Here is a 72,089-nt window from a genome sequence, read left to right as displayed (position 1 = left end):
AATGGCAACTCTTTAAAGGCCTTTCCCCTCAATACACCACAATGGAGGAAGAGCTAAGGGTTCTTCTTTTGTCATTTTGCCAGAGGGTCTAGGTAGTGCAATGAAGAAGGAAAAACGCATGAGCTTGGAAAAACAGAAAACTGACACTTGCATATGAGATTGTGTATAGAAAAAATCTAACAGAATCAATAGGCTACTGAAATAAAACAATTTAACTTTAAGGTTACATAAGACAAAACATATAATTTAATTTATGTATGGCAGAATCAGTCATAGAAGTCTGGGAGTGAGAGTATACCCCTTCTTTTTATATTTATTATGTAATTGTTTTGTTTTTATGTATATCTGTGTGTATATGTATGCTCAATGCCTGTGGCAATCAGAAGAGGATTGTGGATTCCCTGGAACTGGAGTTATTACAGATAGTTGTGACCTAATATGTGGATGCTAAGAATCAAACCTGGGTTCACTGTCAAGTGTTCTTAACTGCTGAGTCTTCTTTCTAGACTAGTACACATATTTAATCCCAACATTCAGGAGGCATAGGCAGGTAGATCAAGGCCAAACTGGTTTACATAGAGAGATTCAGGTCTAAATAGGTCTTCCTAGTGAGACCCCTTTCCCAACAACATATTAGCAGCAACACCTAACATTTATAATACTATAAAAATCAAATACCAACCAGGCAGTAGGAGGGCACACGCCTTTAATACAGGCACTCAGGAGGCAGAGGCAGTCGGATCTCTGTGAGACCAGCCTTTTCTACAAGAGCTAGTTCCCGAACAGCTAAGACTATTACACAGAGAAACCCTATCTCATAAAATCAAAAAGAAAAAAAATAACTAGAGAAAATTAAATATATGGCATTGATATTAATATACATAATTATCTAAATAGAGCAATGAGGAAGAATAGAGAGTTCAGAACAGATGGGCACATCTAGATACTTGACTTAAGAAAAAAAATGTGGCACTTTAATTCATGAGGAAGGAAAAGATGAGGTTTTCAATATATGTTGCAAAATTTTCAGCAGATTGTTTCAAATTCAGAAAAAAGAAATCTTACTTCTAGATTATAATATAGAAAGATTAATTACAAATGGAGCAAAGATCTAAATGTGCAAGGCAAAATATATTAAGACATAACATGTTGTTTTTGAGCAATAATGTTTTAGAAATAGTACAAATCCTTTGTATAAAAGATTTGTTTGCTTATTTATTTTATATTTTGCACATGTGTGGAGGTCAGAGACCTTCTTGAAGGAATCAATTCTTGCCTCCTACCATGTGGGCTCTGGGAATCAAACTCAGGTCAGCAGGCTTGGACACAAGCACCTTTCTTTCATCCACTGAGCCACTTCACTGGCCAGCAAAGTCATTACTAATAAAAACTGATGATGTAAAACTGAGAGTTAAGAATTTGTTTTAATCAAAGTATCATAGAGAGTAAAACAATAAGCTTCAAATGTTTACAAAAAGTGATGAGACTAGAATATCTAAAGAATCACAGATCAACAAAGACAGACAAATGACTAAATTACTTGATCAGGTACTTTCTGAGAGAAATTCTTGCTATGTAGTCTAGGATATTGGCAAATTCATGAACATCCTCTTGTTTTAGACTCTTTAATTCTAGGATTACAGGTATGACTCACCCCAGCTAGCTGGATCAGATGCCCTCGTACAAATATTATCAGTATAATTCCACATTGTTCTTAGTGGTGCTGAAGATTGAACCTGGAGTGTTGCAATCCAAGCATCTGAACACTTTCAAACACTGGGCTGTATTCAATACTAGTCAGATCCTTTTGAGGAGCAAATAATCAAATGGCCATTGAAAGCATAAAACTCTTATCAACATCACCAATTGGCAAGGAATTGCAAATTAAAGCTCCTAGAGGGCCTGAAGAGATGGCACAGCGGTTAAGAGTACTTGCTGCTCTTGTAGTGGACCAGAGTTTGACTCCCAGAACCTATGTAACTTGTTTTATAACTGCCTGTAACTTCAGTTCTAGGGTATCCAATGCCCTCTTCTGGATTTTGTAGGTATCTCCTCTCACAATGCATACCAGCACACACATACACATAATCAAATTATTCAGAAAGCTATTGTGGGCATCTGTCATCATAACACATACCAACATATACATACACATAATTAAACAAATTATCCAATTATCCAGAAAGCTATTGACAAAAGGCAGAGAACAGCTACTGTTCATGACTATGCAAAGCAACAGGGACCTCCATGAACTCCTAGGAGGACAAGTATACATTTATATAATCACTTGGGCAAACTGCTGAATGCTATACTTAACCTAACATAGCTTAGCCACCCACTAATTTTTCTCTTGATTAAATGCAGGAGAAAATATGAACATGAATGTACCAAAGGTACATAAAGGAATGCTCCTAACCTTGCTTTTAATAGCCAAGAATTGGAAGCAACACAAATACTCATCAAGCTTTTAATGAATAAATAATTTGTACACAATGGACCGCTATGCAATCACTCGGAAGAATCTTATAAATGTAATGACACATAAAGGAGATTGGATAGAAAAACAAATGGATATTCTATAGTTCCATTTACTCAAAGTTTGGAAATGTAAGAGAAGTGGACAGTGAAAGAAGCCATGATAGTGTTTTGTTCTGTGGGCAGAGAGCTGTGGAGAGAAGTACAAAGCACTAGGGTGCCATGATGTTTTATTTCATGATATTCTATTTCTTGATCTTAATGATAAGTACATGGGTGTGTGTTTACTTTGAGAAAATTCAGTGAGCAGTATACTTAATCTGTGTTTCCCTATAAATATCCTGAATTCCAAATCTTATGTATATCATAAAGAAAACAATAGCAATGCACACACATATATGCAAATATATGAAATTGTGGGAACTAGGGTTGAAACAGGGATGTTTTATACAGTTCTGCCTGGCCTAGTACTTACTCTATACTTTATGCTGGCCTTAAACTCAGTTCAGTTTGCCTTGCCTCGGCCTCTTAAGTGATAACTAGAGGCATGTGTCATTACTTCAAGTACAGATTTTTTTGTATTAAAATTTAAGGATTGAAAAATATTTTATTGCATTTAATTTATTTATTCTCTCTCTCATGTGTGTCATAGTATGAGTATGGAGGTCAGAGTACAACTTTTGGGAGTTGGTTCTTTCCTTCCGCAGTGTGGGTGGCAAAGCTCGAACTCAGGTCATCGGGCTTGTCAGCAGCCACTACCTGATGGCCCCAGACAGATATGTTTTAAAGATAGCTTCTGTTTATTTAAAACTGATGCCTACCCAGAAAACTCTTAAAATATTCACTTAATAAATCGTTGTCTTTTGGTAGGTAAGCTTCTTGGTAATTTTGATTTTCTGCTTTTACTTGTTGAGTGTAAGAGTAGTGTGAAAAGAAATGCTTGAAAATTCTGGACTAATAGTATAGATTCCTGCAGGAAGCCTAGAACCTGGACTGATTGAAATCAGGCCAGCAAGCTAGGATAATGGCAGAGAAATAGCTCAGGTTTTCCTCGGGTTGTCATTGTTTAATCCATTATCAGAAATTTCTGGGTATTTTTGATCTGTCCAGGAGCCAAGGTTCAGTATATGGTTTGTCCTCTGCCAATACAACATGTTTTTTTTTTTTTTTTTTTTTCTTTTTCTGTAGCACTGTTGCAAAGAAATGGAGGCTTAGGGAAGCTGAGTCAGGAACAGAAAGTCCTCATTTTATTTTTAAAATCCTCAAGAGTACTTAGATGTAGTGCCATTATACAAGAGAATAAAAAGAGGATGGCGGAATAATATAGTGGATATTTATAACAAGGCTTGCCACTACGAAAATAGTGTACTGCTGAGTCTGATGTTGTTCTCTCTTTTTCTTAAGATTCGTAACTGCCCACTTTGTGGTTGAACTTTGGATGGTAAATACATTGTAATTTGAAGAGGAGGGACATAAGCTTCAACTCTGATAGTTAAATTTATTTGGATTTTTCTCAGTGGTCCCCAAAAGGTCAACATTTTGGCCTCATAATTGTATGTTTTGTCACAAGCCAATTCAACCACACATGAATCAAACAGGTCGAACATGATTTTGCTGGCCAAAGGCCAGCTAGACTCAGCTATGCTGTCTTTTACCTCACAAGATTTGAATAATCCTTGTAGTGGTTCCAAAGTGGCTGGGGCTTTCTACTTCCGGATACACCAGAGTTTACGAAGTACTGGTTCTCGGGGCTGTACCATCGGTGACTTATGCTGTCGACCTAACCTCAGTTGTTGATGTGCAAATTAAAAATTCAGGTAACCCTTTCCCTGATGCAAGCTTGAAAGCTAATTCCATTTGGACAGGGGGTGATTGTTAAAAAGGATATCAAGGAAAGCTCTTGTTTCTGTGCCTTGCCTCATATAAATAGACTTCCTGTAATGATTAGTTTTTCCAAATCAAGACATCGAGTTGGGAAAACATAGCTAAACAGACTTTTTTGTAGTTGTTGTTGACATGACTGGAGATATCCGACATGACTTGTACTTTAGAAACAGTTTTGTATGGAATCCTCACAACAATCTGGTAAAACAAGTACCATGTCCTTGTTCTCGTTTTACATAGGAGAAAGCTGAGAAGCAGATTGCTTAAGTAATTGGTCTACAGTAAGGGTGCTGAGATTCCCACAAAGACTCACACTATTACAGAAAGTGAATTTGTGACTATTCCAATATAGTTCAGATATATTTATTATCTAATAACACAGATATACTATGTATGTATGTATGTATATATGTATGTATGTATGTATGTATGCATGTATGTATGTACGTTTTCATAAGAAAAGGTCTGTCTATTTGGCCCAATCTTCCCGTAAACTCTTGATCTTCCTGACTCAGCCTACAGAGTTCTGGGATTGTAGGCATGTGTAACTACACAAGGAGAATTGAATTTTTTTTTTAAGAAAGCAATTTCTTATCTATTTACAGAAGAAGAAATTGAGGACTAGAAAATTGTCCTAATTGAATATTCTTACACAAAGAAACACAGGCAAAGGAAATAGCAAATAATCTGTTTATTGATATAGCAAGAGGAACTTCCAATTGATTTAACTTGAAGGCAAGTCAGTCATATCAGTGTGCACTAGAGTTAAATATCTCACTTTAATTTGTAAGACGCAACCCTTCTTTACCCTACCCACTTGAACCCTTCTGCTTGAATTATGGATTTCATTCTTTGCTGTCATTTTTCTCTTCTTATTCTCCTTTTTTTTGGGGGGGGAAAGGGTCTCACTATAGAATTCTTGGCTGTCCTTGAACTCACTGTGTAGACCAGGTAGACCCTGAACTCACAGAGATCTGCCTGCTTTGACTCTCCAGTGCTGGGATTAAAAGTGTGTGACATCATGACAGGCTACTTTCTCTCTCTTTAACCCCAGTCTCAAACGTTAAATGAAGAGCAGATGCTGCTCCACCCTATTCTCTTAACCTTTTCTTCTCAAGTCATTAATTTTCTTCTTTACCCTTACTTCTGTCCTCATGCCCGATTGAAGACTCTGTAGTAGGAGCGGTGGGCTGCATTCCCACCCGGCTTCCGCATGGTTAGCTTCACACCCAAAATAATTACACGGAAACTGTATTCTTTTAAACACTGCCTGGCCCATTAGTTTCAGCCTCTTATTGGCTAATTCTCACATCTTGCTTTAACCCATATTTAATAATCTGTGTAGCACCACATGGTGGCTTACCAGGAAAGGTCTGCATCCATCTCAGAGAGGACCTACATCCATCTCAGAGAGGAGAGCTATAACGTCTGCCTCATTGCCTTCTTCCCAGCATTTTGTTCTGTTTACTCTTCCTACCTAATTTTCTGTCCTATCAAAGGGCCAAGGCAGTTTCTTTATTAACCAATGAAAGTAACACATAGACAGATGACCCTCCTCCATCAAGACTCTGGGAAATTTTAAAGTCCATTGTCTCCTTCCTACGGACATGTTTGCAAATGTATACAAAAAATTTCAGTGCTCACAACTTGATGGTAATGTTATATTATTGGTATCTTTTGAGAAGGAACCAGAAATGTAGCTGAATATTCTATGAATCCCTATCAGAATAACCAGGGGTGGTGTTAAAACATTCTGAGAGACTAAAATACAGCATCATTAATGCAGCAAAGTTGCATACTGGAACTTTGCTGAAAGTAAATCTGAAGTATCCTTACTAAACACACACACACACACACACACACACACAGAGACGGGGGGGGATGTTAGTTGTACTGTGGCATAATAAAATACCACAGATGGAGTAATTTTGCTTTGCATAATAAAATACCACAGATGGAGTAATTTTGCTTTATTTAATTTTTATTATAATTATTTGGATCAGGTATTCTATAATGAATAAAAATCTGTACTTTATTAGTTCACTGTTATGGAGGTTGTAACGTCCAAGATTAAGGGGAGTCAAAATCTTGTGAGGGTCTTATTGATGAATCAGACATGTTGGAAGAAGAGGACAGAGGACTAAATTAATCTTTTGAAGAATTTAGTCCCACAAGAATGTTATTAATTAATTTATGAAGTCTGTGACTTCCTGATTCAACCTCTTCTTAAAGGTCTCACTTAATTGCATTGGAGATTATGTTCCCTACATGTAAACTTTGGAAGCCATATTGAAACCATTGTATTCAACCTTGACATTCTACTGCTGGGTCTCTGTTACTTGCAGTTCTTGTCCAAAGGTCAATTCACTGAAAAAAAAAATCCTGAGAGAATTTTTTGAATGGAATTATCCTGACCTAATGACCACTTTAATTTTAATCTGTTAACATTTATAGTAAGGGGATTAAGTTTCCAATGCATGAATTTTGAAGGGCATATTAAAAGTAGCATTATGTAAGGTGCTGAATTTGTTAACTTGTGAAGTAATCATTTTACAATGTTGTACACTTCAAATTGTGTGCCTTTTTCATCATATCTCAATAAAACTGAAAGTTATTTTAAGCAATTGATTGAAAGGAAAAGGACCCAAATATCACTAATGTCAGTATTGAAATAGTCTCTTGGAGGGATAATTATGAATTAAATGACAATAGTTTTATATGAACTTTTCTGGGACAACATCAGTTCTGTAACTAGGCTGCTATCTTGTACATTCCAAAAGCATTAGTGCACCTAAGATGGCTCCTATGAACAAAAAGAGCTGCCTCAAAGACTGTTTCACAAGCATTTATAGGGTTCTCAGACAAGTAGTTAGTAATAATTTATTCAAATAAACAAGAAGCAAACAGATGAAGAGCAAACCACTCCTACAAGGAAGGGGGAGGAGGAATGGAGATACTCTGTAAAGAGGTGAATCATGTATTACATTAGTTGTGACCTCAACTTTACTACACTGTGCCCTGACATACAGATAGACAAATTCTTCCTCCATATACTTATGAGTATAGATGGAAGTTTCTGTCCCACCCAGTCCTGCAGCCATTCAGTCCCAAGGAAGCACACAGAGGCTTATATTAATCACAAACTCTTTGGACTATTAGCTTATTTTTAACTAGCCCTTATAGCTTAAATTAACCCATACTTCTTGTCTATGTTTAGCCATATGTTTTGGTACCTTTTCTCGGCAAGATATTCTCATCTTGCTTCCTCTGCATCTGGCTAGTGACTCACTCTGCCTTTCCTCTTCCCAGAATTCTCTTATTCTGGTAGCCCTGGCTATACTTCCTGCCTGGCTACTGGCCAATCACCGTTTTATTAAACTAATATGGATGACAAATCTTTACAGTGTACAAGAGCATCATCCCACAGCATACAAGAACTCTTTAGATATCAGTGATTTGCAGCAAAGGTATCTGGAGAAATATTCTTACTTAATGCTATAAAATAAGAAAGTGTATATCTAATGATAGACCTAATATAAAACATGGATGTTGGAGCCACTGGATAGAAGTCATCCTATCCTTTCTAGAACAGCTTTAACATGTTTTGAATATGTGGACTGGGTCATTAGGTGTCTAGACTGCCAATATGCTTAGTTCATCTTTAGACTATTTCTAGAGTATTACTGATTCAGGGAGGAAAGGTTTTGACTGAATATCAAACAAAACATACTATGATATGTTGGAAGAGAAGTGCAAATTTTCGATCATAGGATATAATATCTATTTTACTTCTTTTATTATAAAATAGATCTGACTGTCCTGAAATTCACTCTGTACACCAGGCTGACCTTGAATTCACAAAGATCCACCTGTTTCTGCCTTCTTAGTGCTAGGATCAAAGGGGTCTTCACCATGCCCTTCTTTCTGCTTTAACTTAGCTTTTCTATACAGCAGTCAAAAGAGTTTTTTTGTTTTTTGTTTTTGGTATGGCTTGTCTTACCTGAATCTTAGCAGGGGCTCTGCAATTTTTATTGGAGTAGAGTTACTTGGCTTCTATAAGAATCTGTTGCCCCATCAACTAATGAGTATACTGAGAATCCTTGGGGAAATTAAATAGGATTATGCATGTGAATTGAGAAGCCCTGCTCATTAGTATTTGTTACCACTCAAGCAAATTCACTTAATTTGCCAAACCTAATGCACAGAACTTAGGCCATTAACCTTTTCCTATTTTTTTGGCAGTCTGTCTCTCATTCTTGTGATCACAATAGCCATTTGTAAAGATTTAAATAGGAAAATTTGGGCTGTAATTGTTATTACATTTTCCTAGAATTTACTGTGTGGGTGGAGTTGTCCAATATGGTAACTAAGAGGCCTTAGGTACAAATCTACTAATTAGAGTTTATGACCACAGCAAAAGCTTATTTTGTATAAACATATAGAGAGAGCTGCAGAAAATCTTTATGGTCCTGAGTAGTAAATTGCATTAAGTATAGGATATCAACAAATTGATATAATTTGTTATAACTTATAAATTTGAGATATGGTCATGATTTAGTCAAACTGTATTGAAAATATTGTTTCATAGCTTTGGCCCATATGTGATGAATAGACAATGTTTGCTTTTCTGGTAGTGGGAATTTCCACAACTTGGGATGGTAATTGACTTTCACGTTTAAAACCTTAAAATAATCATGTACTTTGATAATTAGTTACATTTGTAAGAAGGCATCCTCAAAAAATAATCAATACTAATTTATAGAAAAGATACTGATCTATATATCAATGAGAAAATGAAAGAATTCTAGATTAGTAAAAATAAGTCAAATGAATTATGTTATACACATATAATTAAATTCTTCAAACCCACTTTAAATAAATTAACGTATCAACAGCTTCAAACTAGGACTCTCAGTCAGTCTAGATCTATAATCTAAGCTACTAAAAAGGCTGAAGCAGGAGAATCACAAGTTCAAGGTTAGCCTGGGCAACTTAGAAAGATCTTTTTCAAAAGAATAGGTAAAATGAAACTCTTGGGGCTATAAAACAGTGGTAGAGTTCTTGTCTAACATATACAAGGTTATAAATTCTATTCTAACAACTACAAAAAGGGCTCAAAGAATGATACTAAGTATAAAAATGATTACTAGGATATTTTTGCAATTATAAATTTTGTTATAAATATGCACGTATATACTAAACACTAGTTGGTATATATGGGTGAAGAAGTTACAGAAGGTTTTGTTTTATTCTGAATTTTTACTTTATTAAAAAAAAAGACAACTACAAGAGCTAGTTCCAGAACAGGCTCTAAAACTACAGCAAAACCCTGTCTTGAAAAACATATATATATATACTTTAATAGTAGTAGCTAATATGCATACTATATTCTATGAAGTTTTGGACTACTTTTGAGAACAGCGTTTTTAGCCTAGGTTGGTCAACTGTAGTGTCAGACTCATAGAAACCTTCTGCCTTATCTAGGATTCCAGGCATGAGCTATCATGGCTGCCTTGAAGTATTTAGTAAAACCAAGTTTTTCTTTAGTACTGAGGGATAGAATTGTTGGTCAATAGAAAAAAAGGAAGGTAAAGGTGTGTACTGCCTAGCCTTGGAGAAAAATCTAAAGAACAGCTTCTTGAAAGGACAAATTAACAAGCAAGCAGTGTCTCACTCAATTAAATAATAAGTGTGTATAGTATCAATTTATCTAATAAACATATATTTTATCTTCTGAACTTGCCACACTATAGTAGTTTCATGCTCCAACTAGCTGACACTTTGTGTGAGCATAGTACAGGAGATGGAAGCAAGGGTGAAAGAAAGGGTACAGGCCATAGTGCCCACGGTTCACTAAAGAATCACTCTCCCTTCAACTTTCCAGTCATTATCAGGCATGATGTCCACAGAAAGTTAGCCAGCAAAGAAGTGATCCCTTGAGGATGATCCCCCACCTCCTAGTGATACTAATCACCAAGTTGAGAGAAAGTACAGCAAATACTCAACACCCCTAGATACCAATTCCTTGAATACAGAACCTCAACTGGATAAAACATAGAGTGTACAAGAGACTTCAGAGGACTCAGTCCTAAATGGGCTATCTTCCTCAAGCTCCTCCCTTCAAGACTCAGGACTCTATGGAGAAGAAGAAAGAGAAAGAACAGCACAGGTGGTGAATGACTCCAAGGAAACAGTACCCTCTAGACACAACAGGACTCATTCAACTTATGACCTGAAGGAGAGACTATGACAGTCTGCATAAGTCCTGCATAGGTTCAAAACAGGAAAAATCCAAGCACTAAGAAGAGAAAGTAGACATAAAGTCCCTTCCCACAACCAAGAAGCTATTTGCAATTGGTATCTGCAGTGAAAGGAAAAATCAGTTTTCTTTTTTCCAGTGGAGTGTCACTGGGTGTTTATCCACACTCCAGAGCAGGCTCCAAGCTCAGGAGTAGCTGACCAACACAAAATAGACTCTGTGTTTTGGGTCTTAAGCATGCATGTGTGCTTGTGTGTGTGTAATTTTTGTTTTGCTTTGTTATTTTTTCATTATTGTTTTTTGTTTGTTTCGGTTTTGGGTACTTTGAGAGAGGGAAAGACTATTTGTTGGGTGGTTAGGAATGTAAGGAGGACCTGGGAAGAGCTATGTAGCAGCTATATGATCAAAATATATGATATGAAATCAAATTTTAATAAATAATAAGTTTCCAATCAACGTTATGGTGAGGAAACAGAAGATAGACTGGGTAGATTTTAGGGTATTCTGTTGCTTAGAACTGCACACATCACCCTCATTCTTCCTAGGGACATCAGAGAATTTGAACTTTTGTTTCTAATTGTTGCCTTTTCTTCTCCCTTGTGTTTACTTGCATAGATAACTCTACAGGGACAAAAACATCATATATATAAAGAATTGCAAGACTATCCCAGGAATAGACTTAAGAATATCCATGACTAGATCATAGGTACCTACTTGTATATCCTTCCATTGCACACCATTATTGATTATTTCTATGTTATCTCTCACATTGTGCTTTTCCAGAACAAACAAGAATGTAGGATAAAATACAGGTTCAAAATTAAGTTATACAGTAAAGCTTTACATTTCAAACATATGTAAAATTGATAATCTAATCACCTGGAGAAAATTCATTCTTTACAATTTTGCCATAATAGCTTCTAGGATTTTTTGTAATGTATCTCTTGTACATGTTCCTAATTTTCTTTTCCTTTATTTAATGTCATTTTTGACATAATCTGTTGTATCCATATAGGCCTATAACTTGGTATACAGCTGAGGATGACCCCAAACTTTTGATCCTACTGCCTCCACCTCTATGTCTGTTTCAAAACATAAAGGGGGATTGAAATATAACCCAGTAGGTTATAAAGGTTCTCATCTTTAATTTTTAAATAGTATTTAATTTTATATGTTTAATTTTTATATGTGTTTTGTCTGTATGTATGTCTGTGCACCATACACTTGTATGGTGTCAAAGGAAACCAGAAGTGGGTGTTGGATCCCTTGGAACTGGAGTTACAGATGGTGATGAACTGCCATGTGGGTGCTGGGAATCTAACCCACGTCCTTCAGCAGAGCAACAAGTGCTTAACTGCTGAGCCATCTCTCTAGTCCTACAGTTTCTCTTTACTTTGAGATATTCTCAGACAGACTAAGGTATAGAATGAACACTGAATACAAAGTTGAATTTGCAATAGTGCTGGATGATTAGGGTTACGGTTTTGATGTCACATTCAAAATTCATGTTGAAATTTCCTTGCCATTGTAATGTTATTGGGGGGTGGGTGACTAGCTCTGGAGTGTTCCGCTCTCATGAATAGATTAATGCTGTTATTATTGGAAGCATAGTACTGATTTAAAAGATTAGTTCTGCCTGATTTCCTCTCTGTCTTGTATAGCCTGTATTGCCTTTCAGCCATTTTAGTATGAAGCAAATTCCAGGGCCATACTTCTGAACTTCTCAACCACCAGAACTCACAAGCTAAACAAAATACTATTTGGACTACAATTGTTCTAGTTTGTGATATTCTGTTTTAGTTGAATAAAATGAACAGAGATGGTAACTTAGAAAATTTGCAGCAGATTCTTTTTCTAGATAAGAATTTTAAAGGTCACTTTTTAGCCACAGGGTAAAATATGAATTTAATCATCTATTCTCAAGTTTAGCAAAATACAAATTTTCTGAGATTTTCTTTAAGGCAATGGGGGGTATATCAGCCAATAAAACAAAGTCCCTAGTCAGACTAACCCTATGACAGTATCAGAACCATTTCTTTTATTTCTCACCCTATCCAAAAAATTTTAGGTCTCTTTTGACTGACATTGTGCTATTTTATAGAAATTCAGTCCTGATTATAGTGATGTCTCCAGTGTTTTCTGTCCGAGCTTTTTCTAAGTCTCCTGTGAAGTTCTAAGTATTTTATTCATTTGAACATTTAAATATGTATGATTATCCAGTGTCTTACTTGATATCTTCATATTTCCCTGGAAAGACTACAAGTTCCTTATAGATATAGCACCTAATATAATGAGTATCTCAGAACCTTGCATTAGTACATGATGAAATTCCGTGTGAAGTTTTTTTCTTCCTGTTTTGAATGAACCCTGTCCTAGGAGACCTTACCACAAAAGTTCAGAAAGCCTTCATGCTAGCCCATTTACAAGAGTAAGAGAGAATTCCTGGAGGCAAAAGTCCCACAGAGACAAGAAATCTGTGTTTATTTTTGGCATTGCTACTCGGTATAAGGGACTTAAAATATTTATTTTATTTTAAATGACGTGTGTATGTGTGTCTGGGTGTAGGTATGTGTACGTGTGAGTGAAGGTGTTCTAGGAATGCAAAACAGTCTGCTGGATTCCCCTGAGGCTGGAGTTGTGCAACCTCACTTGGAGGCTAGGGACCAAACTCTGGTCCTCAGGAAAAACAGTAAGTAATCTCAACTATTGAGTAATCCATCTAGCACTTGAGAGAGGACTTTTGAAATTACAATACCTCGTAGAATGCTAGACTCTTTGGGCTTTAGGTTCTCCCTATGTTGAAAGGAGACACTGACCACTTTACTATTTCATGGGGTTATTAGGAAGATCATGTGAGAATTTATATGATAAAATGTGTTATAGTTTCCCCCTCTCTTCTTAAAGAATTTCAAGCCAAGCAAGGGCAAAGGGGGCTGCAAGATATCTGTTTCCTGGATAAAAGGAGATAGTATCATGGTCTTGTTTTAACTACTGCTTATCTTGGTGGACCTTTTTGTTCTCCTCTATGGCTAATAAAAAACCCAAAGGAAATTATTAGATGAGAGAATATAGAATGGATGTGTTGGTAGAACAGCCAGAACTTGAGTTTGGCATCAAAAGCATGCACGTGGATTACCAAAGGGAGTCAGAATTCTGAGTCTTCTGACAAATATGGAACCCAAGAGGGATGCCAATTGATGAAAGTGTTCTCAGCAGCCAGAAGGTCTTTGGAAGGCTATAAGAAGAGGAAATTGAAAAAAACTTCAAAGAGTTCACAATATTTTCAAACACAAGTTTGTTTTGAGGTGTATCTCTAGCCCAATAGGTTGAAATTTGATGTCCTAGTACAATGCAGCAGAAGTTACATGCTTACACAGCTCCAAAAACTTGCCTGCAACAATGGTTTGAATATTTTTCATGTAGTAGACATTGATGGCCAGCCATTCGTAGCCACTGATTTGGTGACAGTTGAGCGCAGGTTGTACCAATAACTCTTCCCACCTCTGATCCTACAGAGGAGAAAGGGACTCTCAAAAGATAAGCAAGAAATCAAAGAGTAATTTGTATTCCTTAACTTTACTGAGCTCCTTGAAGTGAAGTGTGGCAGTACCAGAAGCATAGGAAGACAAACAGTGAACCACATCCATTTTAAATTTTATCTTTGTATTTGACTATTTTACATTAAAAATTAACATCACCATCATCATCATCATCATTATGTGTGTGTAATGTTAGTATATGTGTTTAGATGAGATGACATTATCTGGGAGTTAGTTCTCTACTTCCACCATTGACCCAGGGATTGAACTTGAGTCCCCTCAAACTTGAGTAGCAGGTGCCTCTATTCTATGGCCTGAATATATATTTTAAAATAAGATATTTTAAAAATAATAGGCAAAACTTTTTCTGTTTTTCTTTTCTTAAACCTTTTTTTTTGTTGTTGACACACTGTCTCAGCTACTAAGGAAACTGGAAGGGTTACAAGTGCAAGGCCAGCTTGGGCTACATAACAAACTTGAGGCCATCCTGGGCAACATAGTGAGACCTTGTCTTAAACTAAAGTAATAAAAAGAGTTGAGGGTTTAGCTCAGCAGTGCATTCCCTGTATGTCTAAGCCTCTGCTTGGTTTCAAACCCTATGAACTCAAGTAATTCTACACAATCCATATGCATGCATATTGGAGACAGTAGTTAACTTATTCGGTTGTTGAGAGCCAGATCTGGCAATCTCAAGAAGCAGAGTATAATAGTGGGCAATAGGGACTGGGATAAGCAGGAAGGAGTGGAGACACAAAAGGTTGGGCTGGACTTTTCAATATATAAAGGGGAGAAGATGAGAAAGGATTTTTAGATATTAGAGATGAGGTTTGATGCTGACGATGCAGCTCAATTCAGAGTGTGATTGCCTCGCATGCTCAAAACTGTAGCACTGAATAAATAAGGTTTAATAGCTGTTATCCTGCACTTTGGAAGTGGAGATAGGGGATCAGAAACTCAAGGTAGTCCTCACCTACCTGGACAGGTGGGTTACATAAAACCTTGTCTCACGGGAAAAATGGAAATTGAATATACTCTGGTCAAGGATTTCCTTAAAATAAAAGCACATATTTGTGCCTCCTGCTGCTCGATGAACTGGATTTTGGTATGGGCAGTTTTCTGTTTTCTAGAAGCTATCTAGTTAGAATAAGCTATGTGTCAGAAAATTTGCATTTTACCGATCTCTAGCTTTCTCTTCATAAGGAAGTTACATAATAGCAATATGAGTGGTTATTTCTTAACAATTTAGACAGATAGACCTAGTATACATGGTACCTATTTCACTCAGTACACATCATTGGAACTAGTGACTCCAGTTGGCTAGCAAAGTGTTAGGAAGGTGGCTGTCACTTAATTTTCTGTATTTTCAAGTAATATTTTCCTGTAAGTTTTAATCACACAGTTTCCTTCATTTCTAGACACAAAAGCTCTAAACAAGTGAGTCACGCCGTAACCCACACCAAGGCATTAGCTGGTGTTGTGTAATTACAGGGCAGGTATATCACAGCTCTTAGGCCTAAAAACAACAATATTCAAGTAACACAGGGTCATGGGCACCCAGAGCACTGGTAAATGATTGGTGCACTTCACTGTTACTAAGAAATGCACAAATGCCAGTTATAGAGCTTCACTTCATTTGTAACATTTCTAATGGGTATCGGTAGAGGTCGTGGTGCTATTTTAATAAACTTATCTCTGACTGTAGGCAGCAAAACCTAGGAAATGGACCCAAAGGGCTTATACGTGGGATCATCCTTGTGCCCTTCAGCAGTTTCCCATGAAGGATGCCTTGACTTTAGCAGTGAGGCATTGTCAGCTGTTCAGGGGTTATCTCTTCAGTCTGGTGGCGCATGCTAATTGCCATTTGGGTTTTAAGGGGAGACTGAAAGGGGGCGTGCAGAAGAGGGAGCCTACTTGGAAAGGGAAAATAGTTTGGAACAAGGACTGGGTGAGGCAAGTCTCAGTAGTACATGAAGAAGTAAACAGGAGGGAGGAATGTTCAGCAGCAGGAAAGAAGCCAGAGAATAATTTTAAAATGCCAAAATTGGAAGGAAACACATTCACACACCACAGTATAATTATTTGGGAACAGGTAAGGGTTTGATACCTGATCTGGATGCCAGTCTAACATTTTCCAGCTTTCACTATATTAGACAGTTACCTCACTTTCTGTGACGGTTTTGTTCATCTGTAAAAATAGGAACTATGTTGGGGGAGGTAAGTTGGTCCAATGATTGAAAATAACACTTATATAAAGTGTGGTATATGGTAGGTATTTAAAAAAGGCTTATATTATGGTAGTGGTTATTGGTAGTTATTATTGCAAGAAATAAAGCCACGTTATATTGCTCACACATTCACATTCTACTGCATGTCATTCTCACATTAGAGAGCTTCAGCGAAGCGAGAAAAATTAAAGCTCCACATGATTGCCTTGTAACACTTCCTTTTACAATGCTTTAGAATATGTAGTGATACAGTTTAGCCCTAAACGGACAGAAAGATACTGAAAACAACTGTGCATGAATGCAGTATTAGCAATTCATATTCTTTGATTTATTTTCATGTCTTCATATTAATCTAGTAGTAGAAAGATTACAATTGAGTTCCATACTGAAATTTTCATGTTTATTTTTCAAGTAGATCACAAGAGCCATCATTTTTTTTCGACCATAAGAAGTAAATGATTTTCTTAGGTGGGAAATCAAAAATGTCAGTCTCCTACTTTCTTAGGAGCCTAGATTTAAAGTCACAGCACACATTTCTGCCAAAGTTAACTACTGTGTATGCAAACCAAAAACAAGCATCCCTTACAGCAACACATTTAAAAGGGGGAACACCCATATTTCTGGGGCGCATTAAATGACCCATTACAATAGTAAGAAGCAACCAGGTCAAGGCAAAATATTCACTGGTACTAACAACTTAAAGAGTGAGTCTAGTGTCTACTAAAATTCAGTTTCAATGTGAATTAAAGAATGAATATTGCTGTGTTGACAAAGTAGTTTTCTGAAGATTACTCCCAAAGCTGCATCTTCTCCATTGTCCAATTAATTTGAATATGCCACATTAAGAATTTAGTTTGTCAAAAGGATTTAGGAAAATGGTGCTTTATGCCTGATTGTTATGTGCACATCTATGTGTACCAGACTCTGTGTGTCTGCAATACTTTAGAGAATATTTGTCTGTATTTGAAACTAGGCTATAGCTGGTGAAATCTAGCTGTCCCGTGGCACTCAGTACTGCCTGTCCTCATACGCCTCAGTTTAATCTCAATTTCTCACAGCTGGTTCCTGTAAATTCTTAAAGTGACACACACATTGGATGGAGGCACAAGTGTGGACAAAGCTCTATCTTCTTCAATGACTACACACAGAGAAGGATATTAAATCTTACTGAGAAGGAAGCTAAATATAATTTCACTCATGTATAATCTTTTTGATATGAAAAATCAGATGATGCTTGATTATTTCATGTTATCAATAACACCAATAAAATAGCAAGCTCAATGCCTCAGGGATGCCCAGAAAACTTCTAAGATTTTGTTGCCTTTAGCTTCTTATTTATGTAGAACAGTTACTATGCTAACTGATCTGAAATCCCAGCTCTAGGGGGATTGAATGTCTACAGATACTGTAGGTACCTGCACACACATGCACATACCTCTCTCTGTGCACAAACAGATATTTAAGAGTAAAAGGCAGAGGACTGGAGAGATGCCTTAGTGGTTAAGAGTACTGTTCCTCTTTTAGAAGACCCAGGTTTATTTTCCAGCACCCACATGACATCTCACAATTATCTGTAACTCCTGTTTCATGGGATCTGATGCTCTCATACAAACATACCTGCAGGCAAAACACCAATGTACATAAAGAATAAATCAAATAAAATATGTTCTAATAAAACAAAAATAAAAGATAAATCTTTCAAGAGGTCTATATATTATCATTTTCCATTTTTAAGGCTCACAATTTGTCAAGAGCAATTTATAGTTTTAAAAGTCAAGACAGTGATGAAACTTGCAAAAAATAGTGTATATTCTTCTAATGTGCTGGCATTACTGCTTCGTGAACATGTTGCCAGTTGGGTAATAGTGTGAGATTTGTGAGAATGCATCAAGCTATAATCATAACTTGTGTACTTTTTCTATGTATGTGCACTTCAATCAAAAGTTAGTTTGAACTTTAAGAAAGGATTGTGGTATGCTATAGCCAAAGTAAAAATAAATATCATGATCATTTATGGATTTACCTTATGAATTTAGAAAGAACAATTATGGAATTAGACATCACTAGCTACTGTTTTGTTTCAAGCTTTTTCTGGCATGCTAACTTTCATATTCTGTAGGAAAACATTGGGTGAATTCTCTGTCCTTGCTCCCTGAACAAAATTGCAATTAGAAACTGATCCTTACTTGCTGATGATTACTTACTTCTAAATCAACCTTCCTATTTCTGACAATAAGACTTTTAGAAAACCAATTATATTCTTGTCTGTGGTATGTAGGTGTTAAGAAAGTGAAAGTCGCTAGTTGAAAGTTCAACACTACATAACCCATTGAATAGGGGTCATTACTTTTCAATTAGGGTTTTTATTCGCAGCTAAAGCAGAGTTTGTCATGTGCCATTCCCACTTTATTATTGTCTATTGGACCATAGCGTATGCTTTCACTGCACAGACCATGCACATTTAATCTTTCCTCAACCTTATTTCTTGTTACTCCAATTGTCAACATAATACTGTTAAGAGCACCCGCAACTGCTCGTTCAAATTCCTGTGAATGAGATTCTATGGTTCTCTGACTTTTTGGTTCACTCATTTTGTATACTTAACATATATTTGTGTGTGTGTGTGTGTTCATGCATGTGTGTGTGTGAGAGAGATCATATGCACATACGGAAGTTAGAAAACAGCTTTCAGGAGAATGTTCTTTCCTTACCATGATGTAGGTCCTGGGGATTGAATTCAGAATGTCAGGTTTGTTAACAATCACCTTTGCCCTCTAAGACATTTCACCAGCTCTATTTCTATCTTCCTTCTAGTTTTAAAATGTGACTTGTTCATCAGTTGATAGGCTAGACCCAAAAGGAGACAAAATATTCCTCTGCCATTACATGATGTAGTGGAAGTGAACTCTTTTAAAATTATTTTTATTTTATGTGTGTATTGCCTGCTTGTCTGAATGTGTACCTTGTATGTGCATGTGCCCTAAGAGATGAGAATAAGGCATTGGATCTTCTGGAGTTGAAGTTACAGGGAGTTGTGAGCTGCCTAGTGTGGGTGTGGAGACCTGAACCTGTGACATCTGTCGGAACAAGTCCTCTTAACTGCCGAGCATCTTTCTAGTCCTGGAGTGTGATGTCTCAACACCAGTTTTGCTTTCCTTTGCTTTGGTAGTAAAGTCATTAAACAGCATGCCCTAATCACATTTTTGTTTGTTTTTAAATAGAGTGCCCTGTAACCCAGACAGGTCTTGAACTCATTGTAAAGCCAAGGATGACTCCTGACTCAATTTCTCAAGTACTAGGATTACAGGTCCCATACTATCACACACAGCTCTTAAGCAAATTATATACATTTGTTAAACTGCACTGGGTACTAGTGCTTAAAATACAAGGAGGTTTAAGACATGCTTCTTGCACTCAAAGGCCACAATTTCCCATGAATGTAGAGTAGCATAGGAATACAGAGAGAAACATGCAAATATAGTGTGTTGTAATACAGAGGGAAACTCTGTGGAAAGGTCCAGAGAAGATGACAGCTAAGTACGAGTTTAAAGGATGACTGAGTAGTAGTTCAACAAGTATGGAGGAGGGTGGGAATTTCCAAAAGGAAAAAAAAAATCCACGAGTAAATTCACATAGGTGAGAAATACCAAGTACAGAATAAGACACCCAAGCTTAAGAGTTAGTGACAAAGAATGGCAAGAGAGGATGTCATGCAAATATGTAGATGTTAGCCGGGTCATGAAGTGCCATATGTACTAATGGGAAAAATGTCCTTCCCAATAAACCACAAAATGTATACATTCACTAGCAGACCTTTTATTATAAATTTTGTGTCTTAGTTGCTTTAATCTCAGGAGTGACTAAACCTTCTCTACTGTGTATTGTTGCCTGTTCTAAATACATTTTCTCCCCACAATTTGCCTGTTAGTAGGATCTTTCTCCTTCTTCTCTTTCCTTAGTTACCAGTTGTTTACACTGGCCTATGCTGGGTTACTTTCCTCCTATGAGACTTTGCTAGTTCCTTGAACACTGTTTGATTTGCTTTTCAGCTCTTTTATAAAGACCTTTTCTTCTATGGTTAAGATAGGCTAATATCTCCGGTATTAGGTCATACCAGTAGTCTAGAATACTGTTATTCTCTTTTTTCTATTTCTCCACATACACTTATGTGTATGTGATGTAAGTATGTGCGCATATAAAATCCCAAACCAGCCTGTGTTATAGTCACTACCAAAGTCAAGGCATTCATACATTCTGTTCACAACCTCTGGATATCCCACTCTACTCTATCCACCTGGACTCCTGAGGGCATATTTCTACTGCAAATGGAAAATTCTTGTCAACCAGTGTGGAACAAAGGAACTATACATAAATGAAAATTTGAGTCCCTGCTGGTTCCTCAGATTGCATGAATTTTTGCTATTAGGTGGAACTGCCACCCTCTCTGAATGGACAGGTTGAGTCCAGATTCTTTGAGTTTTTGATGAAGAGATGCTGGACCCGTGATCAGAATTGCAGTAAGGCTTTTCTCTGTGGTAAGCGGTGAAGTTTCCTTATAGTTTACTTTCTAGGCCTCACCTTTCTCGGCTGAGTGAAGTCCTTTGTTAAGGTTCAAATTTCCCATAAACCTGCTCAATAATTTGTTTGTGTTTGGCTTCTTTGCAATACCACACAAAGCAATCCTTGTAAAAGGCAAAACAGTCCCGAAGACTGAGAAAGGAGCTCGAGACATAGATTCAAAGTCGCTCTTTTCAGGTAGAGGCAGCTGGGTAATCTTACCTTAACTGGCTACATTTCAAGGTGCCCAATTAAGGGGCTTTCCCCTCAGAGAGCAGTGTTTGCCTTACGTGATGAAGAGCTTTCTAATGAGGGGTAAAACCTGGAGAAATCGGAAGCCCAGAGAAGTCTTCTGTTCACAAAAAAATTCATAGCAAACAAAATGAGCCCCACGGGTTGGGTCTCTCCCACCTCCAGCACCAGGGGCGATCAGGCCCCAGGACAGAGGCTTGACTGAGAAGCAAGGTTAGTAGGAAGCCAGGTATCCAGGAAAGCAAGCAAGATTGTTAAGGCACCTGCACTGCTCTTAGTCAAAAGTTGTCAGTCTTCTTTGACTCTGGCTGCACAGCTCACTCGCTCACAGCCCAGCCCTTTCCTAGGGCTGGGTCAGGGAATTGCTACATGCAGGATTACCTGGGGGAAACACCAGAGGCTCACTTTGGTCCCTTCCAGTAATTGAAAGGACTGAGCGTCAGGAAGGGGGAGGAGAGAGCTTCCCTCCATAAATGGTCCCACCCCTGGGCAAGGTGGCTCACTTTGGCAGGTAGCAACGGAGGAGTGTGCACCTGCCACCAGTCCAGCTCAGCCAGACTGTGAGAAGAGGCGAGGCGGAGCAAGCCAAGGGAGTGAGTGAACCATGGACAGATTGAAGTGCCCGAGCTTCTTCAAGTGCAGAGAGAAGCAGGTAGGGGTCTGGAAGCCTCTGGAGGTGTAGAGGGACAGAGAGGGAAAACAAGGGGCGGGGGAGTCTCATGTTTTGCTTTCTGAAGCTGTTCCTTTTCTCATATTTCTTTTTCTTCAACTCTTTTCAAGTATGCCTGCTATGTTCCCACAAACTTTCCATGTCCCACAAACGATGTGAAAAACAACTTTTATGCTGGTAGTTAGACTTAGGAGCACCTCACTCTGTACCTTGGGAACCCTACAGAATGCCGTTCTTTGTCTTTTTCTACACTGTGCTCATATGCTGCAGGAGAATGCAAAAGTGGACTGTCCTTATCTGACCCTAGGAGCATTCCATACTCAAGCAGCTAACAGGTTGGAAGAGAACCCCTCCCTAAGGGAGAGGGAGAGAGAGAGAGAGAGAGAGTTGCTCCACCTGGTGGGACAGGAAAATTTGTCTCTGCATATTATTTCATGATTTTGGGAAAACAGGGATTATGTGCTCTAATCAGAGCATAGAAAGTGTATGGACTGATTTTTATTCAATTAGAAGCTACATTTGATACTTCTTAATAACCTGCTATAACTTTAGGAATGTTGACTCTTCCTAATTTATACTAAAAACTTTTGTATTTGATACTTGACTTGTCTATTTTCATTTGCACTTCATTTGGTGTGACATTAAACTTTAGATGATGTTAGCTGAAAGGGCAGTAAAAACATCTTATAAACTTCTTTCTTTAATTTGAAGAAGCAAATGCTAAATAAATGTAGCTACCAGCAGAAATCTTCTTAGTTTTGTCTACTGCTGTACCAGTCTGAGTGTTCCAAATCTGACCTTAGAGGTTAAGCAGAGTTGGGCCTGGTTAATACTTGGATGGAGAAAATCTTCTGGAGTTTGAGAAGAATTCCCTATGAGTCTTCACCCTTCTTTTCTATAACAGTGAATTTATGAAATTATGCTTCTGTGGAATTTGAAACAGAAAGGGAAGATACTGATAAATTTTTCCTTTTTTAGAACGTGACAGCTTCATCTGAGAACTTCCATGTTGGTGAAAATGATGAAAATATAGACCGTGGTAACTGGTCCAAAAAATCGGATTATCTTCTGTCTATGGTTGGATATGCAGTGGGATTGGGAAATGTGTGGCGATTCCCATATCTGACTTATACAAATGGTGGAGGTAGGCTTTTTCTTCCATTCTTTTTCCTCTAGTGGGATGCTGTTTGTATTCACATATAGAAAATTCTAAATACTTATGTAATACAACACATATAAGTATATATAATATATACATATATAATACTTATATATGCATATAATGAAATATGAACGAAAGAGAGGTATATGATATTTTTAGTTAGTAAAGAGGATGAGAAACAAGCAAAACATTTACTAATGAACTGTAAGATATTACCTCAAGTTTGAAAACTGCTTCAGAAAACTCTGATATAAACTTGATAAGAGTGTTACATGCAGTACTTCTGAGTCGATTTGAGAGGCCATATAATCTTCAAGTAGGACTTTTAAAAGTATATTCATACTCAAGTTGAGCTTGAAGTTGAAGTATGTAAAAGGAGAGACATTTAAATCTTTTTAAAAGCTCAAGGAAACTGTTTAGCTAGAGTAAGACATTTTTATAATTTAAGTGTGAACAGAAATGGTCATTAATTAATATTTTGTTATACTATTAATGTACATATATTTCAAATGCCACCAACCATATTGAATATAAATAAAATAGAATAGAACTTAGTTCAAGGCTCTGTAGTTTTATTGTTGCAAAAAGAATACTTTTTATATCTTGTAGATCATTAGATAGACCTAATCAGAACACAAAAATAACTAAGATGACACACAAAGGGAAAGAAAATGAGTTGTGCAATATTCTAGTAATGTGGAAATAAGTTTTCAATTACAGCATTTTAACTTACTTGTGTTTATAGTCTCTGTTAGAAGTACAGAGATGACATGTGCCTTCATTTCATAATTGGACACCTTTGGAATTTTGCCAGTGTAATTATTTTTCTCTTGGCACAATAGGATTGTGTGTGGTGATGTGTCAACCACATTTCTTGTTAATTGAGTATTTGAAACATTCACACTGGCCATCAGAGACTCAAAAAAGGAGCCCTGAGCTCTGTTTATTAAATACTTTAAGTGTGGGTAGCTTAAATTCCCTCATCTAGGACTTAGGTCATCCAATAGTGGTTTTGATGTAAGTATTAGCAGGAAAATGAGTCAATAATCACAATCTTTTTGGTGTCTATGTCCTAAGGCTCTTTTGAGATTCTTACAATTGTGTTTACCATAAGATATACCCTGTAACTTGACATCATAATTCACTGAATAATCAGCATAACTTTCCAGGAAATGAATAAAACTAATTTTAATAGAAAAATTTAAAAGATAATGCAAATTAAATAATTTTATTTTTTCCTATGCTATTGTCTCTTTTTTATGTATCTTCTAAAAGTTAATATGACACATTGGTACTCAAATTTTAAAGGTCACATCATTTGGGTAATAGATAATCTCCATTCTCTAAGTGCTTTTTGAATTCATGAGTAGCAAGGAAAATAATTAAGGATAATTGTGACAGAATAAATGAGGTATACATATTGGAAATCCTGTTTTCATTTGTCAAACTCTATCTTGCTTTCAATAACTGTTGCCAAGACTTCTAGATTGTTTGGCTGGGATATTTAATGTTATGTCTCTGTTTCAACTTGTAGTCTGGTAAACATTCCAGTGAGAAGTATCATAAACCAAATATGGGCAGAAAAAGTAAAACAAAAAGTTTAAAAGGAGGGGAGGAGTTGGGTATTCTTATATGGGAGATTAGTTCCTGTGATAGTGGAAGTTAACTGAGTCTCAGATGGTCAGTCTTTAACAAAACCATTTCTTATTAACATTGACTAAAGAGTCTTGTGACTACTAAAAGAATTATGAACTTAATTGCAGTAATTTGCATTCTCAACTCTACTTACCATCTACATTCTAAGTTTTAAAAGTAATCCATGTATTGTTGAGAGAGAGAGGAGGAAGGGAGAGAGGAAGGAAAGAAGGAAGGAACAGAGGGAAGTGAACTAACATTGAACACATGTCATATGCTTGCAGTGTTGCCACTGTTTGATCAGTAAATTAGTAAATTTAATAATTGTTAGAGGCCCAGCATTTGAACTCGAGACAGGAAGTCTATGAGTTAGTAGTAGGTCCCCCTTTTTAAGAAGGAAAAATTCACAGGCTAGTAAAACATTTTAGGCCAAATAGTTGATAGATGATAGAGCCAACATTTTAATGTATATCTATTTAGCTCTATAGTCTCTGATCTCTCAACTTCACTGACGGACTTTTTATCAGCTATTATTTTTAGTAATTGTAGTAACTTCACTAGGAAACATTCCCATTTGATTAATGGGAAACTCAGTTAATGCATTTAAGTTACATTCTCACAAAAAGTAATAAATCTTGGACCTCAAGCCAAATCCCTCCATTTCCAATGTATTAGTATGCTTTAAAATGCTATGTTCCTTGTCAAAGTGCCAACAAGACGTTAAAATGTAATAATAAATTTATCTCTTTGTTTTTCAGGTGCTTTCTTGATACCATATGCAATTATGCTAGCATTGGCTGGTTTACCTTTGTTCTTCCTGGAATGTTCACTGGGACAATTTGCTAGCTTAGGTCCAGTTTCAGTTTGGAAGATTCTGCCATTGTTTCAAGGTTGGTATTTAAGACTTTTCGGTATCATGATTGTTGGTCTACATACACTGTTTTCACTTGGTGAAAAAAAGAGAGAAATTAAGGCCTGACACATTTGATCTCATAGAAGTTGAGCAGAAAATGCTCACAGAGGCAGAAGTGGACTGGAAGGAAGAAGCCATGTAGGTCAAAAAAGATATAGTTATAGTTAGAGAAATAAATTTTCTGGGTGTGGTGGTTTATGCCTTTAATACCAGCACTCAGGAGTCAGAGGCAGAGGCAGGCAGATCTTTGAGTTGGAGGCCATCCTAATCTACAAAGTAACTTCCAAGGCAACCAGGGCTACACAGAGAAGCCCTGTCTTAGAAAAAAAAAAAAACAAATCCAAGAAAGCTACAATCTATAGGTCTATAAATTGGAGAATTGAAAATATAAAAATCACAGTATGGTTTCTATAGTTGAGAACAGACAATATATTATATTCATATATTATAATCTCATAAATAAAGACAGTGGTCATCAAGTATTTTTACCAATGAAGTGATAGTCACCTGGGGGTAATATGCTTGCCAATCAGAAGATTAATTCATTTCATAATATATATGCAATTCAAGCATCACAAAGTACATGAAAATATGGTTTTCTCTTTCAAATAAAAGTACAGAAAAAGGACATACTAGGGCAAAGAAAGCATTGCTTTTTTGTATATGTATTATGCATACACATATACATATGCATTCGCATACACATGTGCGTTTGGATATAGAGCATGAAAGTCAATGTCATGTATCTTTCTTAATTCCTTTGAAATAGTCTCTCATTAAACCTGGAGCTCATTGTTAGGCTGGACTGAATGGACAGTAAGCACTGGAGAGATGCTATCTCTACTTCCTCAGTGGTGGGATTTAAGTGCACTCTATTACAACAGGTTTTTTTTTTTTTAAACACAAGTGCTAAGTTCAGGTACTTATTCCTCTATATCTATAGCAAACTGTTTACCTACAGAGCCATCTTTCCAGTCTTCAAATGTAAACTTTTACTTTTACCTGGATGCACATATAGGAATGACACTAAAAGATGATTGTCATGGTGTAATTATTTGACAATTTTCACCTTTTGAATTATTTTGTCATAGTCCTATTGTACATTAGCTTCAAGACAACAGCTTTAACAATGTACCATTTTTATTTTAATTTATGTATATGTTCACATGAGTGTATGCCACAAGTGTGTGAGTGTCTGTAGAGGCCAGAAGAGGGCATTTGATCACCTGGAAGCTGGAGTTACAGGAAGTTGTGACACACTCAATATGGATGCTGAACTATCATTGTCCTTTGGTCCTCTGGATGAGCACCAAGTGATCTTAACCACTGAGTAATCTCTCCAGCTCCAAAGCTCTTTCTTTTAAGTTATTTCTTGTACAGATTTGTTTTACTGTCTTTTATATCTTTTAGAAAGCATCACTGAGAAAAGTTGGATGGCAGGCCATTATTTTCTCTTGGATATTCCTAATAGGAGAAGAGTCTAGATAAAAAACAAATGCCTTGATTTTATCTTTAAAGACTAAATATAATTTTAGCATTTACTAGTTACTGCAAACCATTTGTAAAAGCCTCAATGCAACATTAGAAATATATAATAAGGAGGTAAATAGAATGCTTTACTGGATGATTGGAGAAGCTATTTCAAATACAAGTCTTAATAATAGAAGTTATAATCATTATGCTAAACTGCATTGTGAACCTACTGAGTAACAGAACTTTTGGAGTTTAAATTCAGATTGTTTCTGAATTTGTACTTTTTCTGCATACTTTTGTGTAGAAATACTGGATTGTGTCCTTTAAGGATGTTACATCAGAATCTTCCTTTATTATCTGACAATTGTTTTACAGATAAATATGTGAATTTTGGTGGATTTGTCCATAGGGTATGAATATTGAGGGTTTTTAGTACCTGTATTTTCTGCTCTCAGAGGGATTTGAAGACTTAATAAAGAATAATTGAATAGAATTTTGTGGCTAAATTTATGTCTTTCCTTTTTAGCCATAATAGCCTTTTCTTAAAAACTGAAAAATTCTCCAAAATCCAGTCATCAAAATTGGTTTGCATTTGGGAAGAGGGAGCTGAAGAGATTGCTCAGCAGTTAAGAGCACTCACTGCTTTTCCAGAGAGCACAAGTTTGATTACCAGCACCTACACTGGGCATTTCAGAGTCTCCTGTAACTCCAATTTCAGGGCATCCAATGCCTCTGTCATCTGTAGTCACCTGCACTAAAGTGTGGTGTGCAGTGCACAGACACAGTTAAAAATAATAACAATCGAGTCTTTTAAATATTGGAAGAAACATTGTGACAGGGTAACACTTCTCCATCTCAGACACACTTTTTTCTGAATTACAACATAGACTTATGTGAAAGAGTCTTTTCTTTTATTTTAGCTTTTGTGAAAATTGAACTCAGCTCTTCTTATAGATCAGCAAATTAAATCTCACCTTTTAACGGTTTTGTTTTCCAGGTGTCGGAATCACAATGGTCCTGATATCCATTTTTGTGACAATCTATTACAACGTCATAATCGCCTACAGCCTTTACTACTTGTTTGCTTCTTTTCAAAGTGTACTACCATGGGCCAATTGTTCTTCTTGGGCAGACGATAACTGTAGCAGATCACCAATAGGTATACTCCATTGTCTTAACTTTTAAAATATTACTAGCTTTATAATTCTGTCATAATGACTAAATAAGTTGAAATGATTAAATAATTTCCTAACAAATTTAAGTACACTTTTATGCAAAGCCAAGCCATACGTAGAAGTAATTCTTGCAAGTCTATGTTCTAAGCAGAAGATAGTAAGAAAAAGAGAATCGTTTTTTAAGTGCCATCATTAACAGCCTTAAATGGTAGTAGTAAAGACTGGGTGCTGCCAATGTCAATATGAGATACTTAATATTAATACTGGAGGATATTGTAGTTGAAATTATCCATACCCATCAGATGAAGCTTTAATGTTTTGGAAGAGTTTAAAGGGGTAGCATATCCATACAGGCTAGCTGAAACTCTCTGCTGAAAATTCTGCTAAATGCTAAGTGTCAACTGCAATACCTCTTATTCTGTAGCAGTTATTCCTGTAAAAATGACCACAGTTTAAATGGATAATTATAATTATGAGCTTTATCAATTGGTGGTGGAGAAGATTTGATATATTGAATGTTACATGCTCTATTCTATTTGTAATTTATTTATTCTACCTTTACCAAGTAACAATGTAAGTAGTAACTTAAGTATTTCCCATTAAAATCCCTTTTTTCTCCCCATGAAAATATTCTTCTACAATTAAGTCAGTCTATCTATCTATCTATCTATCTATCTATCTATCTATCTATCTATCCATCATCTATCTATCTATCTGTCGATCGATTTATTTATGTATCTATCATTTTTTTTAGTAACCGGCTGTAATGTGAGTACAATGACAGGAGAGATGTTTATGAATATAAGCTGGGTAACTCTCAACAACCTGACCTGCTTGAATGGTAGTGAAGTTTTTCAGCCAGGGCAACTTCCCAGTGAACAGTATTGGGAGTAAGTATTGACTGACTTTTTAAACAAGTGTCATTGAAAGGCTTTTTGAACCACAGTGAAATATTGGTCAGCTTCTTTTATTTCCCATTTTATTTTGTAATTTTATTATAAGTATATGTCGTGAGTTGAGCACCTTTCTCTTTACCTGTATACCTTCCCTCATTTTCACTCCCATAAATAGAAAAGAGAACTGTGACAGGTAAATACTCTGATTCAAATGTTTACCTATTGTAGGTGAGTTGAGCTACCTGAAGAGGCTCATTTTTAACATGTATCTTTTACAAGTCAGTTGTTCAGTGCAATAACATTTAAATAATAGTTTAATAATAATTACTAGTTAAAAGTTAATATTAGAGAATTATAGAGTTTGGGAGATGTTTCAGCATATGGAAGTGCCAGCTGCCAAGCTTGGCAATCTGAGTTCAACTCTTGTAACCCACATGGTAGAAGGAAAAAACTGACACCTGAAAGTGTCCTCTGAAAACATTTATATACAGTGGAATGTGCACACACACACAAAAATAAATAAATAAAAATGAATATAATAAGAAAATTCAAATAAACAATTAGGGTCTGGAGATATGACTAAGAGGTTAGGAGTATTCACTGTTCTTGCAGAGGATGAAATTTTGTTTCTCAACACTCACATTGTGGCTCATAACTGTTTGTAATTTTAATTCTAGGGGGTCCAGTGTCCTTTTTTTAGCCCCCAAGGGTACCAGGCATGCATATTTTTATATACACATATGCAAATAAAACACTCATACACATAACATAAAATAAAATAAACAAATCATAAAAATATCAGCCACCACTCCCAAACTCAAGGCTCAGGGAATATTTCAGAAGGGCCAAAGGACTGTAAAAAGCAAGAGGATCAGGTAGCTTTCTATGAGATTATATCTCCTAATAAAGTCAGAAGCTGCACATATGAATCCTCAATGACATGATTGCAAAAACATGAGCTGAACAAGGATGACACCAATCTACATGTCCAATTGGATGGGGAAAACCCCACATGGCCTCAGCCTAGCACAAAGAATGATAAAAAACAAAGTAAAGCTGGGAGCAGAAAATCTGGTCTTCCCCTACGAGAAAACCATTGGTTGTTCAGTGCCAAATACTCAGTCCTCAAAATATCCATGCGCATAGTCTTATGCGGACTGAGCAGGATATATTTTTGGAATATATAATACATTATATTATAGAAATATAACACACATAAATATCATATATAATGTAAAATGTAATTATAACATAAAACATACAAATATGCTACTTATAATTATAGATATATAACATACACGTTACATGTTATATGTGTATGTTATATATTATATTTATATGATATAGTTATAAAAATAAATATACATGATGAATAGTGTTCTAGTGAGTTGTGTAATATATTTCCTTTATCCATTCATCATTTGATGAACACTTAAGTTGTTCATTTGTATTGAATTTTATGAATAGCTGTGAACATGAATGAATAACTTGGCAGAGTAAATGTCTTTTGGACAACCTGATCTTATTTCTTTTAAATACACAGTAAATAGTGGGACTGTTAGATGATATGGTGGATATATTTGTAATTTTTTTGAGAGAGCTAAGTAATGTTTTCTCCTGCATGGTGCTTTAACATTTTCAATCTTAGAAGTTTTCCAAATGTCATGCTAGTTATTTGTGTGTGTGTGTGTGTGTGTGTGTGTGTGTGTGTGTGTATGATTGAAAAGGCCAGAGGAATCAGATCTCCCAGCATCCGGAGTTTATAGGTGGTTGTGAGCCACCTGATAAGAGTGCTGGGAAGCAAATACAGGTCTGCTGGAAGAGTAGAAAGTACTCTTAACTTTGATTCATCTCTCTAGTTACAGAACTTGGATTATAGATCCATGCATGTTACTCTGGGAAATAATGGAATTGTACAGAAACTCTTTGAAGATATGAAGAATCAGACTATTTCAGTATGATTATATATACAGGTTTTGAATAAGTCATTACATAATACAAAATTAAATGTCTTATTTATGACATTTATTTTGAGAAAACCCCATAATGAGTCACATGAAGGTACCAGATAGAAGTTTAATTTCTTTACATAAAGGAAATTAAAACATTGGGAGAAAATCATGAGTAATGATTTTTTCTAGGTGCTTGAAATTAGGACTGCCTTTTGGACCCTTGAAGTTCAAAGATTGACTTTCGAAGGAATAATATTTGTCCCTTCACACATTATCTATCAATAAAAACGTTGCAAAACTAAGCTACAGTTTAATCCCCGCACTCGGGAGGCAGAGGTAGGCAGATTCTGTGAGTTCGAGACCAGCCTGGTCTACAGAGCTAGTTCCAGGACAGGCTCCAAAGCCACAGAGAAACCCTGTCTTGAAAAACCAAAAAAAAAAAAAAAAAAAAAAAAAAAAAAAAAACCAAAAAAAAAAAAAATAAGCTACAATACTGAAGTTTCCCTTTGGATGAAACACATTACAAAGTCCTTTGTTTTTTTTTTTTTTTTAAAAAAAACAAAGACAATTGATTCTGTGCTTATAAAAGGTCTTCTGTATTTCAGCAAAGTGGCTCTTCAGCGGTCAAGTGGAATGGAAGAAACTGGAGTAATTGTATGGTATTTAGCACTTTGTCTTCTTCTAGCTTGGCTCATAGTTGGAGCAGCATTGTTTAAAGGAATAAAGTCCTCTGGTAAGGTAAGGTGGAAGTCACACTAGTGACTCAACTTCATTGTTTCATCAAATATAAAATTATTAATAGAGTTTTGTATAATAGGAACATTCGAATCCTTGAAAGTCTTTCTACATAAGACATTCTTGTTTTATGCATAAACATAGGGTAAATGCTATTGTTAAAAGCAAAGCAAAATGAATACAATCCTTGCGCAATTGTTTAAAACTCAGGCTCTACTAGCGAATACAGCATTCTGGGGCTTGAAAGTATGTTTTAAACGCTTCTGTCCCACAATAAGCAGCTTGAATTGAAGAATTGTAGAATGTTTTCTAGGATAACAGTATTAGTTGAAGACACAGAGAAAATAATATACAACCATTCCGTTAAATTAATCATTTCTAATGGAGTAAGACTCTTCTTTGTCGTTGAATAGGCCTCTTCTGCAAAACATTTGTGTTTTCCCCCTTCATGCTTAAAAAACAAAACAAAAAAACCAACAACAAAAACAAAACAAAACAAAAAAAAACTTTAGAAAGCTTAGGTGCAACTTAAAAGAAGAACTGAACCGTTTTTCTGTGAAGACTTTTTGGGACCCTAGTCTATATGGATGCACAGCGAGCTCCCTAGGCCTGGATGTAGGGGGGAGGGCCTTGGACTTCCCACAGGGCAGGATTCCCAGCCCTCTCTCAAGCAGGGTGGGAGAGGGAGGAGGGGTATGAGAGAGCAGGAGGGGATTGGGAGGAGGGAAGGAAGTGTAAATAATTGAATGGAAAAATAAAAATTAAAAAAGAATTGCATACTACCCAGAAAAGTGTATTTTTACACGATTTTAGCTGATCAGAGTGATGCTGCTTAAGAGTTCAAGGGTAAGAATAATTGCACGCACTTATTGTCATCTTCCTAGTACAATAGCCAGCATGTTGAATTAATGTGAATACAATGACACACGTGATTTCTTGAAAAAAATGCTATAAATACTTTGTAAAAATTCGGTGGCAACTTTCCTACACGCTTCACTTGCACATTTTAGGTTCCTTGGTTCCTTTATGATGCAGTAGTTTTCTTGCAAAAAGTCCATTAATGGCAATTTAATTAAGCAATTGGAATTTATTGGTGTCTTGGGTGAGTTATTTAAATCAACTAATAGGGAATATTATCAAACATAAGGTATCTAAGTATCAAAAAATTACACGTTATTATAGCCAGCCCCAAGGGCAATCTATTCATCTGAAACCCTGTGGTATCTAAGACAAGAGTCGTGTGCCTATGTGTATCTTATCAGCTTCTCTTAACAGTAGCTTTAAGTAACAAGCATTCAATGTGCTCTGTATTTACTCTAGTGTAGCTTTTGTGAGCTCTGGACATGTACTAGAAGATATTTTCCTTGTCCTTGGGGACTGAATGTACTTATCATTACCAGTTTTACATTCCTCATCCCAGTTTACTGAAAAGAGACATCCAGTCCCCTGAGACATTTATAAGGATCCACATAGGATAGCATTCCATTTAGATCTCAAGTGATCACTGCTGTTTGTTTACAGTAGGAACCTTAGAAATACTGCTCCCTATATCAAAGTACTTTCAAACATGGATCTATTTTTGGAGTGGTAAGAATATAGAAAGGAAATTATCCTAAATTTGGTACTGGTATCATTGGACTTACCTACTTTTTGAAACCTGAACTGAATTATTTGACAAATTGCAACTGGTTGTTAATTTTGTTCATAGAAAATTATATGCCATGATTTTAAAGTGGCATTAACTTTTAGTTGTTTTGTTTGTTAGGTGGTATATTTTACAGCTCTTTTCCCGTATGTGGTTCTCCTAATTCTGTTAATACGAGGTGCAACTTTGGAGGGTGCATCAAAAGGCATTTCATATTACATTGGAGCGCAGTCAAATTTTACAAAACTCAGAGAAGCTGAGGTAAGACTTAAGAACATTTAAAATTACATGAGAAGTTAAAACTTAAAGCTAAATATAAAAATTTTGTTCCATATACATATATGTGTGTGTGTGTGTTTATTATACTATGGTACTTTCCAAGAGAATATGCAGTTAAACAATTAGTTTTTATCCAGTAGAATATCTGACTAAGGCACGTAACAGCATTAAAACTTTCATTGGAAGTAAAATCAATTTTAGCAATAGTCTTAGAACGCACTGTACTACTGTAATTTATTCTATTTGACCACAGATTTGGGACTTTACTGCTTTGAATAAAAGAATATTTCATACATTAACACCTATAAATTAAGAGCTATGATTATGGGAAGAATGCCAGAAAAACTTTGATGGTCTAATATATACATTTGGTTGCCTTGAAAAGTTATGTGTCAAAGATAAGGTTAAATTTTGTTCAGTTGATTAAAGAATAAGATACACATAGGCACACGACTCTTGTCTTAGATACCATAGGGTTTCAGATGAATAGATTGCCCTTGAGGTTGGCTATAATAACGTGTAATTTTTGATCCTTAGATATCTTATGTTTGCTAATATTCCCAATGAGTTGATTTAAACTTGACATGGGTTAACTATTTCAGAAAAAAAACTATTACTTCTGCTAGAAATAGAAACACATATATTAAATATAAATTTGAAAAAAACCCTTTAAATTATTTATTGTGTGTTGGGGTATAATAACGTGTAATTTTTGATCCTTAGATATCTTATGTTTGATAATATTCCCAATGAGTTGATTTAACTTGACATGGGTTAAGTATTTCAGAAAAAAAAAACTATTACTTCTACTAGAAATAGAAACACATATATCAAATATAAACTTGAAAAAACCCTTTAAATTATTTATTGTGCATTGGGGTATGCACATGACATGGTACACATATGAAATGGTGTACACATGAAAGTCAGAGGGCAGTTTTGGGGGAATCAGTTCTGTCCTTCCATTAGGTCAGTTCCAAGGAACTTGGGTGATCAGGCTTAGCCCCAAGTGTTTTTATTCACAGAGTTATTTCTCCAGCCCTAAATAATTCTCTTCTAAATGTAGTCTATTTCCAGACAAGGGCTATGTATTTTGGACACATAAGATGTTTTACAATTTTAACTGTGCAAAAGCATTAATGATAAGCTTATATACAGCTACCATACTTCTGTTGATATTGCCCAAGGAGGCTTACACATTTTTAGAACTTACATAAAATTCTTGTCACATATTATGCTTACTCTTAATCTTATATTAAATAGAGGGGGAAACTTATGCTAAAATTATCTGCCACATTATAGTGCTATTCAAAATAGATAGTTTTAGGTTTCTATTGTCTATTACATTAAAAACATGCTGACTTCCAGTCATTGACGTTTTCTTTTTTAAATACTTAAAAATCAGATATGTATTTAATTGTAGACTATTTCTGTAACCAAGGTCAAGTTGATCAGTTTCTGTCATGGAAATCTATCACATAACTTGAAAAGTTGAAATGCAAATTTCTGATCATTGGTTTCTTTTGCTGTGCCCAATAATTTTCTCTCAATGATTAACCACAGCAGTTCTAATTATTTTAGAGCCATGGCACTTTATTATTATAGACTTGGAGATTAAAGTTCTTTGATATGTCCTCAGGGCACCTTAAGGCATTTCTTAATTAGTCTTAGTCCTTACTCTTTTTAACCTTGTTTACTAATCCATTCCCAACTAGGTGAAAATTTTTCATTAGGTTATTAAACATGATAAGTTAATAAACTGTGGAATTAGAAACTCATGCAAATGTGAACTAGAGTATAATTATTTTAACTATTGATGGTGCATTGTAGTTTTGTTACTTCATTTTCCCTAAGAAGTGTGCATTTTACTTAAACTTCAAAGTTTTGGTCACAGTTGAAAAGCCTCTTTGATACATTTATGTGGCTTTTTATATGTCTCAGATCCTTGAGTTTTATACTCCCTTGAAACTATCTTGTAGTTTTCATATGGACTTTGTCTCTGTTTCTGTGTTTCTATTATTAAAAAAGAATCAGACCTGCATTTAAAGTTCCTTGTGAAACATGCAATTTAGTCCTCCACTCCCCATAGCAAATGACCACATTCCATGTGTTTTGGGTTTGCTAGTGATAATAGCTTCCCTCAGATTAGCATTCTTTCTCAACACTGATCTGACTCATCTACCTCAGGTCCTCTTAAATCATATATGCATACATAACATATCAAGTAAAGAGGCTCAGAGATCAACATAAGCATGAAGTTCATCTCCTAAGATTGACAGCAATCAAATAAATAAGGATATTTTATTTCCAACTTGATTTATTAATATCTAAATGAAAATATCTTGTTCTATGTGTATCTCTCTGTATGTCTCTATGTATTTACCCACCTATCTATCTTCCTTCATACAGATTTTCTGTAATCTAGCATGAAAAGTATATTATATAGACCCAGTGAAATTTTATTCTCTAAGAAACTTACTTGTATTGAATTATTTTCAAGTGAAAAAATTAATGTTTTTAAGATCGCTACAATATATTAAAAATACTTTATGGTCGTTTCTCATAATAACAATTATAATTACCATGGAGTATCTTTTAATCATAATTATTATTGCGTGTACCTATCAATGAATTAAAAAGGTTAAATTAAAATGACACGCATGAATGGTTTGGGTGTAAATTTATTCCTTTTAATTCTAAAACCAGAATTGTTAGTCGCACATGGTCACATTATTCAGTCTACCTTCCACTGACCTTTGTGAGGCTATGAGGACTGAAAAGACACTTTTGGCCAAATATAAATTAGTCCTGTTGTTTAAAATCTACACAAGTTGTTTTTTCTCTTTTGGTTGATATTATATCCAACAAATTCCAATTTTAAAATAAATGAACTTGAATAAATCTCTGACTTAACTGTTGGCCTTTCACAAAGAAGAAGGAGGGACAAATTCTGATGTCAGTAATGATAAAGGACTGGAATTTGACAAAGACACAGAGCCAGGTTGGACTGTCTAGTAACATCCTTGCTAAGAATTAATGTGGTTTTAATATCACATTGACATAGAGAATTAATGAAATTCCAATCTAATTCCCAGAACAGATAAGTATGGAGAAATTCTCATGTTAGAAAAAAGACAGTATTACAAAAAAACACAAATCATGAGGTTTTAGCATAGGAACAGATATACAGAGAGATGGTACAGAATAGTAATCTCAAAAATGTATTTATCAAGAAACAAAGTTTGGTATTTAGCAGAGGTAACAATTCAGTTCAATCTGAAAAGGATGGATGATCCAATAGATGTCATTGATGTAATTTGTAGCATCAGTTATCCTTAAAAATTAAAAATTAGTGTGAAGTGGAGATACGTGTAGCATAAATTATGTGTAACAGATGTGTAATTAATATGTGTAAAATAAATTGGAGGGAAATTGAAAACAAAACTGTTTCATGTAGAGAATACAGAATAACATCCTTATAACCTTGCGCTAAGCTTTGTTTGCAGACAACACAGATGAAGAATGTACAGGTAAGCACATCTGAATAATTTCAGCTACATTAAGTAGCAATAGCAAAAATACTTTGGCTCATTGAAGGACACAAAGAAAAGAGGACAAAGAACATGCAGCACATTGGAAGGGGAAAAAGCCCTCGAGAAATACAGCACACAAAAGACTAGAATTCAGTTTCAAAAATAAATTTCTGGGTGTAGTGTGCTATGTGTAACTTAAATTCCACCACATAATTTTAGAAGCAGAAGCAAACAGATAGATCTCTGTGAGCTGTATGTATGGTGTTTCAGATCAGTGTGGTCTACACAAACACCGGGAAGAAAGAGAGAAAGAGAGAGAGAGAGAGAGAGAGAGAGAGAGAGAGAGAGAGAGAGAGAGAGAGAAATTTCCTAGAAATCAAATAATCCAGAACAGGTAAAGTATATGAACAAAATTTTACAAACAGAATATCCTGTGTAATGGATTAATAAACATGTTACAGGATCCTTGGCAGCAACAGGCAGTGTGCTATGTGGCAGCAGGCAGTGGGCAGGGGCTTCCTAGATCAGCCAGTCCCAAGCAGGGATGGCTGCAGGTTCTCTCTGGCTGGTCCTTGGCAGGGAGAAAGGCAGTAGGGGGTGAAAGAGACATGGAGAGGCACACCATGCACAGTGAGGTTGGATATTTATTAAGCACAATATGGAAGGGAAGGGGGAGAAGGAGAAGAGCAGAGAGAGGAGGGGAGAGAGAGCGAGAGGAGAGAGAAAGAGAGAGAGAGAGAGCTAGAGAGAGAGAGAGGGAAGCTGCCTCTCCAAGAGGGAGAAGGAAAAGAGAGAGAACTCAGGCTGGAAGCTGCAGATCAGCCTGTCTCAGTAGATGGGAAAGGGAGTGGGCATGGCTTGTCTCTTAAAAAGACAGAACAATCATTACACTGTGGAAAATGCCAATTTTGGTAAGTAATGAGTCTAATCAGAACTCTTAATTTAAAGCCTTTAGATTAGGCCAAACAAGAAAAATGTTGACAAAATGTTGCCAATGCTATAGAGCAATGGTTCTCAACTTTCCCTTTAATACAGTTTCTTATGTTGTGGTGATCATAAAATTATTTTTATTGCTACTTCATATCTGTAAGTTTGCTACTGTTATGAATCATAATGTAAATATCTATTACGCAGGGGTTGCAGCCCACAGTTACTACTGAAGTATAAAAAACACAAAAAATTTAAAAAGCTCATACCATTGTTTTCTTCCTCTTGATGGTTGACATTTAGGCATTCACTTCATTATTTTTTAATGTGCATTTATATTTACTTGTATACCATTTTCTATGAGTTAAATTTAACAGTACTTGTTTAAAAGTTTTTAAAATTTCTCTTACAGGTTTGGAAAGATGCTGCTACCCAGATATTTTATTCCCTTTCTGTCGCTTGGGGTGGCCTAGTCGCTTTATCATCTTACAACAAGTTTAACAACAACTGTTACTCTGATGCCATTGTAGTTTGCTTGACAAACTGCCTCACTAGTGTGTTTGCTGGGTTTGCGATTTTTTCTATATTGGGACACATGGCTCATATATCTGGAAAGGAAGTCTCTCAAGTTGTTAAATCAGGTATACAATTCTGGATGCTCCTGAAATTTAATTGAATATAGCTCACTTGTGAAATTCTGGTCTAATTTACAGGAATCTATACTTATGATTAGAGTGATTGTATTTACTGATCCATCTAACATAATGCATTTTAATGTAATAGTTCTAAAAGATCTGGAAACACAAAAGCATTTTAGGGAGCAGTTATTCAAGAAGTCATAATGTTGGGAACACAGTTCAATTGGGAGAGAGCTTGTCATTCAAGTACCATGCCCTGTTTTTTTTTTTACCTAGTACCTCAGAAACCCTGTGTTGTATCATATGCATGTAATCACAGCACTTAGGAAGTCGAGGTAGGAGAAATAGAAGTTGAAGACTAACCTCATCTACTGAGAGAAATCGAGGCCAGCTGAGGCTGCATGAGAATACCTAAAAAACGAAATAAAGACTTTTTTCTTTATTTTTATTTATCCTTAATACGAACCACTCAGCACAATTCTATTTTCCCATGTGAAAATACAGTATTGGGTTTGAACTTTTAACCGTATCCATGTAATAGGAATAGTAAAGTGACTCGGTGCATAATTGAGTCCAGCTTTCAAGGAATCTGATTGATGAGCTTTCTAACCTTGCAGACAATAGTTAAGGGATGCTTACTATCCAGCTAAAGTCTGATGGAAAAAGAGTTCTAGGATTCTTAAGCAGGAACCTCTTGGGAACTTTTATTATGTTTATTTGGTATGGATAATAGTAGAAGCCATGTATTACAAAGGATTTTGGAGATCATTTTGTGTCCTTTTCCTTATAGTTCAGAGGTACACACACACACACTATGTCTTGCACAAGTGCAAATATTCAGAAAGTGATACAGCCTACTTTAAAAGCCAATGCTATGAATTCTTTTTTTTTTTGAAAAAATTTCCACCTCCTCCCCGCCTCCCATTTCCCTCCCCCTCCCCCCACTCCTCCCCTCTTCCCTCTCCAGTCTAAAGAGCAATCAGGGTTCCTGTGGGAAGTTCAACGTCCTCCCCCCTCCATCCAGGTCTAGGAAGGTGAGCATCCAAACAGGCTAGGCTCCCACAAAGCCAGTACATGCAGTAGGATCAAAACCCAGTGCCATTGTCCTTGGCTTCTCAGCAGCCCTCATTGTCTGCCATGTTCAGAGAGTCTGGTTTTATCCCATGCTTTTTCAGTCCCAGTCCAGCTGGCCTTGGTGAGCTCCCATTAGATCAGCCCCACTGTCTCAGTGGGTGGGTGCACCCCTCGCGGTCCTGACTTCCTTGCTCATGTTCTCCCTCCTTCTGCTCCTCATTTGGACCTTGGGAGCTCAGTCCGGTGCTCCAGTGTGGGTCTCTGTCTCTATCTCCATCCATCACCAGATGAAGGTTCTATGGTAATATGCAAGATATTCATGAGTATGGCTATAGAATAGGGCCATTTCAGGTTCCCTCTCCTCAGCTGCTTAAGGAACTAGCTGGGACATCTCCCTGGACACCTTGGAACTCCTCTAGAGTCAAGTCTCTTGCCAACCCTAAAATGGTTCCCTTAATTAAGATATATATTTCCCTGCTCCCATATCCACCATTCCTTTATCCCAACCATCCCATTCCCCCAAGTTCTCCCCATCTTCCCCTTCTCACTTTTCTCACCCCATTTCCCCACCCCCAAGTTCCCATTTTTTTCCTGGCAATCTTTTATTTATTTATTTATTTTTTTGATTTTTTTTAAGACAGGGTTTCTCGGTAGCTTTTGGTTCCTGTCCTGGAACTAGCTCTTGTAGACCAGGCTGGCCTCCAACTCACAGAGATCCGCCTGCCTCTGCCCCCTGAGTGCTGGGATTAAAGGCGTGCGCCACCACCGCCCGGCTTACCCAGCAATCTTGTCTACTTCCAATATCCAGGAGGATAACTATATGTTCTATTTCCATCCTATGGGAAGTCAGAGAAACTGAAAACACCTAAAACTGAGGGTCACATAGAAAAAAATTAAACACAGTGATTTTTTAAAAGTAATATCAACTTGAAAATGAGATTCCATCTAGAACTTTATTATATTCAATTTTGCATGTATCTTTAAACTGAGATGCTATTACTCATAATAATTAAACTGAAATTGTATTACTCATAATAATTCTGGATAAACATTTGATAAGATGGCAGAAGACTTAGATTCATTCCAGCTAGACATGGAGGTGCATGCCTTTAATACTAGCAGCCGGAAGGTAGAGGATGGAAGATTTCTGTGAATTTAAGGTCAATCTAGTCTGCGTAATAAATTCCAGAACAACCAGGGATACTTAGCCCCTGTCTCAAAAAGCAACAACAATCACAAAATTTATTCTATATATTTATTTTTCTAGATATTTCAACTTCATTTCATTTTACTTTTTATAAATTTTAGAATAAGGTGAACTTAAGATTTTGTCATTTAAGAAATATGTTCTTCTCCTTCACCGATATTTTTGGTACTGTTGTTTGAGATACGGTCTCATGCAGCCCAGCCTGGTGTCAAACTCTGAGTGGGGTGGAGAATGACCTTGAACTCCTGATCCTCCCTTACCCCACACCCCAAGTCCTAGGATAACAGGTGTGTACCATCACACCTTCTATCAATCAGTTGATTAGGGAATGGATAAAATCAGTTGCTATCTAAGAATGGGGATCTGAGTTCAAACCTCCCAAATCCATTTATGTGTAGTGTGCCTCTGTATAGTGTGGAAATCTGCAATACCAGAATTCCAACGGAGAGATAAGAGGCAAAGATGAAAGAATCCTTGATCACAGGCCAGCACCTAGGAATATCTGAAATATTAAAAGATTTAAAATTTTTCATTGATTTTTATTGAGCTATACATTTTCCTCTTCTTCCCTCCCTGACTCTTCCCTCCCTTCAACCCTCTCCCATGATCCTAATGCCCCAATTTATTCAGGAGATCTTGTCTTTTTCTAACTGACTCTTCCCTCCCTTCAACCCTCTCCCATGATGCTAATGCCTCAATTTATTCAGGAGATCTTGTCTTTTTCTACTTCCCATGTAGATTAGATCTATGTCTGCCTCTCTTAGGGTCCTCATTGTGGCCTAGGTTCTCTGGGACTGTGATTTGTGGGCTGGTTTTCTTTGCTTTATGTTTAAAAGCCACTTATGAGTGAGTACATGTGATAACATTCTAAAACAACTTTCATGAACAAAATTGTCTTAGCTTAATTCATGTCACACATTCACATTAGCTTAACAATTCAAACATTTTGTATATTTATTATTACTGTGTATTAGAGAAAGGGAGGGATGGATGGAGGGAGGGATAGTGAGGGGTGAGTAAAAGGAAGGGAGTGAGTGAGGGCATGTGCAGGTCACAGTGTTTGTGTGGACAAAAGAGGACAAGTTTCAGAAATCTGCTTTCTTCTTCACTGTAGATTCTAGAGATCGATCTCAAGTCATCAAGTTTGAATGACAAGTGTTTTTACTCAATAAGCCATCTCTCTGGCCTCCAAATAAATCATTTTAAGAATTTAATTTGGTAAAGAGTGTACGTTCATGAATTGCATTGTCAAATCATGATGGGATTTTAAAAGCACGTTACTTTGAAAATTTTCAAATGTGTAAATTTACTTGGCAATTAATTTAAAATATCCCACATTTTTCTTAGGTTTTGATTTGGCATTCATTGCCTATCCAGAAGCTCTAGCCCAACTCCCAGCTGGTCCATTTTGGTCCATATTATTTTTTTTCATGCTTTTAACACTGGGTCTGGATTCTCAATTTGCTTCTATTGGTAAGTAATACCTTTTGTGTTAAATAACTCTGATATTTTATTACTGATTTCTTTATTTGAAAACATCCTGTTTTTTTATTCTAGTATCTCTTTCAAGTGCTATTAAGAGAAGAATGTTTATGAGTTATTTCAATTTAAAAATTAAATTCACAAAAACACAATATACATACTTGACATTAAAAAACTCAAATATTAATGCTTTATTATATTTTCTCTAGATAAATATTTTACAAGGAGTCATTTTTTGGTCCCTTTAGTCAGAATTTTGTATTTTTTTCTTAATTCAATGTATACTTTATAAAACAATGAAAAAAATGACTACCATTTTCTCTTTCTTGCCCTCTGTACCTGGGGACAGTTCTCTTGACAACTTTATTTCTCCCTGAAAACTTGATTCTTGCTTGAGAGAGTTTTAACAAAACTATCTAACAATTTCTCAACTTTTGGATAGGCAATGAATTGGTTCATTTGTGTCTGCATGCACATGTGTACACACATATACATGAATCTCTCTCTATATATATATACATATATATATATATCCTATGCTCATCATTAATATAAATTATTTAAGCATTTCATTTGAGTATGATATTTTATGGTATATATACTACTTTAACAAGACATACAGATCTATTTAATTGATAACATATTATCCTATTGATGGGTATTTTGATTCCTCTTTTTAGTTGTTTTTCGTTTTTGCTTTTTTCGAGACAGAGTTTCTCTGTGTAACATCCCTAGCTGTCTTGAAACTTGCTCTTGTAGACCAGGCTGTCCTGGAACTCACAGAGATCTGCCTGCCTCTGTCTCCCAAATGCTGGGATTAAAGGAGTGCGCCACCACTTGGCTTGATTCCTCTTTTAAAAACTCTGCACACTGCAACTTGGGAGTTGTCCTAGTTGGAAAAGCAATTGCTGTTCAGTCATCATGACCTTAGTGTGAGCTCCTGTATCCTTATAAAATATGGGCAATGTGGTATACCCCTATAATCCCATTCTGGAGGGATGGGGTGAGTCATGGGATAGTCAGTAGAGTCCATTTGTGAGCTATGGGTTCAGTGACAAACTCTGTCTCAAAAAAAAAAAAAAAACCAACATGATGGAAAGCACTTGAGAAACAATAAATGATATTGATCTCTGCTCACTTCCATGGAACATACGTGTGTACATGCACCCCTACACATGTCCTTGCATATGCTCACACACACAAATATCACAAATTTCACACAATGAAGGCACTCTTCTTATGTATGGCTCTGTATATATAAAAGAAAATTTTTTAAGGTATACAGCTAGAAAATTGGAAACAAATTTGAAAATTATTTTATTTTTATTAGTTCTTTGAGAATTTCATACAATGTATTTAGATCAAATTCACCCTGACTTTTTCCAGATCCACCCTCACCTCTATATTCTTCCAGACTTTATGTCTTCTTTTTTTTTATTTAATAAGCCACTGAGTCCAGTTTTCCTGTTCATATATATAGTGGGTATGGGGCCATCTCCTAGAGCTTGGGTGATCTACCAACTGCCACACCTTTACAGAAAACTGACTCTCACTCTCAACTAAAAGTCATCAACTGTCACTAACTTTCCAGTTAAGGGTGTGAACACATGGCCCCTCCCACTCTAGGCTGGGTTATTGATGTTGTGCAGACAGCAACAGCTGCTGTGAGTTCAGGAGGGCATTGGTTCTGTCATGACCAGAAGAAAACACCTGCACCAGTATTATTCTATGACCTTTGGATTTTCAAATCTTTCTGCCTTCTCTTCTGTGATGGTTCCTAAGCCTTGGGGTCTTGGTGTGTGTGTGTGTGTGTGTGTGTGTGTGTGTGTGTCCCAGCCCCATTTGTGGGATACACACTGATGGGATAACACTTCATACATATGATTCTATATACACAGAAGAAATTTCTCTAAGGCATACAACTAAATACTTTGAAACAATTTTTATAACATTGTCTTACATAACACATTTTCTTAGTTTATTATAGAACAAACTCAAGGTTCATCTGGTTGATTTCCAAATGCTTCAAAAATGTTAAATATATCTCTTGTGATCTTTTGGCTTATATATTTTTCTACTTTTAGAGAAGTTCCTATTTAGAAGACACTATTCCTCCCTTCTTTCCTCCTTCTCCCACACCTTTTTCTTCCTATCTCTTCATCTCTGCCCTTCTATCTCCCTGGCCTGCCTTTCTAACTCTCGTAGTCCACTTCCTCCTCCTCTCTCCCCTGCCTCCCCCTCCTCTTCCTTGTGCTGCACTCACTTATCTCTCTTCCTTCCTTCTTCTGTCTGCTGGGAGCTAAATCCAGGGACTAAGAGAAAAGATCTTGCCTGGAAGTGGTGGCACAGGACTTTTAAATCCTAGCACTCAGGAAGCAGAGGCAGGTGAATCTCTGAGTTTGAGGTCAGCCTGGTCTTCAGAGTGAGTTATAGGACAGCCCTGTCTTGAAAAACAAACTACAAAACAATGTGAGAGAGAACCTTCTTGACTTAGAAAAGAGCAATGTCCAGAGAATACTCCCAGTTTATATGTATGAATTTGATTAATAGATATTTAATTCTGTATTAGTCTTACTCAATTGAAATGTAATAACCCATTTCCCCTCCTCTAGAAACAATTACAACAACAATTCAAGATTTGTTTCCCAAAACAATGAAACGCATGAGAGTTCCTATAACATTGGGTTGCTGCTTGGTTCTGTTTCTCCTTGGTCTCGTCTGTGTGACTCAGGTACAGTTTAGCCTTTAACTTCTGTAGACAAGTATTAGTTGGTCTATACTTTTAAATCTAAACAAATATGCTAAGTTTCAAGGGGGTGTTTCATGCCAGGTCCAATTTCTATTTATGATGCCTTCCACATTTCAACCATTTTCTTCTTTGTAACTTTGCTAGTACATATTTTTTCAGAGGAGGAAGCCCAATAATAACAATTTTCTAAGTAACAAGATTGTATTTTTCTTGGCTATTACAGAACTCATAGATACTATATGCCATGTAGATAATCATGTGTTTTAAATGCTTGCATTTTGTCAGTGTCATAGTATATTATAAAAAAAATACCTGTTTGGCATTTTAAGCAATTAAACACATATTTGAGTTTATACAGGAAACATACTTTAATATATTGTTTAAAAATGTATTCTATTTGAAAACTTTACAAAAAGTAGTGAAAATGTTGTAAATAACTGGTGTGAGCTTGTTTTTCTGCTTTTGTTTTGTTTTCTGTAGGCTGGAATTTACTGGGTACATTTGATTGATCACTTCTGTGCTGGATGGGGCATTTTGATTGCAGCTATCTTGGAAATTTTAGGAATCATCTGGATTTATGGTAAATGGTGATCGTGGATTTGTTTATAAGTGTTATATAGCATCATTTGATTCCTTTTCATTAGTGACCTTGGGGAGGGTTGAAGGGTATGGGAAAGGCAGGGAGGGAACCAGAGAAAAATTTAGAGCTCAATAAAATCAATGAAATAAAAATAAAACAACATTAAAATACAAAAAGAATATGTAATAATACAATTTTAATAGCACATATAGTAGTAAAATGTGATCTGTTGAGCAAAATACATTATGAATGAGATGGAATTCCAGGTGTGTGCTTCACTGATGACTTTTAGGAACATGCTTAAATGAAAAAGGATAATATGTATGTCAGTCTCCAAGGAACCATGTAAGAAAGGGCTCATCATGTGGAATTCTTTTCTCTAGGAGGGAATAGATTCATTGAAGACATAGAAATGATGATTGGAGCAAAGAGATGGATATTTTGGCTCTGGTGGAGAGCTTGCTGGTTTGTCATCACGCCTATCCTATTATCTGTAAGTAACAATATACAATGAATTTGGTGTCAATAGAATAACTCATATCTTTGAATGTTAGTAAGGAACTTGACGAACAATTCCCATTAGGGAAAATAAGTAAAGAATATGGGAGGTGAGTATTTTTCAAGTTTGTAGTTTTTACTACCAGTGCCTTCACATTGTCTGAATTAAAATGCCCTTTGCAATATTATTTTTGATGCCATGGGTTTGAACATTGTACATTTGAGACAAAAATAGCTCTCTATAGAATTAAAGGTATCAACAACTTAAAATGACCAATAGGATAAAATCATCAGTAGGATAAACAAAAGCAAATAATAAATTTACTTGTTCTCTGAAAGATATGGTGAGCCATTTCTTAACTTCTCTTCCAGAAAATATAAAGCCTTATGAGAACCAGATGCTATCTTCATTTTTTTTTATTTTTTATTGTTTGGGTTTTTTGAGACATGTCTGTAGAGTCCTGACTGTCCTGAAACTTACTCTGTAGACAAGACTGGTCTCAAACCCATACATATCTGCCTGCCTCTGCCTCCCGAGTGCTGAGATTAAAGGCATACTCCACCACTGCACAGCTAGATAATGTCTTTAAATAATTTTTAAAAAATAAAATTAAGATATTAATAACATTCAGTGTACATTTTTAGTTGATGGATGATTAAGATAATAAGTATTTATTATCTTAAATTGTTAAAAAGAAACTCATTTGTGTCAATATATGCAATGGTTTATATGATAAATTTAATGATAGACACTACTTAGGAGCTGAGGAAAAGTAAATGATAGTTTCTTGATTATTTTTGAGCTATAGATTTAAGATCATCAAAGAATGGTCCAGTAGATTAGGTTCCTGAGTGCTAAAATTGAATAGTTCTCAAGAGGATTTTTGCTGCCCAGAGTTAATCACACAAGTGGAGAGTTGCATAGTTTTAAAGATGTGTTGTTGCTCTCACAACATTCAAAGAATTTCCTAGAGAACATCATGGAATAGTTACATTTGAATCACTTCCATGGCATAATATTTCATTGTTGATGGATGCATTAGATTTTGTGTTTTAATATTTGATATCACTTTTAAATAGTAAGTAGAACTATATTCAAAAAATCTAAACATTTATATGCATCTAGCCTCGCTAGATGTCTTTAAAGCTGTTGCTAAATATCATTGTCTTTATTTGAAAAAGTCTTTTCAATAAAATAAGACTTCTTAATCCTTTCTTTTCTAGTCCTACTGGTGATTGCAACTAGACCATTTGTTATCTCAGGAAGCAGTCCACCACTGAGTGGTATTCCCTTCTGCATAATGAAAAATATATGATGATTTTTACCTGAGTCAATCTTATTTTGCTTAGCATAATGATCTTCAACTCTACTTACTTTCTGAAAGTATTGTATTTTCATTCTTCGCTATGACTTAATAAATTTCCATTGTTTATATTTTCCAAAAAAGATTACAATGTATTAGAACATCCTTTCTTTCTGGTTTTCTTTCATCTATAGTCTTCTATCTAGAGGTGTGGATTCAATGGAGTCTCCTGTCTTTCTTACCTTGTAGACTTATCCTGAGCCAGTTCAGCATCAAACATCCAGTAATACTTATTTCTTTTCAGGAGTTTCCTTTTTGTGTATACCAGGGACCTCTTTTAGCTATACTTAGCTTTGAAATCCATGGGCAGATTCAACCATGGATCAAAATCTCTAGTTTTGGGTTTGGGGATTTAGCTCAGTAGTAGAGCGCTTGCCTAGCAAGCGCAAGGCCCTGGGTTCGGTCCTCAGCTTCAGAAAAAAAAAATCTCTAGTTTTTATATGCAAGGTGGCTGATGTCACTTGTAAGCTTGTCACTGAGATATGTACTGAAGACTAACCCCAGTGTTTTGAAATCCTGCTAAATCTCAAACACCTAGGGGATTATCAGAAAGGGGTAGAAGATGAAAATTCAGCTTGGCCATAGTCTCAGGAAACTTTCAGCCTTGCCTGCAGTGACACATGAGACCTACAGACATTGGGGTGTCCACTGAACTTGGCTTGGGGCTGCAAGTGTTAGCAATTATTAAGTGGATGGGGTCTATTGCATGACACTGGAGGGGGCTATTGAGTCTAGTTGGGCCCCAGTCATACTCACTATAAGACTTGGGGAATAGCAAAGTAGATTTCCTCTCCAGTGGTGTGACACAGGACGAGTCACTGTTTCACCAAATGCTATAAACAGATTCAAGATTTGTGATAACTGTTGGCTTGTGATATGATTAGGATTGTCAGGCTCTTTTATCAGAGGTTTGTGGTTTGTCACTTAGATTGGGTTATCTTTCTCTTCCCCACACTGGGTAGCTATGCATGGGCCATTCCATTTCATCATGTCATCCTCTGCTTTTCTATATTTGCAGCTGTTCTATCACTTATTTTTCAACCTACAGAGAGAGGGTGGAGGGAAGGAGTGCTCTTTGTCAGAGGACAACCTGTGGGAGTCAAGTCTCTTTTTTCACCATGTAGTTTCCAGGGATTGAACTCCAGTCCTCCATCTTGATGGCAGTCTGGTTTGCATACTAAGACACCTTGGTTGGAGTCATTTCTTTCTTTTTAAATTTTCTGATAACACTCCAATATCCCTTGGCACAGAGCACACTCATTTCTAATCTACTCTTTAATTACTCTTCTAACCCACCACCTTATAGGATACTGAAAAAGCTTGCAATAGAGATTTTGCTTAGCTTCCCAAGTGATCTCTAAAAGCTGCACATGTACTTCAAACTCATAAAAGTTAGACTTCAATCTTTTGGGGAGTATTCACAATGGAGGTGTCTCTGAAAGTTCAAGAACTGAGTCTTTACAGCATTGAGCACTTTTGGCAGACTGTGTCTCCTTGGATGAGACTTGGAATAGATTAAAGCAAAGAAAGAAAATAAATTCCTAGTATTCCTTGAGTACTGATTGGTAACAGTTTTTTTTTTTTGAGACAGAGTGTCACTATGTAGCCTAACTAGTCTGTCATTCCTTATGTAGACAGGCTGACCTTGAACTCCCAAGAATCTTCCTGTGCTTGCCTCCTGAAGACAGGGATTAAAAACTTTTCCTCATATAAGGCCTGATTGTTAGCTTTTGAAAAATTAAGTTTAAGTTAGTAAATACTTGAACCTTCATATGTATATATACATGTATGCTTTTACTTTGTTCTCAATAATTCCCTCACTGGCCCATCTGGTTCTCTTCTTTTCACATACGTAAGTGTGTGTTACACATGCATGTGTGTATGTGTATCAGTTAAACAATAATATGTACCTTTATTCTTGCAAAAGAATAATTTAAGTCAGAGAATAGCATCCAGAACTTTCCCAAAATGTCTTACTTATTTCTAGTAAATTTTGAAAAATATCTAAAAGTCATTTTATAAAGTGGCTTTCAACCTTCCTAATGCTTTGACAATTTAATACTGTTCTTCATGTTGTGGTGACCAGCCAACTAAAAAATTATTTTTATTATTACTTCATAACTGTAATTTTGCTACTGTTAAGAATTGTAATATAAATAATTGTGTTTTCCAATGGTCTTAGGTAACCCCTGTGAAACGGTTCATGGACTCCTAAGGGTTGAGACCCACAGGTTGAGAAGTGTTTATTGAATTTTATCCCCTTTTTATGAGGGAGGGTCTTCTGTATTTCAGGGTGGCCTTGAAATTAGTATGTAGCTGAGCATTACCTTGAACTCCTATCCTTTTTCTCCATCCTTTGAATGCTGAGAATTCAAATGAGTCTTACATTTTTTTTGGCCACCTACTTGAACTTACATCAAACTTCTGTGGTCAAGCGCCTAGGCTGGAATTGTACTTTGCTAAACATGTGCCAGTACCATGTTTTTAAATGTGAGTTATGGAGTGTGGGGGGTAGAGAACTCTATTAAGCCAGATAATGAACAAATCTTTACAATTTTGGCATGAATGGAAACGAACAATGTTAAGTAGAATAAGCCAGTGAGAGTAAAAGAAGTGCAGCAGAAACTCACACAGATGAAGTGAGACTAAAATGGCAATAGTCAGAGGTCAGGACAGTAGAGGTGGGACTGATGCGTAGACACTAAATTGGAGTTCTGTTGGAGCAAGGAATTCTGCTATATAATTGCATAGGAGGAAAACAATGGACCATTGTATTCTATGTAATTATAAAATTTATAATAGGAGAAAGAATTATGTAAACAATTGCCATAAAGGGTAACATTTTAGGTGGTAAGTATTTAGCCTGGTATACACATTACACAGTATACTCATATATGAAAACATAATATGGCACTCAACTTATGTCAATTTTTATACTTTTGTTTACCTCTTAAAAAGGAAATGGTTGGGCACAGTGGTAGACATGTTTAATCCCAGCACTCAGGTGCCAGAAAGAAGGAATATGATTCTGAGTTCAAGGCCAACTTGTTCTACACCCAGGCCAGCCAGGAATAAATAGGGGGAACCTATTTCCAAAAATAAAAAAAAATTAAGCTAGAGAGACGACTCACTGGGTAAGAGCACTAGTTGCTCTTCCAAAAGAAATAGGTTTCATTCCCAGCATCTGCAAAGCAGCTAACAACTGTAACTCAAGTTTGAAGGCATCTGTTGTCTTCTTCTGGCATCCATCGGCACCAGGAAGGCACGTGATCCACAAACAGACATGCAGGCAAAACATCCACACACACAAGAAATAATGTAAAAGAAAAGGCATCAAAGGCTTTATTTAGTAAAATAAATTTCAGATTTATTTTATGTATAATTAAGGGTCTTGATATTGAGTAAATAGATCTTCTGTGGATATGTGGTGGCTTTAAATTTTAAAAATTTCTCTAAGTAAAACTAAAAATTTGGTTCATGTTCTTATCTTCTGATTTGTTATCCATTTATCTTAGTTACTTAATTATAGCCTCATTTTATTGTTTGATAAACTTCAAATTGTGACTCATTAATAGCACCAAGTCTAGTCTTTAACTTTGTCTTTTTAATGCTTTACTTTCTTAGGCCATTCTAGTCTGGTCACTGGTGAAATTTCACAGACCTGATTATGGTGATATTCCATATCCTGACTGGGGAGTTGCCCTAGGCTGGTGTATGATTATTTTCTGCATTATTTGGATACCAATTATGGCAATCATAAAAATAATCCAGGCTGAAGGCAACATTATTCAAGTAAGCACATTGAATTCTTATTTTATATAAGCATTTGTGATAAAAGGCAGATTAATTATGTAGAAGAGATAACAGAGTATATGGGTCGAAAATAATAATTCTTCCTTCCCTCTGATTATTTCTACATGCAGTATTATCACGCTTGAGATTATATTGTATATATATGTTAGTAAAAACATATGATAATAAGTAATACATATGGTAATATAATTTGTGTATCTACTTGTATTTTAGTATCAGTTTTTTGTAGACATTTGTTACTGTTTTCTCAGGCCCTATTACACTCTTCAGCATGTAACAATTGTGATCTCTTTATTTGTCCAATCATCCTGTAGATGTCAAAAAGCATGTGACTCAGTTGTTGCTTCTATGTATAATCTTTTTTGAATCTTCATCTGGCTATAATACAAATCCTAATAGTGTATTTAAACTGAAAGAGCTTAAATTGTCTTTCATCTTTTATAGCCCTTGAATCATCTTTCTTCTACAGAGGCCTAGGGTGATAGAGTTAAGTCTCATGCTAGAATAATGACAAGATAAGCTTAAGAGACTTAATTTCAATAAATTCCTATGCATATCCAAGAACAGATCCAAATAAATAGACCTTATCTCAGTTTTTGAAACATATTCCAGTTGCACATCTGACCCTCTGTGACAAGGACTGAAATGAATTTAGGAAAGCTGCCTAGAATGGCACTGTTATTCTAACGGGCTCATATACCTTTCTTCTTAAATCATTACATTTTGGTTTAGTAGAGTAATTCTATTAACAATTAGCAACAATATTTTTGTCTGCAATTTCTTGTTTGGTGGTGTTTTAAGAATCTAGGCTGTCACATTTCTTTGATTGCTATATCATTGGTGCTAGCAAAGGTACTTACAATAAAAGTGTAGTTTAATACTTGCTTTTTAAAAAAGATGATAGCGCTTAAATTCTAATAGAGAGATTTTGTTATTGCTTTTCAGCGTATCATAAGCTGCTGTAGACCAGCTTCTAACTGGGGCCCATATCTGGAAAAACATCGTGGGGAGAGATATAAAGACATGGCTGAACCTTCAAAGGAGACTGACCACGAAATCCCCACTATTAGTGGCAGTACAAAGCCAGAATAAGATGTCCCTTTTGAGAAATATCTGATTGTTATATAATGTGATTTTCTAGGGAAACGTTTTAATTTATTTGTGCATCAATCAAGCAGAGAAATGTACATGCCATGCTCAGTACAGAGTTGTAAGTACTTTTATCACCGAATCAAGAATGAAATATAAAATGTGAATCTATGAATGTTGACTGATGTGCTTGTTTCACTTTAGGATTCGTTATTTGTTAACACATATATCCAGGTCTATTTTATAATGACATTTTGTAAGCCCAGTTGTTTTACAATGACATTTTGTAAATATTATTGTAATATTTCTTTCTCTTTTTTTAGTATACTGAAGGTTTTCTGTGAGATGATTACTTAGGAAGTAGTCACACTTTGTATTTGCTGATTTTAAAGACATTATTGTTTCTGCAGTCTTAATATGCACTTTTATTATTCATAGAATGGAGAAACAATAAGTCAGTGTAGTTAAAAGCAAGTGTTATACAAAGTCATCTCATGTACAATTCACAAATGGGGCCTGGAGAGATCACTCAGTGGTTAAGAGCAATGGCTATGACAGAGGATGTAGGTTCAAATCTCAGCATCCACATGATGACTAATACTGTCTAACTCCAGTCCCAGGAGTTACAGGAGTCTTCTGACTTCTATGACACCACACGCATATGGTGTGCATACATGCAGGCAAAACACGCCCACACAAAAATACAAGCAAATAAATCTCGTTTAAAAAAGAATGTCACAAGTATGTAGGGAGAGAACTATATATGATACGGACTATTTAATACCTATGATCCAAATATGTCCAAACATGTCATCCATTTATTATGGTTCACATTCTCTATGTAAACTTTGTAGTTATTCTTAGAGTGAAATGAGACAAAAATGAGGAACAGGTGGTCAGAAAATGATAAGTCTAGAAAATGTAATATTGAAGTTTTGAGTATATCTTACTATTCATAGTATCTTTCTTCTTCAGGTTGTATTTGGAATAAAACCATGACTCATTTAATTTCTTTCTTTATATTTTATTTTTTATTCATTTCACACACCAACCACAGATGCCCTTCCTTCCCCTCCTTCCCTTTCCTTTCGTTACCCATGTCCACTCTGATCCACTCCACAGAAAGAGTAAGGCTTTCCATGGAGAGTCAACAAAGCCTGGCACATTCAGTTGAGGCAGGACCAAGCCTCTCCCTCCCCTGCTTCAAGGCTCAGCAAGGCATTCCACTACAGAGAATGGGCTTCAGAAAGCCAGCTCATGGCTTATAATAATGTAATAAGTAGTTCATTACATTCTCTGAATTCTAAATTTAACTGCAGATAAAATTTGCATTAAATTGTTTCTGATCTGGCATATTTATAATGATATATATCTAACAGATTAAGGGCAATAATCTTGTCTTTTATGTTTTTGTTTTTGTCAAAGAGTAATAAAGTATTCATATATTAATTGATGCTAATTGTTAACTAGTTGTCACAATGAAAATTTAAATAAAGTATTCATATATTAATTGTTAATTTCTAATTAGTTGTCACTAATAAAATTTTTGTACTCTGGTTTACTCACAAATGATACCTTGTGCTTTATTATGTATTTTTGACATATGATTTGAAATTCACAGCTCAGGATACTAAAATCTATCCTAAATAGATAGGGAACATTTCAAAAGTCATGCTAAGCTTTAGGAGATAATAGGACTAAAACTTTAAGCATTATTTTCTGGGGATGTGGATTTGCATTTGGTGAGAGAGTGAGTCCGCTGCTTTCAAGATAAAGGCAAAGGAAACTGTGACAAAAAAAAAAAAACAAGCAAACAAACAAACTTTTAAGAACCACATACTGCTAGCTAATTTGTACTTGGCAACTGAGTACTAAGAAGAACAATTTTCTCATGCATCTTATCTCCTCCTTTCTTCTTTTGATTAAAGATCAAAGCAGTAAATAGATTTAGGTGTCTCTTAATAAGTATAAGTAAATGATTCTGAAAAGAGATGGCATGCAGGCATAGCAATAGACCTATAAATAATTAATCTCAATAATTCACATATAAGATCAACTTACCTTCATACTTGGAAGGTTTTCTTTGTGGACAGACCCAATTTCGTGAACAAGCATAAAGAGATTTAGTCCCAGTTACACTTTATTTTATAGAATATTATGTGAGATAGATGACTAACCAAAGCTTAGAAAATTTTTTATTCATGCTGCTCAAATTGTATTAAAACATTGTATTGCCGGGCGGTGGTGGCGCATGCCTTTAATCCCAGCACTTATAAGGCAGAGGCAGGCGGATCTCTGTGAGTTCGAGACCAGCCTGGTCTACAAGAGCTAGTTCCAGGACAGGCTCCAAAAGCACAGAGAAACCCTGTCTCAGAAAAGAAAAAAAAAAAAAGAAAAAAAAAACATTGTATTTTGGAGCTATTTGAAGGTTGGGGTTTGCAGTAATTAAATATGTGCATGCAAACTTTAGAGGTGACATTTGGAATCTGTAGGGAAAATTTGGGCAGAGAGAGAATGTAATGGAATCAAATGTTTTCTAAATCCTAACCAAAAGGAGTACTTAAAGCCTGGTATCACTACCTTCAGATGTGAAGAAATAAATCTTCATAATCATCTTAAATTATGCCAAGCATATGTTGCTTCTCTTCTTTTCATTATCAAGATTTGATGATAATAGCAAGTGGTCATGTGCATTATGAACAAAATAGTTCCATGTAATTCTTCTCATGCTAATTAAAACTTTGGACAAATGGAATAATAGACTGCAATCCATTAAATGAAGATATTCAGGCTTAAATGAAGTTGTCATTTTTTTGTCAGCTATGAAGTTTTGAACTGTCTTTCCTTTACTGTACTGTGTGCTTCTACACCCTTCCCCAATAATATAACAATCTTATAATATAACAATATTAGTCAATGCATGTAACTGATTCTTAAAACAAAATGCAAGCAAACAGTAAGTGTCTGGAATCTGTATTGGACACCTCCACACCTTTACGAAACACAATCAATTGAATCCCGTCACATTTTAGATACTGTTGTCGCTATAATCATTCTCCGTTGGCAAAGGGGGATTCTTGGTTTTCATATAGGCATATAAGCCCTTGAAACGCATGAACAGTTCTGGTTTATCAATCTTGCATTGCAATGTTTTCATATTGAGCGATGTTCTCGGGTAATTGAAAAATCTGTAAGTGGGTGCAGTTAACATTTTATAATTCAAAGCATGAGCCTGAATGTTTGCTTTTTTAAGAGAAGACCATTTTTTGCCTCGTCTTTGTTTGGATGGCCTCTTATATGAGATCATCTGCAAAAGAAATTATAACATTATGGTTTATCACAGCCTGGTAATTTCTGGACCTCACCTCATACCAATTTAATTATAAAAGCTAACTGAATCATCCTAAGAACTAGAGATTAGTTTTGAAGGGTGACCCTGATTCACAAGTATGTTTTGCTTACATATAAACTGAGAGAAAAAAAGCCACAGAAGTTGTCTTATAATACTGAAGTGCTGTATTTATCAATTTTCTGGAAAGTCCATTAGTAGCCTCTACCCATGACCTTGATTTTTATGTTAAAATACTTCATTTGAAATTTGAACCACCAAAAGATTCAAATTCAGACCTGATATAACTGAATATACATAAAGTGCCCACTTAGCATGCTAATAAAAAATAAAATAAAAGTGATTGTGATAGCCATTCATACAGTTGTCTGAAAGGGTAATTACACTTATGCAGTTTAATGGAGCCCTGGCAGAAGAAAAACAGAACAGGACAAATAGGAACTTGGCTATGGATGGGTGGTTTAGAGTGCAACGGAAAAAAATGAGATAAGAAGAGGAATTGATTCCTAAAATGAATTGTGGTTTTAAATTAAGATGTTTGACCCACATTGGATTGATTTTTGTGCATGGTAAAAGATATAGAATACACTTCAAGATGTAGGTAGAGGCAGCAAACATCTGAAACGAGACTGCTATAACACAGGGAAGAGCTCCAATCATTAACAAGTAGAACTATAATGGTTTTGCACAGAGTAATTATCAGTGGAGTAAGTAGCTTCAGACTGGGAGAAAATCTTTGCCAGCTGTATGTCAAAGAGAAAAGTAATACCCAGATTTTGCAAAGAACTACTAAATTTAAACTGCTAAAGTCTTCTGTGGATCAATACATGGGCTACTAAAATGAATAGTTTTCAAAAGAAGGAATACAAATGACCAGGAAACAGTTTTAAAAGGTAGTTCATTTCTCTAACCACTAGGTAATTGCAAGTTTAAACAACTTTGAGATTCCATCTCATACCAGTTAAAATGATGGCCATCAAGAAAACAAATGAGAACAGAATTACCAAAGATGTAGGGAAAGAGTAACCCATATTCACTGCTGGTGGGAAAGCAAGCTAGTAAATTAATTTCATTAATCAATATTAAGAGTTCTCTAAAAATTAAAGTGCCATGTGACTTAGGTGTGCCATTCTTTAGCATACTTCCAAAGGAACTCCGTATCTTACCAAGAAGATCACTGCACATCCATGAGGTTTGCTAACTCTATCTATAATAGCTAAGAAATGCAACCAGCATAAATGTCTACAAAGAAATAAATAGTGAAAATTTAATGAATATATACAATGAAATTTCACTCAGATGTAAGGAAAAATAAAATTTGCATGGAAATATATGTATTTAGAAGGCTTACTATTTAATAAAAAATGAAAAAGAAGATTTAATAATAACTAAAGTGACCCAAATTCTGAGAGACAAAAATGCCATGTTCTTTCTTACAAGCAGAGTTTAGTATGAATCTGTACATATATACCTATAAATGGGTTTAAACAGAAATAAAGTCAAACATCTATTAAGAAGAACCAATTGGAAGAAAAGGTTTCTGCATGAAAGTAGAGGGGAGTAAAGAGAATACGTATGACAGAAAAGCTGAAAGGGGGCAGGGAATACAAGAACGTAGGCAGGCAAGGGAGGGAGATGGGGGTAATGAAGAGAAAGAAGAAACAAAGAGAACCAACAAACTGTAACATGCTTTGTTGGAAAATGCCATAATAATATCCAAACTTTGTGTGCTGATATAAAAAATAAAATAAATGGGTCTGTGGTGGCTTGTATACAGTTATCTATTACAGATAAGTCATTTATTTATTATACCTAAGTAGTTTACTGCAGTCAGGCAAGTTCCAAAGCCTGCCTTATGACAATCTAGTTAGACAGATTCACTAATTCCCGCTAACACCAAGAGATTAGAAATCAGTTAGGATGACTACAACTAACACTCTTAGCAATAATGGAGAAGGTGCCTGAACTGGTCATCGCCTGTTATTAGATTAGTGACTACCCCAAATTGTCATCAAAGAGCCTTCCCCCAGTAACTGAGATGGAAACAGACGCAGAGATCCATAGCCAAATATTAGGCCAGTTCAGGGAATCCTGCAAAGAGAAGGAGAAAAGACTGTATAGGAGCCAGATTTGTCAAGGGCATGTCAAGGAAACCAACAGAAACAACCCGACTCAAAGGAACTTAAAGAGTCTGAACCAACAACCAGGGAATCTGCTTGGGAATGTACATGTTTGTCTCCTCATTCTTGTCTTGGGCCTCTAGGGGGCTACTTGTCTGTCTGATAGTGGTTGACAGGTGCCCATGGCTTCCAGCCACCTTCACAGGCTCCACTCAGGCTGTGGCAACAGAGGATGAATGCCACAGACACGTGACCCTAGACCTACCTAGGTCTTTTGCATATATGTGCCATTGTGACATCTGGTCTATGTGTGGGACTACTGGCAATGGAAGCAGGGCCTGTGCCCGGTGCTTAAGCTGGATCTTGGGAACCTATTTCTCATGCTAGATTTCCTTTCCCAGTCTGAATACAAGGAGAGGTGCTTAGTCTTACCACAACTTGATATGGTACGCTTTACTGATACCCATGAGAGGCCTGTCCCTTTCTGAACAGAAACAGAGTAGTGAATTGGGGAGGGTGGAGGCAGAGGGAAGGTGGGGGGAGGGAATGAGAGTAGAGGAGGTAAGAGAAACTGTGGTCAGGTATAAAATAAATAAATTAGATTAAAAAATGTTGAAAGAAAACTGATTCACAAGTGTTTTGTGCAGGTATGAATTCAAGGAAAAATACGGAGGCCACCTTGGAAAGCCAAAGTGCCTTGTTTTTGCCTTGGAAAGTATGGTGGTAGCCTCTATACCTGTCACAAATCCTATGTAAAAATGCTTATGACTTTAAACACCAGGACACTAAAGTTTAGAGAAAAAAATAATTCTCAGTACCCATAAAGCTCACAATGGGATAGTGTAGGGTGAAATGGGAGAAGTTATAGAAGAAAAGGTGCTAATTTTTAAAATGAGACATTGATGGTGGGGAACCAGTGCTTACAACTTTCCTGTTTTCTCGCAGTTAGAGGATCCCTGGAAAGTTGAACAAGTCGCTAGCGAGCTATGTCCATCTCCTAACTCACCACAACTATTGAATACAGCAGTAAAAGCTTGGGAAGCTCATGCGGGAGAGACAACAAACGCCAGGGCTCCGTAGAGACAGCAAGTGGCAACTAATGCCCTTCCCTTGGTTTCCTTTCCTTTTACCGTGATCTTGCAGTCATATGCCCACTCACATATTCAGCTAGTTTAATCGTAGGAGAGTCTAATCTTAGATGGCTTACCTTATATAGTAATTTCAATACAGAAAGAACGAGAGCGATGAAAACACTGACCACAATAATGCGTGTGATATTCATTGTTGCTTCTTTGCAGGCAAGGGTGTTGTGGCAGCTGAATTAGGCAGGCAAGGTGGTGGGTGGTGTCTAGAGCTTTCTTTTACCTCCTAGTGATAACTGACCTGAGGAGCCTGCTGCACCATTTTATATAGTGCAGATGAGGTCAGCACTCCTCATTGTGACCTCATAATCCCACCCCCAGCAGAACCATCCAGGACAGCAGGAAGGGGCTGGTCTCTGAGCACTGCCTGACTGGGTGTAGGACCAGGTCATTAGAAAGAGAGAATGGGGGTGGAATTTCATTAGAAAGATGCTGAGAAAAGCACAGATTACAGACAGATCCATCAAATGTGTGAAACCAAAAACATTCATTCCTCCTTTGTTCTTTAAAGATACTTGCCTTTGCTACAACTGTAACCATTATTCACTTGAACAAGTTTTTGTTTTTGTTTTTTTTTCAGATACACTCAATGTTCAACGAGCTGTATGGATGTTGCCCTCGGCAATGGGGCCCCTACTATCAATTTGTAGAGAGCAACACACAGATTTAGCAACAGCCTGGGTTATGTTGGTAATTTTCATAGGATCCCCTCAGCCAACAACTCAATTGAACACAATCCAGACTGGCCACTGGAAGCCTTGCCTAGCTACAAGAGAAGGCCAGTTGATACTCTATATTCCCCATTACTACTAGGGATAATGGGGAATATAGAGTATCAACTTATTACCATGTCATAGATTCAAGGAAGTTTCCACTGTATGAGGTTTCCACCACTGCAAATGCTCCACCAATTCCAGTTCTCTCTCCCCGCACTCTCTCACTCCAGCTACCCACTATCTGATCCCCCATCCTGTCTCCATCTTGTCCCAGTCTGCTAGTAAAATCTATTCTATTTACCACTCCCAGGCAGATCAATGGATGGGTCCCAATGGTGACTCAGACCTTGTGGAAGTGCTGAACCAATGTTTTGTATCACTTTAGGCTGCTGTCATGAGAGGGAGGTCATGTCCAACTCTGCCTGGATGGCCAGGAACCAGAAGCTGGATGTCCCAGAGACATGGGATAGAAGAACCAAACATGACTGGCCAAAAAAATCAATAAAATAATTCTTAATAATGTTGCTCTATACTCATAGCTCAGGGCCTATTCCAGTCATCATCAGAGAGGCTTCTCCAGCAGCAGATGGAATCAGATGCAGTGTCTCACACCAAAATATTAGGTGGACCTCAGAGAACCCCACAGAAGAGGGGGAGGAAGGATTGTAGGAACCAGAGGCGTAGAGGACACCGGGAGAACACTGTCCCCAGAATCAGCTTAGTAGTACTCATAGGCGTGTACAGAGACTGAAGCAGCAGTCACAGGGCCTGCATGAGTCTGTGCACACATGGGTCCTCTGTACACATGTGGTGAATATTTAGCTTGGAGGTTTTGTGGGACTCCTAACAGTGGAAGTGGGGTGTTTTTGACACGTTTGCCTGCTCTCAGGAACTGTTACCTCTTCCTGGGTTGCCTTACCCAGCCTTAATGTAAGGATTTATGCCTAGTCTTATTTATATTCTTATGATGTACTTGGTTGGCATCAATGGGAGGCCTGATCTTTTCTGAAAGGAAATGGAGAAGCAGTGGATCTGGGAGAGAGGGATGTTCGAAGGAGTGGGGGGATGTGATGTGGGAGGTCCCTCTGTGTGTTGTTTGTATTGGTTAATGAATAAAGAAACTGCCTTGGCCTGATAGGGCAGAACTTAGGTAGGCAGAAAAGACAGAACTGAATTTTGGGAGGAAGAAAGCAGAGTCAGGAGACTCCATGGAGCTGCCACCAGAGACAGACATGCTTTGCCGGTAAGCCACTGCCATGTGAATATAGTTTCCGTGTCATTATTTTGGGGCTAAGGAGACCGGGACAAGTAAGCAGGCCCTTCTCTTACAGGAATGGAGGAAGAGGAGCCAGTAGTCAAATTGTATGAGAGAAGAATAAAAATAAAAAGCAGGATTTTTTTTACTTTGTTAATTTTGTTAATCATCAGTCATAAGTTTCCTTCTTGGGACTAAAACCTTCCCAGGTTTGGATTATTACCATGGCTCACAGTACCAGACATGTAATGACTGTCCTGCTGTCCTACAGAGTAGGCCTCAAAGCCAATCAGAAAGCAATTAGTTACACCCACCACAGTCAAGCCTTTCATGCAGGTAAGCACATTTTGCCGAACAGGTTGGAATTCTGGTTCAAAGGGTTCATGGCTCAACAAGCGCTATGGTGTCTTTTTCCTCCACCTGCCCACTCAGTACCCTCAGGTAGTTTGACTGCTAGCCAACGTAGAGGAAGTTTACAGCTCAATGCCAGTGTGTTTTCTCTGTTTCTTACAACCAAGATATGTGGTCTCTTCCATAACGTGATCTTATCCTTTAGTTCTGGTGGGCAGCCAAGAGGATTGACAAGAGCTTGTATTGCTTGAGGGAGTTTTTGTGGCTTTCTTGACAATCCTGTGGAGGTATCTGATATCTGGGACTGGGAACTATGTTCAATAATCTGTATTATCTAGGAGCATTGCCATAAAGTAATGTTGGAAAACTATCTTCGATTCCTTTTTTATATTTTTTTTATCTAGGTTAAAAGACAGTGGGCTTCCTCTTGACTTCTTTATACTCCCTTCATCTATATTAATCGTCCCTCCCATCGCATACACTTTTCTTCTCAACCCTAATTCACTTTTCTGCTTAAATCTTACTGCCCACACTATTCTACCTCCTTTCTTTCTTTTCCCCTTTGTTCTATTATAACCCTTTCCTTAAGGCAATCTCCTCATATGACTTTCCTATTTTTTTAACATGTACTTGGTATTAAACATCCAGAATCAAAGGGTCAAAGCTAGGATTGTCATCTGAGATAGAACATACAGCATTTGTCTTTAGGCATGGGTTACTTTGCTCAGAATTTTTTCTCTCAGTTTCACCCATTTCATAATTTCACTTTTAATTATAGCTGAATAAAATCTGATTATGTATAGTAAAAATATTTTGTTATCCATTCATGAACATGAAAATATGAACATGAAAATTTCTCATGCTTCCACTGTTTTTTATTTTATACATAATATATATGCATACACACACAGACTGATTGTCTACACATATGTATGTGTAACATGGGCATGCTTAGTCCTTTAAGAATCAAAAAGGGCCAGAACCCCTGGAACTCTAGTTATAGCCTGTTGTTAGTTTCCTTATGGGTGCTGAGAATTGATACTAGACCCTTTATAAGTGAAAAGAATGCTCCTAACTCACAAGCCATATTTCCAACTTCTAGATCTCTCTCCCCCAAATCTCTCTCTCTCTCTCTCTCTCTCTCTCTCTCTCTCTCTCTGTATGTGTGTATGTGTGTGTGTGTGTATGCCCGCAGAGGCCAGAGGAGGACACTGGATCTCCTGGAGTTCAAAGTGACAGTGAACTGCCAATTGTGGTTTCTAGGAACCAAACTCTGTTCTCTTAGATGAGGAATGATGAAACACTAAGCAATATCTCCAACTTCATTATATCTTATTACATAAATTGATTAATTTAGAAATCCTTTGACCTCATTTTATGTTGTTAATGCCTTTAATACATGCATATATAATATGCACACAAACACATATATACATATATTGTCTTAATTTAGGTTTTCATTGCTGTGGAAAGACACAATGACCATACAAGGTCTTATAAAGGAAGCATTTAATTGGGGTGACTTGCTTACAGTTTCAGAGGTTCAGTCCATATCATCATGGCAGGGAGCATGGTGGCATCAGGGCAGATATGGTGCTGGAGTAGTAGTTGAGAGTCCTGCAATTTGCAGGCAACAGGAAGTTGACTGAGACACTGTATGGTCTCCTGAGCACAGGAAACCTGAAAGCCTACCCCCACAGTGACACACTTCCTCCAACAAGGCCACGCCTTCTACAACAATGCCACACTTACTAATAGTCCCACTTCATATGAGATTATGGGGGTCAATTGCATTCAAACTAATATTTAACATAAATATCATTTGTACTTGTCTTTCAAAATATTGTGGCACAAATTTGCATTCCCACCAGCAATGGATGAGGGTTCCCCATACCCCACATCCTATCCAGCATAAGCTATCATTAGTGTTTTTGAACGTAGCCATTCTGACAGGTGTAAGATGGTATCTCAGAGTTGTTTTGATTTGCATTTCCCTGATAGCTAAGGAAATTGACCGTTTCCTTAAGTATCTTTTGGCCATTTGAATTTTTTTTTTTTGTTGAAAATTGTTTAGTTCAGTACTCCACCTTTTAAATTGGGTTATTTAGAATTTTAATTACTAATTTCTTGAGTTCTTTATATATTTTGGAGATCAGTCCTTTTTCTGATGTGGGGATGGTGAAGATCTTTTCCCATTCATTAGGCTGCCTTGTTGTCTGATTGAATGTATCCTTTGTTTTATTGAACCTTCTCAGTTTCAGGGGGTCTCATTTATTTATTGTTGTTCTCAGTTTCTATGATACTGGGGTTATATTTAGGAAGTGGTCTCATGTGCCCATGCATTTAAGGCTACTTCCCACTTTCTCCTCTATCAGGTTCAGTGTGGTCAGATTTATATTGAGGTCTTTATTGCATTTGGACTTGAGTTTTAAGCATGGTGATATACATGGATCTATTTTCATTCTTCTACATGTTGACACGCAGTTATTGTTGCACCATTTGTTGAAGATACTTTCTTTTTATCATTGTATAATTTTAGCTTCTTTGTCAAAAATCAGGTGTTCATAGGGTGTGTGTATTAATATCTGAATCTTCAATTTGATTCCATTTGTCAGCCTCTCTGTTTTTATGCCAGTGCCAAGCCATTTTCATTACTGTAGCTCTCTAATAGAGCTTAATGTCAGGGATGGTGATGTCTCCAGAAGTTCCTTTATTGTACAGGGTTGTTTTGGCTATACTGGGTTTTTTTGTTTTTTCATACGAAGTTGATTATTGTTCTTTCAAGGTCTGTGAAGAATTGTGTTGGGATTTTGATGGGGATTGCATTGAATCTATGGATTGCTTTTGGTAGGATTTCCATTTTTTCTATGTTGATCGTACCTATCCAAGAGCCTGGGAGATCTTTCCATTTCCTGTATATTTGTCAGTTTCTTTCTTCAAAGACTTAAAGTTCTTGTCAAATAGGTCTTTCACTTCTTTGGTTACTGTTATCCCAAAATATTTTATGTTATTTGTGGCTATTGTGAAAGGTGTTGTTTCTCTGGGATTTATCTCTACTAGATGTACTGGCTTTTTGGATCCTATTCTCTTTGTATGTACACCTTGCTCTGCCTAGATGTAGAAGGGATGGCCTTAGACTTTTCACAAAGCAAAGTGCCTTACCCTTTCTTAGGATTTGAGGGGGGTGGGGTGAAAGGGTGTGGAGGGAATGGGAAAAGAGGAGGGAGTGGGAATTTGAATTGGTATATTTTTTTAAAAAAATCTAATAAAAAATAAAAAATACTAAGAAAATAAAACAGGTACAAATAAAATTTGTATTTTTTTTCTTGTCAGGTCATATCACTCAGGACTCTTTTTTATTTATTTATTTATTTAAATTTATTTATTTGTTAAAGATTTCTGCCTCCTCCCTGCCACCGCCTCCCATTTCCCTCCCCCTCCCCCAGTCGAGTCCCCCTCCCTTGTCAGCCCTAACAGCTATCAGGGTTCCCTGCCCTATGGGAAGTCCAAGGACCACCCACCTCCATCCGGGTCTAGTAAGGTGAGCATCCAAACTGCCTAGGCTCCCACAAAGTCAGTACGTGCAGTAGGATCAAAAATCCATTGCCATTGTTCTTGAGTTCTCATTAGTCCTCATTGTCTGCTATGTTCAACGAGTCCAGTTTTATCCCATGCTTTTTCATACCCAGGCCAGCTGGCCTCGGTGAGTTCCCAATAGAACATCCCCATTGTCTCAGTGTGTGGGTGCACCCCTCACGGTCCTGAGTTCCTTGCTCTTGCTCTCTCTCCTCCTGATTTGGACCTTGAGATTTCAGTCCGGTGCTCCAATGTGGGTCTCTGTCTCTGTCTCCTTTCATCGCCTGATGAAGGTTAATATTCAGGAGGATGCCTATATGTTTTTCTTTGGGTTCACCTTCTTATTTAGCTTCTCTAGGATCATGAATTATAGGCTTAATGTCCTTTATTTATGGCTAGAAACCGAATATGAGTGAGTACATCCCATGTTCCTCCTTTTGGGTCTGACTTACCTCACTCAGGATAGTGTTTTCTATTTCTGTCCATTTGCATGCAAAATTCAAGAAGTCATTGTTTTTTACTGCTGAGGAGTACTCTAATATGTATATATTCCATACTTTCTTCATCCATTCTTCCATTGATGGGCATCTAGGTTGTTTCTAGGTTCTGGCTATTACAAACAATGCTGCTATGAACATAGTTGAGCATATACTTTTGTTTTATGATAGGGCATCTCTTGGGTATATTCCCAAGAGTGGTATTGCTGGGTCCAGGGGTAGGTTGATCCCAAATTTCCTGAGAAACCGCCACACTGCTTTCCAAAGTGGTTGCACAAGTTTGCATTCCCACCAGCAATAGATGAGTGTACCCCTTTTTCCACAACTTCTCCAGCAAAGGCTATCCTTGGTGTTTTTTATTTTAGCCATTCTGACAGGTGTAAGATGGTATCTTAAAGTTGTCTTGATTTGCATTTCCCTGATCGCTAAGGAAGTTGAGCATGACCTTAAGTGTCTTTTGGCCATTTGAACTTTTCTGTTGAGAATTCTCTGTTCAGCTCAGTGCCCCATTTTATAATTGGGTTGATTAGCCTTTTATGGTCTAGTTTCTTGAGTTCTTTATATATTTTGGAGATCAGACCTTTGTCTGTTGTGGGGTTGGTGAAGATCTTCTCCCATACAGTAGGCTGCCTTTTTGTCTTAGTGACAGTGTCCTTTGCTTTACAGAAGCTTCTTGGTCTCAGGAGGTCCCATTTATTCAATGATGCCCTTAATGTCTCTGCTGCTGGGGTTATATGTAGGAATGTAGGAAGTGTTCTCCTGTGCCCATGTGTTGTAGAGTACTTCCCACTTTCTCTTCTATCAGCTTCAGTGTGTTCAGACTGATATTGAGGTCTTTAATCCATTTGGACTTGAGTTTTGTGCATGGTGATAGATATGGATCTATTTTTTTTTTCTTTTTCTTTTTTTTTTTTTTTTTTTTGGTTTTTCGAGACAGGGTTTCTCTGTGGTTTTGGAGCCTGTCTTGGAACTAGCTCTTGTAGACCAGGCTGGTCTCGAACTCACAGAGATCCGCCTGCCTCTGCCTCCCAAGTGCTGGGATTAAAGTCGTGCGCCACCACCGCCCGGCCTATTTTCATTCTTCTACAGATTGACATCCAGTTTTGCCAGCACAATTTGTTGAAGATGCTCTCTTTTTTCCATTGTATACTTTTAGCTCCTTTATCGAAAATAAGGTGTTCATAGGTTTGTGGGTTAAAATCCAGGTCTTCTATTCGATTCCATTGGTCGATTTCTCTGTTTTCAATGCCAAGCTGTTTTCAATACTGTAGCTCTGTAATAGAGTTTGAAGTCAGGGATGTTAATGCCTCCAGATGATCCTTTACTGTCAAAATTTGTATTTTTTTACACTTGTTCATCAATTTACCTTTATCAAAGTACTTTATTGTTTTCATGATGTAAATAGCTATCTAATGGCCTTTCCTTTCAACTCAGAGTAGATCATGTGGGACAAGTCTGTTGGTAATGAAATCTTTTGCCTTTTTTTGAAAAAAAGTCTGAAAATGTTTTATTTTCTTTTTAATTTTTTTAAATTTCATGTTATTTTTGAGATTAAGTCTTAGTATGTATCTCTAGTTAGTCTGGAACTTATTATGTAGACCAGACTGACCTTGAACCCACTGAAAACTAGTGTGCCTCTGTTTCCCAAGTGCTGGGATTAAAGGCATGTGCCACCAGGTTTGGTATTCCTTAATCATAATACTATTTTTTTCTGAGTGCCCAATTTTCAGTGGACATAGTCTTTTTCCACTTTAAATATAATATCTCAGTATCTTCTCGACTTGAGGTACAACCTCAGAAGTCCACTAAAAACTTACTGGGGTATTTTCATGTGATACTTGCTACTTATACAATTCTCTGTATTTTGTTTTCAGAAATGTTTTTATAATATATTTTGGTGTGTGTATTTTAGTTTTGTTCTACTTGATAGCAATTCAAGTTTGGGACTTGTGAATTTATATATTTTCTTAGATCTGGGAAGTTTCCTGTCATCATTTCCTCAAATCATCTTCTTCCTGCTTGTGTTCCTGTCTTATTTTGACTCCCTTGAGGGTGTATCACAAATATATTAGGTTCTGTGTGTGGTTTTGAAAAGAAAATTACTTCTCAGGCTTGATAATTTCAAGTGCTGTCAACTTTACTAAAATATTTTCTTTTGCCTGATAGTGACTTTTTCCATTTCTATGCACAGATAATTATCTTGCATGACCAAAAAGAAATAATGGTGCATTTCACTGTTCTACTTTGGTGACCCTTCTCTAAGTATCTAACAATGTGAGTTCAACTTGATAACTACATGGAATGTGTGGTTTCCCAAACACCTACTCCTTAAGAAAGAATTTAGTGATGATCTCATTTTTCTCTCATGTTAAGATGATCTGCAAATGTCAGAAAGCTTGACAAATGTTAGATAGTTTTCATAGGTTGTATCACATAAAACATAAAAATATTACCGAGAATTTCATTAATCTAAAAAAAAAAAAAAAACCTCAGCCCGGCAGTGCTGGCCTTTAATCCCACACTCAGGATGCAGATCCAGGTGGATCTCTGTAAGTTTGAGTTCAGTCTGGTCTACAAGAGCTAGTTCCAAGATAGGCCACAAAACTACAGAGAAACCCTGTCTTGAACAATAAAAACAGAAAGAAAAAAAACTAAAAATTACCTCAAAGTGCTGGCAAGATGTCTCAGTGGTTAAGAGCATTTGCTCCTCTTCTAGAGGTGGCAAATACTAGAGGACTTAAGTAGCAGCATTCACATGGTGGTTCACAACTATCTGTAACTCCAGTTCTAGGGAATATGATTGCTTCTTCTGGCTTCTGTGAGTATTTAGCATGCAAGTGGTGTACAAACATAGAAGCGGGCAAAACATCAATACATATAAATAATATTAAAACATTTTAGAAAGAATGTGTTTGTCTTCTTCCCTGATGCCTAGATTTTATATTTCCAGAAAGTACTATGCAGGCTACTGGGGAAGAAAAGATGTCAATGACCTTACCCAGTGCTGGACTCTGTATACTACAACACATGACTATTATGGGTAACTAATTTCTGGTAGAATCTGAGGATTGAAATACAGGTGGAAATTATTTTTGCCCAGAACTCTAATCTTGGTGAAAAGCTCATGGCAGTGAAAGTCATTGGTTCTAGCATAGAAATGCTATCCTGTTTTGCTAAATGGTCATATTGTCTTCAAAATATTCATGTTTATATAGACCAACTCTCACCCTTAGCCAGAGAAACTCTTTGTAATGGGTAGCAGTCAGTGATGAAATGCATAATTGCTCAAGTGTAGAGAATAAGAGATCAAATGTTCAGCTTAAAACGTGACATATTCTTCACTCACACACCTGCATATTCCTATAGCAATGCCACAGTGTTTTCAAACATGTTTCTTTGATACATTTTTCTGTAAGTAAGGATCTTTTCTTTTTCCTGTAAAAAATGTTCTTGGCATTCTCACTTTTAAAAACTTCCAGAGGAATGTTAAAATTTTTTTCTCGACTTTCAGAAATCCTGTAGGGATTTCAATCTGAATAACAGTAAACTTGCCTCTGAGTTTGGGGAAATTTGACATGTTTATTATTCTTAGTCTTCTCATCCAGAAACATTTTATTCTTCTACATAAATTGACGTAAATCTAATCTCTGTACATCACCATTTATAATTATGTGCAGCTTACTTTTATTGCTTGATTCTGAGTATTTTGTATATTATGTTGTCATTGAAAGTAGGCCTTTTGTTTCCTTCCATATTTGCCAATTAAAGATACAAATATGTAAGATTTTTATTTTTGTACTTGTAACTTTATTAAAACCTTTCTCATTAACTCTAAGATAGTAATATTTGATCTTTCATGGTTTCTATGTGAATATTTTTACTGCATTCACAGTAATATTTACAAGCAGTATTAAACTAATACACTAAAAAATGAATTTTGATTTCTGATTATAGTATCTCTAGTATGTCATCATTAAAGATATTGGCTATTATTTTTATATGAATGTTATAATTTTAAGGATATAAGCCCTCATTCTCAGGATTTTAAAAGCATGTGCTAGGGCTGGAAAGATGGTGCAGCCAGCAGTTAAGAACATCTGTTTGTCTTGCTGAGGACCCTGGTTTGGTTCCGAGCACGTACACCCACATAGTAGCTCACAACCAACCCTTAAACATCTCGCAGTTCTGACATCTTCTTCTGACCTCAACAGGCATCAGGACCATATGTTATGTACATACATTCATGGAAACAAAACACAGATACACACAAAATAAGATAAATAAATGTCAAATTTGTTTATTTTTTAATTTATTTATTTTTTTATTAAAAATTTCCACCTCCTCCCCTCCTCCCTCCCCCTCCCCCTCCCTCTCCAGTCCAAAGAGCAGTCAGGGTTCCCTCCCCTGTGGGAAGTCCAAGGTTCTCCCCCCTTCATCCAGGTCTAGGAAGGTGAGCATCCAAACTGTCTAGGCTCCCACAAAGCCAGTACATGCAGTAGGATCAAAGCCCAGTGCCATTGTCCTTGGCTTCTCAGTCAGCCCTCATTGTCCGCCATGTTGAGAGAGTCCGGTTTTGCATGCAAATTGATGAAAATAGAAAACACTATCCTGAGTGAGGTAACCCAGACCCAAAACGATGAACATGGGATATATTCACTCGTAATTGGTTTCTAGCCATAAATAAAGGACATTGAGCCTATAATCCATGATCCTAGAGAAACTAAATAAGAAGATGAACCCAAAGAAAAACATATAGTTATCCTCCTGGATATTGGAAGTAGACAAGATTGCCAGGTAAAAATTGGGAACTTGGGGGTGGGGGTGGGGTTGGGGTAAGGGGAGATGGGGTGAGAAAAGTGAGAAGGGGAGGATGACGAGAGCTTGAGGGAATGGGGCGGTTGGGATGGAGGAAGGGTGGATATGGGAGCAGGGAAGTATATATCTTAATTAAGGGAGCCATTTTAGGGTTGGCAAGAGATTTGACTCTAGAGGGGTTCCCAGTTGTCCATGGAGATGTCCCCAAATTTGTTTAATTTTTTAAAAGAACATATGCTTTATGTTGTTAATCAAAAATATTCTTGAGATAGGTGCTGAGAAGTCCCATCTGGATGGGTGAGTGTGTGCTATCCTGGGGCGCACTGTCCCGGTAGAGAGCACAAACGCCCCCCCCCCAGCTCCTGCTGCAAGGCTTTCTTTCCTACACACCCGCCCCCCACCCCCACCCCCAAGCCTGCCTTGTCTGCAAGGTCCTTAGCTGTGGAACAGTTTCCTGCCCTTTCACTAAGGCTACCAACCCAGAGCAGTGAGGGCCTGACTAGAGGGCAGGCCTCAAGGTCCCCGCCAGGGAAAGCGGGCCCCCGCTGCTGGGGCTGCAGTCTCTGCTGTGATCTCCTGGACCTGCTCTGCCTGCGCCCTACTTCCCTTTGTCCCTGGCTCATTGGGGCATCCAGGAGTTCCTGTGTAGGTGCCGAGAAGTTTCATCAGGACGGGAATCCCTGCATAGGTGCTGAGAAGTCCCATCTGGATGGGTGAGTGTGTGCTATCCTGGGGCGCACTGTCCCGGTAGAGAGCACAAACGCCCCCCCCCCCAGCTCCTGCTGCAAGGCTTTCTTTCCTACACACCCGCCCCCCACCCCCACCCCCAAGCCTGCCTTGTCTGCAAGGTCCTTAGCTGTGGAACAGTTTCCTGCCCTTTCACTAAGGCTACCAACCCAGAGCAGTGAGGGCCTGACTAGAGGGCAGGCCTCAAGGTCCCCGCCAGGGAAAGCGGGCCCCCGCTGCTGGGGCTGCAGTCTCTGCTGTGATCTCCTGGACCTGCTCTGCCTGCGCCCTACTTCCCTTTGTCCCTGGCTCATTGGGGCATCCAGGAGTTCCTGTGTAGGTGCCGAGTAGTTTCATCAGGACGGGTGAGTGTGTGCTATCCTGGGGCGGACGGTCCCGGTAGAGAGCACAAACGCCCCTCCCCCAGCTCCTGCTGCAGGGCTTTCTCTCCTACACACCCGCCCCCACCCCCACCCCCAAGCCTGCCTTGTCTGCAAGGTCCTTAGCTGTGGAACAGTTTCCTGCCCTTTCACTAAGGCTACCAGCCCAGACCAGTGAGTGCCTGACTAGAGGGCAGGCCTCAAGGTCCCCACCAGGGGAAGCGGGCCCCTGCTGCTGGGGTTGCAGTCTCTGCTTGTGATCTCCTGGACCTGCTCTCCCTGCCCCCTATTTCCCTTGGTCCCGGGCTCATTGTGGCATCCAGGAGTTCCTGTGTAGGTGCCGAGAAGTTTCATCGGGACGGGTGAGTGTGTACTATCCTGGGGCGGACGGTCCCGGTAGAGAGCACAAACGCCCCTACACTAAGGCTACCCAACCAGAGCAGTGAGTGCCTGCCTAGCGGGCAGGCCTCAGCAACCCCCGA

At 37.0% G+C, this 72,089-nt stretch overlaps 1 protein-coding gene across 1 annotated transcript; it reads left to right on the top strand.

The window, feature by feature from the left end:
• The first annotated feature begins 21,712 nt into the window (after nucleotides 1-21,712).
• Slc6a14 (solute carrier family 6 member 14) lies at nucleotides 21,713-54,104 on the top strand. The gene is made up of 14 exons (XM_057759823.1): nucleotides 21,713-21,843; nucleotides 22,840-23,005; nucleotides 25,417-25,548; nucleotides 28,042-28,203; nucleotides 28,974-29,109; nucleotides 31,673-31,805; nucleotides 33,568-33,708; nucleotides 38,599-38,827; nucleotides 42,453-42,578; nucleotides 45,200-45,318; nucleotides 45,817-45,916; nucleotides 46,300-46,409; nucleotides 51,403-51,570; nucleotides 52,537-54,104. Exons 1-14 carry the CDS (start codon nucleotides 21,796-21,798, stop codon nucleotides 52,681-52,683), a joined length of 1,917 nt encoding a protein of 638 aa, XP_057615806.1. The 5' UTR covers nucleotides 21,713-21,795; the 3' UTR covers nucleotides 52,684-54,104.
• The last annotated feature ends 17,985 nt before the right edge of the window (nucleotides 54,105-72,089 follow it).

This window comes from Chionomys nivalis, chromosome X (genome assembly GCF_950005125.1).
Source record: "Chionomys nivalis chromosome X, mChiNiv1.1, whole genome shotgun sequence".
In the NCBI taxonomy this organism is placed as follows: Eukaryota; Metazoa; Chordata; class Mammalia; order Rodentia; family Cricetidae; genus Chionomys; species Chionomys nivalis.
Note: the sequence above shows the minus strand (reverse complement) of the source record. Positions and strands in the feature narration are given on the sequence as shown.

Bases quoted from the DNA above. Each gene is read 5' to 3' on its own strand.
- Slc6a14 (XM_057759823.1), top strand. From the start codon at position 21,796: ATGGACAGATTGAAGTGCCCGAGCTTCTTCAAGTGCAGAGAGAAGCAG. The intron at 38,828-42,452 runs GTATACAATTCT...CATTTTTCTTAG, and splicing joins CTCTCAAGTTGTTAAATCAG to GTTTTGATTTGGCATTCATT. The intron at 51,571-52,536 runs GTAAGCACATTG...ATTGCTTTTCAG, and splicing joins CTGAAGGCAACATTATTCAA to CGTATCATAAGCTGCTGTAG.